The sequence below is a fragment of the Bubalus kerabau genome, chromosome 16 (assembly GCF_029407905.1).
Source record: "Bubalus kerabau isolate K-KA32 ecotype Philippines breed swamp buffalo chromosome 16, PCC_UOA_SB_1v2, whole genome shotgun sequence".
NCBI classification, from domain to species: Eukaryota; Metazoa; Chordata; class Mammalia; order Artiodactyla; family Bovidae; genus Bubalus; species Bubalus kerabau.
The window spans coordinates 50,985,126-51,057,214 of record NC_073639.1 but is presented as its reverse complement, the minus strand read 5'-3'; the positions used below and the strand labels follow the sequence as shown (position 1 = coordinate 51,057,214).

Genomic DNA, 72,089 nt, shown 5'->3' with positions numbered 1-72,089 from the left:
TATACCTATGCCATTGGAGAAGGAAATGGCAGCCCACTCCAACGTTCTTGCCCGTAGAATCCCATGGACAGAAGAGCCTGGTGGGCTACGGTCCATGGGGTTGCAAAGAATCAGACACAACTGAGCGACTAACACACAATACCTAGGCCGTGTCCATTGTTAAACATTCTGAATATTATGCCTGTTGTTAGTTAACAAGGCAGATTATATAATACACTCTGTGTATTATGAATTGCATCTTGCGCATTCCATTTTTGCTGTTGTTGTTGTTGTGAACTGTGTGTATACCTGGAAAGGCTTAAAATGTTTACAGTAGTTATCTATGTTTGGTGTAATTTATGGATAATCTTTATACCTTCTTCCTTATACTTTCTCAATTTCAGTTTTTGGTAATAAACATGTATTATGTAGCTAGAAGATAGACAATGTAGATAGATTAAATAGTTTAGACCGTGAGCTAACTAGTATGCTAGATGAGAGATGGATGAATGGATGGACAGATAAATGGACAGACAGTTGAGAGAGAGAGGTTACAAAGCAATTAAAAACAACGGGATGACAAGATCCTACTCTATAGCTCAGGAAACTATATTCAGTAAACTGATAAACCTTAATGGAAAAGCATATGCAAAAGAATATATGTTTAACTGAATCACTTTGCTGTACACTGGAAATTAACACAACATTGTAAATCCACTATACTTCAACAGAATAAATTTTAAAAAATAAATACTATTTTTGAGGTACTAAAAGGATAATCACCTACTTTCTTCCAGACCATGGGCTGCAAATTCAAATGTCTATAGGAAGACAGTGAGTGAAGCTGTTAGTGTCAGACAATAAACAGAGCGTGTTACAAGGACCATAGGATCTGTTGAAAAGGGAACCTATAGCTAAGTTCCAGACCATCGTTGCTGTTGAAGATTTGGGAGCTTGGTGTTAACAGAAATTCTGAGTTTTAAAGACAAACCAGAAATCTTGATTTTGGAGGTGGGTGAAAGTGAAAGTGAAGTCGCTCAGTCGTGTCGGACTCTTTGCGACCCTGTGGACTGTAGCCTACCAGGCTCCTCTGTCCATGGGATTTTCCAGGCAATAGTACTGGAGTGGATTGCCATTTCCGTCTCCAGGGATCCTCCTGACCCAGGGATCGAACCCGGGTCTCCCGCATCGTAGACAGACACTTTACTGTCTGAGCCACCAGGGAAGGGTGGGTGGGTTCAAATCTCCTGCTTTTTAATGTAGATGACTAATTAAAATTGTATAAACACCGTGCAAGACAAACACATCATATCTGCTGCTACCGTTTGCAGTTCCTCTGTTAGATCCCACACTTTTGTTAATGTGAATGAGAATTACATTTTTGACAGCCACGTGGTGCTAATGCTTTAAATTACGCGCCCTGTCATCCTTTTCCACGAACTGAGTCAAAACTGCCCTCTACCTTATCTGGTTCTTATAAGACTGCCTTTCCCCTTCCATCCAAACGCATGAACTACATTCACCCCTGTTAAATTTCCTTTTGTTCATCAACTTTACCCTTTGTGTTCCTATTTGGTTGCCTCTTCTGTATGGAACTTGGGTCTGGGCTCTTTTTGATGGCTACTTCTGTTACTCAACCTGTGTCTTATTCTTCCAAAGTCTCTATCATCCACACTTGGTTGTGTTCATTTCTGGAAACTCTTGGCTTCACAGATTAATCCATCCTTTCCCTGAGGAGGGTGAGAAGGTGTCTCAGTCATTCCAGTGTGTATTTTGGAAAGTGCCAAGTAATGGGTACCCATCAGCCACTTGACCTCCAGAAGCATGGCTTTATTTACAATTTTGGAGTTCTGAAGGCATGAATACAGCTCCGGTCAGAAAGAAAAGATTTCCTCCAGGGCCAAGTTCCTCAACTTTGAAATCCTTTAAAAAATTATGCAGAAAACACAGGAGCTGGCTTGTGAGAGCTGATTGTAAGCATCTCCTCCTAACTTTGTATTTAGTTGGCAGCTTGAAACCAGCATGGTGGGAGTATTAACACCACAGAAATCAGCCAGTGTCACAATTTAGGGCTGAATTTTTTCTTCTGGAGAGCTGGTTGTTAAACATTTTCCAGCATGCTGCCAAAGTCATCTATATTGTTCTCCTCAGATAGAAACCCAAGCAACATACTCTTAAAATGCATGTATGTGTGTTAGACAAATTTCTTAAACCTCCCTTTTCCTTCTACTTTAGAAATTACCCAGATTCTAATGGTACAGATGATCTTAGTTACAAAACAGAAGTAGAAACAGAGATGTAGAGAACAAAGGGGAGGTAGGATGAATTGGGATGTTTGGATTGACATATATACACTATGGATACTATGTATAAAATAGAGAACTAATGAGAACCTACTATATAGCACAGGGAACCCTACTCGATGCTCTGTGATGACCCAAATGGGAAGGAAAGCCAAAAAAGTGGGACACAGGAATACATATGGCTGATTCACTCTGCTGTACAGCAGAAGCTGACACGAGCAGCTATACACCAATTTAAAAAAAAGAAACTAAAAAAAAAAAATAAAGTAAAAAATACTCACAAGATGATAACTTTTTTAAACTTGGACTTTCCAATCCAAAATAAAAATATTTTATACAAATTAAAGACCACAGTACCCAGATTCTTGTAATTGCTTCTTTTATCTCCTATTCTTGAAATAATTGAAATAACAAAGAGCAGAAATCCTAGAGAGGGCATGTGTTGGTCACTACCCTATTCATTTCACCCCTGTTCCATTTGGGGATCCACATGGTTAGGGGTAAGCTGGCTCCACCTCCTTCTCCATCAAACTCCACAGAGTGGGGCAGATGCCCAAGCATCACTGGTGGGCACAGACACCCTTTCTTCCTCTGGGTGATGTAGTGTGGTGATTTCAGTGGTGATTTCACTTCAGAAAGTGGTGCCACGATTCTTGCTATTTTTAGGGCACCTGGCCTGAGCATAGGGCTTCCCAGGTGGTGCTAGTGATAAAGAACCTGCCTGCCAATGCAGGAAACTTAAGAGATGCAGGTTCAATCCCTGGATGGGGAAGATCCCCTGGAGAAGGAAATGGCAACCCACTCCAGTATTCTTGGCTGGAGAATCCCACAGACAGAGGAGCCTGGTAGGTAGGCTACAGTTCATAGGGTCGCAAAGAGTTAGACACAACTGAAGCAACTTAGCACAGCACACAGTCCTGAGCACAAGCCAGCACTGGAGGAGAGAGCCCTTTTTGGAGACTGGGAATCAATGCCAGGCTGACATCACAAACCCCTGGATCAAACTATACCTGAATGAGAGCTCTCATGAGGTTTTCAGTTCACAAATTACTTTTTAGGCCTACAGTAGGGTTTTCTCTTATTTTCAACCAACTGATAATAGGAATACAAATGAACATGATGCCATAGAATAGGTAGAGGAGGTGAGTAGAGGCATCCAGGTGTCATGACTATTCCTCCATATGGTGAGCATCTCAAAATGCATACTCTCAAACCATCCTTTTATTTTGCCTGTGATTTGGGGAGTCAGCAACTCTGGAAGGAATGGGCTGGGTTGTTTGTCTCTGATAATGGCCGCAGCTGGAGAATTTGCTTTCACATTTCACTTCACCTATGGATCTAGCATCTTGGTTTCTCCTTTCTCTCCCCAACCCCCAGGCAGTGTCCCATCCACCAGGGCCTGCTCACATGGCCTGGGCTTCCTTACAGCATGGCAGTCTCAGAGTAGTTAGACTTCTCCCGTGGCAGCTGGCTCCACCCAGAGACAGGATTCTGGACATAGAGGTTGACCAAAATATCCCTTCCACCATGTTCTATCTGACAAAGAAGTGGCCGAGCCCACTCAGATTCAAGGAGAGAGAGATGACTCTCCACCCCTCAGTCAGAGGAGTGGCAGGGACCCTGTGGCTGTCTTTTCCACACCTGGAGAGACGGTGTCACCGAAATTCATGAAGAAACAGCTCTCTTCTGTCTCCCTCCACAGATTCCCCATCTCCCATGTTTGCACGTCCTAAATTGCAACCCAGGCAACCTCCCGGTAGAATGGTTTTCTCTTTCCTGTTGGTATTAGGTGATCCTTATCTTTTGTGGCATGCTGATTTTTTTTAAAACAAATTTGACTGGGGTAAGTTGCTTTACAATGTTGTATTAGTTTCTTCGGAACAACAAAGTGGATCAACTATATGCATACATATATTCCCTCCCTCTTGGACCTTCCTCCCATCCCCTCCCATTGCACTCCGCTAGGTCATCACAGAGCACTGAGCCGATCTCCCTGTGCTGTATAGTAGGTTCCCAGGAGCTGTCTTACCCATCATAGTGTATATATACTTCAGTGCTTTATTCCCAATTTGTCTCACCCCCGCTCCTTGTCCCCATGTCCCTTTGTTTGTTCCCTATGTCTGCATCTCTATTCCTGCCCTGAGAATAGGTTCATCTGTGACATTTTTTAAGATTCCACATATATGTGTTAAAACATGATCATTGTTTTTGTCTTTCTGACTTACTTCATTCTGTATGACAGACTCTAGGTTCATCCACGTCTCCACAAGTGACCCAATTTCTTTCCTTTTTGTGGATGAGTAATATCCCATTGCATGTATGTATCATGGCCTCTTTATCCATTCATCTATTGATGAACATTTATGTTGCTCCCATGTTCTGGCTACTGTAAGTAATGCAGCGTGTATCTTTACAAATTGTGGTTTTTTTTCAGGGAATATGCCTGGTAATAGGATTGCTGGGTCACACGGTAGTTTTGTGTTTAGTTTTTTAAGGAACCTCCATCCTGTTCTCCATAGTGGCTGTTTCAGTTTACTTTACTTTCCCAGCAACAGGGTAGCTCATGGATTTTTAACCCAAGGTTTTATCCTTGAAAGAGGCAGCATTGGAGTGGTTTTTTTTTTAAACATGCTGACAGGTTTGGAGCCACTAAGGACTCTGGGTCTGGTCACCAGGCCAGCAAGGGACACTTTTTGTGGGCTGAGTTTGTTTATTTCTGGAAAAACCTGGCTTCCTGTTTCTAAGGGGGAACAGGTTTAAAAGACCTCGTAAAAAAAGGGCTCAGAGCCTCTTAACATCAAATGGCCCTTAGAAGGCAGTGCTTGATGAGTTAAGTGTAAAGGAATCAGCAACATAAGGGTTGAATTTCCTTGCAGATACACATAGGTTATAAATTAAGGAGGAAGAATCATGTCAAAACATGTGCTGGCTCAGAGCCAGAGCTGAAAACATTTGGAAATTGATTTTGAGATGGTGGAGGTACCCATGTCCTAGCTCAGGACATCCTTCCTGGTTTCTAAGATTTATTTATTTTTACAGAATTGGCAGAGGAGTTGCAGACAGAAGGGGTGGTTCTCCTATAAGTCACCACGGTTTTTTTTGTTTTTTTTTTTTTTCTTTCTGAAAGATAGTCCTGGATAGGGAAGCTAAGCATTCTTGATTTGTGTTGGTTTTAATTGAGGTTTCAAAGAAAGGGCCATAGCTTTTATAGCTCTCAGTATGTTTCTTATTTAGATTAAGACTCCAGGAAGTATAAAGCTCATTAAACTCAGGGCTCTATCCAAGAATGACTCCATGGCCTTTCTTTCACCTGTTGTCAGGAGATTTATTCATCGACAGCCTTTCCATTTGATCATGGGTAGAGGAGATTCTCTCACTGGTCACGTGAATGGAGAAGTAGAAACCACCAGACTGAGTGGATGAATGAACATTAAAATAGAGATGTGGGAATTTCTGCTTGAGACAATATTCCTGAGAAATGTGCAGTGATCTAGGACTGCAAAGACATGAACACATTCTTTTTTTCTTTTAAAAAAGATTTTTATTTAAAGAAAACTTTCAAATCTCACTGGCATTAAAAATGGACATGCTACAAAAATGCACCTTTTACTTTAAGCACATACATGTCTAGTATGCTTACCTATTTCTTGAGTTCATTTAAAAAAGGGTGGTGATGGGACTTCCCTGGTGGTCCAGTGGTTAAGATATAACCTTCCAACAAAGAGGATGCAGGTTTGATCCCTGGTCAGGAGCTAGAATCCTGCATGCCTTGTGGCTGAAAACCCAAAACATAAAAAATCCAGAAACAATGTTGAAGTAAATTCAACTAAGACTTTAATCATGGTCCACGTTAAAAAAAAAAAAAAACTTTATAAAAATATAAAAAGAGTGGTGAGCTCTGAGCAGATGGAGAACAAAGCCAGGATATCAAGGGGGCCACACCAGAGACATCAGTCTCTCTCCCATATTTAAAAAAACAAAATTGGCCGTAGGAATGCTTTTCTAAGTCACTCCACCTACTAATTACGTTGCACCTCCAGCTCAGCTCAGCACAGACCAGAAAGACTGGTCACCAGGACCTGAAAAACAGCACAGACTTGTCTTCCTAAACCACCTTTGACCAAGATGCCAGCCGGCAAGATGCTCACAATTCCTAGAACTGCCTTTCAGTTCCTACTCACCAGGATGCTTGGCAAGGATGACGTGGGGCACAGGTGTCCCCATGAGTGCACCTGAGGTCCTTAATGTGGCAGGCAATTATTTAGCACCAGTTGGATGCTTTTGTCTATGCTTGGTGAAGTAAATATAAGAAGAATAGGGACTTCCCTGGTGGTCCAGTTGTTAAGACTGCGCTTCCTCTGCAGGGGATACAGGTTCTGTCTCTGTTGAGGAAACTAAGATCCTGCATGCCACACAGCAGGGTTAAAACACACACACACACACAAGAAAAATGGAAGGAACCACAGACTATGCATACATCACTAACTCTCTTCGCAGTATTCGGGTACCCTTCCCGAGTAGCTCAAATGGTAAAGAATCCACCTGCCCATGCAGGAGATGCAGGAAATGTGGGTTTGATTCCTAGGCTGGGACAATCCCTTGGAGAAGGGCATGGCAGTCCTCTCTAGTATTCTTGCCTGGAGAATGCCATGGACAGAGGAGGCTGGTGGGCTACAGTCAATGGGATCACAAAGAGTCGGACACGACTGAGTGACTGAGCAGGCACATGAGCCAAGCCCCTTTTGGGACCCCTTCTCTCTGCTGCTCCCACACTTGCCTCTCCAGATCCACTCTCCTTCCTCTCTGCCCCCTGGGAGGCTGACCCCTGCTCTCCCAAGGAATCTTGACCTCTGGTTTTGTCTTGGCAACTTGTGGCCAATGGGAGGCCCCAGAGGGAGAGCAGAGGATGGGCAGAGGCTGCTGCGCCCAGGGTTTGAGTATTTCCTCCACCCCTGGGGCTCCAGGTGCTCCTCCTCCAGATTCTCCTGGGCTTGGCAGTGGAAGGATTCCTTTGTCTACAGCCCCACTTCTGTCTGGCTGTGGCTCCCTTTTCAGGGCTCCATCCATCACTGTATCCCCTTGATCCCTGTCCTCTGCTCCATCAGAGTGAAAGCTTCATGGCACCCCTCTTGGCAGTTCTCTCTGGGCCCCACCACCCACTTTGGGTTCCTCTGTTCTATTTTTTTGGCTGTGTCACACATCTGGGATCTTGGTTCCCTGACCAAGGATCAAACCCTCACCCTCTGCATGGGAAGCACAGAGTCACAACCATTGGGCCATCAGGGAAGTCCCTTGGTTCCTTTAAATGTACTCACATGTCCATCAAGAGTCCCTCCTTTCAACTCTCCCCAGGTACACCCTCTCTTAGCTCCGGCTGCTATAACATAAGACCATGAGTTGAGGGGCTTCAACCACAGACATTTATTTCACACAGTTCTGGAGGCTGGAAGTCCAAGGACAGGGTGCCAGTGGATTTGGTTGCTCATGAGGACACTTTTCCCAGCTGGTGGACAGCTGCCTTCTGGCTGTGTCCTCACACACCCTTTCCTCCATGTGTGCAGAGATCTCTCTGTTTCCTCTTCTTGTAAATTCACTAATCCCATAGTATTAAAAAGAGGAGGCATTACTTTGCTGACAAAGGTCTGTCTAGTCAAAACTATGGTTTTTCCAGTAGTCATGTACAGATATAAGTCAGACCATAAAGAAGGCTGAGCACCAAATAACTGATGTTTTTGAACTGTGGTGTTGGAGAAGACTCTTGAGAGTCCCTTGGACAGCAAGATCAAACCAGTCCATCCTAAAGGAAATCAACCCTGAAGATTCACTAGAAGGACTGATGCTGAAGCTGAAGCTCCAGTATTTTGGCCACTTGATTCAAAGAACTGACTCATTGGAAAAGACCCTGATGCTGGGAAAGATTGAGGCCAAGAGGAGAAAGGGGTGACAGAGGATGAGATGGTTGGATGGCATCACTGATTCCATGGACATGAGTCTGTGCAAACTCCAGGAGATGTGAAGGACAGGGAAGCTTGGCGTGCTGTAGTCCATGGGGTTGAAGAGTCAGACACGACTGAGCAACCGAACAACAAATCATGGGGGCTCCACTCTCATGACCTTATCTCAACAGAATCACCTCCCAAAGGACCCAGCTCCAAATACCATCATATTGGGGAGGAACATGAACATTCTTCTCATAACAGCATCCACATGTCATCCATCTCCCATGGAAGCCTGGCTAATACACCTTCACCTTGACATGTAAGAATTTAATTCATTTCCACATTCATTGAAAAATCTGTCAGGCTGTCCAATGGTTAAGGCTTCACCTTCCAATGCAGGGGGTGTGGGTTCCATTCCTGGTAGGGGAACTAGGATCCCTCATGCTTCGAGGCCAAAAAACAGAACATAAAAGAAAAAGAATATTATATGATAACAAATTCAATAAAGACATAAAAGATGATTCACATAAAAAATCTTAAAATAAAAAGGAGAATCTATCTAAAGCTAGGTATGGGAGGACAAAAGCTTACAACTGAATGTGTATTAGGGCTTATGGAATGTTTGATAAATATGACCACCTCTTGTTCTCACAGAAATTCTGTGTTAGTCCCATTTTATGGGAGGGAAACATGAGGATTCAAGAAAAGAAAGAGAAAGAAAGGTCACATATCAAGGGGAAAAAGGTGGATGGGAGGAACTGAGAGATTGGGATTGATATATATGCACTGTTGATACTAAATATAAAACAGATAACTAATGAAATCACAGCAGATGGTGACTGCAGCCATGAAATCAAAAGACGCTTACTCCTTGGAAGGAAACTTATGACCAACCTAGATAGCATATTCAAAAGCAGAGACATTACTTTGCCAACAAAGGTCCGTCTAGTCAAGGCTATAGTTTTGCCAGTGGTCGTGTATGGATGTGAGAGTTGGACTGTGAAGAAGGCTGAACGCCAAAGAATTGGTGCTTTTGAACTGTGGTGTTGGAGAAGACTCTTGAGTGTCCCTTGGACTGCAAGGAGATCCAACCAGTCCATTCTGAAGGAGATCAGCCCTGGGATTTCTTTGGAAGGAATGATGCTAAAGCTGAAACTCTAGTACTTTGGCCACCTGATGCGAAGAGTTGACTCATTGGAAAAGCCTCTGATGCTGGGAGGGATTGGGGGCAGGAGGAAAAGGGGACGACAGAGGATGAGATGGCTGGATGGCATCACCGACTCGATAGAGGTGAGTCTGAGTGAACTCCAGGAGTTGATGATGGACAGGGAGGCCCAGTGTGCTGCGATTCATGGGGTCGCAAAGAGTCGGACACGATTAAGTGACTGAACTGAACTGAACTGAAGGAGACCCTACAGTACAGCACAAGGAACTCTACTCAGTGCTCCATGGTGACCTAAATGGGAAGGAAATCCAAAAAGGAGGGAATATATGTAAACATATAGCCTTTTCATTTTGCTGTATAGCAGAAACCGGAGAAGGCAATGGCAACCCACTCCACTACTCTTGCCTGGAAAATCCCATGGATGGAGAAGTCTGGTGGGCTACAGTCCATGGGGTTGCTGAGGGTCGGACACGACTGAGCGACTTCCCTTTCACTTTTCACTTTCATGCGTTGGAGAAGGAAATGGCAACCCACTCCAGTGTTCTTGCCTGGGGAATCCCAGGGACGGGGGAGCCTGGTGGGCTACTGGCTATGGGGTCGCACAGAGTCGGACACGACTGAAGCTACTTAGCAGCATCAGTATAGCAGAAACAAACAACATTGTAAAGCAACTGTGCTCCAATAAAAATTAAAAAAAGAAAAGTCACATGTAACAGAGCAATGACTGGGCCCCTAATAGTTCTCAGTGTGGGATGTTTTATTGAGACAGTAATATACATTAGAAAACAGTGAGCAGCAAGAACTGGGGAGCCCTTCCAAGAAGTCAAGAGACAACAAGCACGTGGTTCAGGCAGTAAATGGATCTGCGGTGTTGTCTCCTAGATACAGCACCGGCAGCCAGCTGCACCGGGTTGTTCACTGTTTGCAACCTGATTATTTAAGACTTTTGCCCTGGAGACGGTGCTCCTGCTGGAGGGACCTGTATCTCCCGAGAGGTTTCACCTGTCAGAGGCATATGCAGCCGTCCACACCTGCCCTAGGTATGTGACTGCAGAAACCACACTCTCCTCAGCACTGTAGCTCAGCGGGACACCTGGTCACCTGAGAGTCCTTCCCTGTGTCACAGCTGTTGGTCGAGTTGACTGATCTCCTGGAATTCCTGGGTGACCTGATTTGGCCCACTGCATAGTTGCCTCCCTCCTGGCCTCACTTTTAGGTGAATCTTTCTTTATGTAATTATTGAGATGAAATTTATGTGACATAAAACAAAGCATTTGAAATGTATATGTCAGTAGCATTTACAGCATTCACTGCATTGTAAAACCAGCACCAATCTCAGGTTCCAAAAGATTTTCATCACTCCCTCCAAAGAAAATCCTTTCTATTAAGTTGTCACTCTCGTTTCTCCCCATCCCTCTACCAGCTCCTGGTAACCACCCATCTATCGCCTGTCTCCGTGGCTTACTCAATCTCTGATATTTCATATAATAGAATCATATAACAAGTGGCCTTTTGGGTCTGGCTTCTTTCACTTAACATCGTGTTTCCAAGGTTCATCTATGTTGTCATGGTGATCAGAATTGCTTTCCTTTTCAAGGCTGAATAATGTTCCAAGTATGGGTGGACCCCTTTTGTGCATCCATTAACCAGCTAATGGACATTTGGGTGGTCTCCTTTGTGGGGTTTAGGCTTCCCAAGTGGTGCTAATGGTAAAGAAGCTGTCTGCCAATGCAGGAGACGTAAGAGACACAACTTTGATCCCTGGATTGGGAAGATCCCCTGGAGGAGGACATGGCAACCTACTCTAGTATTTTTGCCTAGAGAATTTCATGGACAGAGGAGCCTCGTGGGTTACGGTCTACAGGGTCGCAAAGAGTTAGACATGACCGAAGCAACTGAGCATGTACTCACACATTGGAGCGTTGTTGTGAATAGAGCTATTGTGAACATTTGTGTACAGGTTTTTGTGTGGATGTGTGTTTTCATGTTCTGATCAGTTGATATTTTAATCCAGTTGGATAGTAGGTTTGCTTCATATAGAGAATAGATGGTTCCATGGAGAAAGTTTGCAAAGAGAGAGAAACACTTCTCTTCCTTTGGGACCAATTGGCCATAATAGAAAATCCTCCCCCATCTTGGTTGGGCCCCTTCTGCTCCCATGGGATCATTCTAACCCCCCTCTGAATGACCTCTAATTGGTAACCATGTAGCCTGGAGTGTCCTCCTCCCCAGACCCTGAACTCCACTCACTGCTCACTATCATCAGGACCAGTCACGCTCTTTCCTGAGAAGCTTGAGAGCATCCGGCTGCACATGGTTCCCAACATGTGACGACTTCCCAACATGTTCATCACTCTCCCCTCACTCCCACCTTAAACCCAAGTGTGTGCCCTCGCCTAAGGCACATCCCACATGTAGTCTCTGCCCCAGTCTTTCCTGTGTTTCTCATGTTCATGTCCTTCATCCCCTCCAAATGTAATGAATAAAACCCCTGAAGGGTTTTGAACTGTGTCCTTCAAAAAACATGTCCAAGTCCTGAACTCTGGTTTTGGAAATGTAACCTTATTTAGAAGTAGGGTCTTCTCAGATGCAGTCAAGTTAAGGATCTTGGGGTATAATTGTTCTGGATTTAGGGTGGGTGCTCAATGCAATGACAGGTGTCTTTATAAGAAAAGGAGGTGACCTCCCTGGCGATCCAGTGGTTAAGACTCCATGCTTTCACTCCCAAGGACCTGGGTTCGATCCCTGCTTGGGGAACTAGGATCTCACAAGCCTTGAGATGAGGCTCCCTCCCTCCCCACTGGGGGAAAAAAAAAAAAAAAAAAAAACAAGAGAAAGGAGTTGGAGATTCAAGACAGAGAAACACAGGGGGAAAGGACAAGGTGAAGATAGAGGCTGAGGCTGGAGTGATGTGGACATTAGCCAACAAAAGGCTGGCATCACCAGGAGTTGGAAAAGGTAGGAAGGAGGTCCCTGGAGGGAGCTGAGCCCTGCCCAGAAGTTGATCTCAAACTTCTGGCTCCCTGGACAGTGAAAGAACAAACTTCTGTTACTCTAAGCCATCAGCTTTGTGCTGATATGTTACAGTAGCCCCAGGAAATGAAAAAAAAAAAAAAAGTGTGTTTATAGAGTGGTTGTTGTGAACACAGATGCTTGAGAAAGCCGAGTTGAGTTCAAATCCCACCTCTGGCACCCAAAAGCAGTGTGACCTTGGGCGAGTTATCTGACATTTGTGAGGCTCAGTGGAAAATGAGGACCAGAGTCCCTGCTTCTAGGGGCTGTGGGGACTGCAGCCCATGGACCTGTTCAGAACATCACCTGTGACTCTGGGCTGGGGAGTCCAGCTGCTGTGGTCCACCCTTGACATCCTAATCTGTGAATGGAGCTGCTGCTGCTGCTGTTAAGTCGCTTCAATCGTGTCCGACTCTGTGAGACCCCATAGACGGCAGCCCACCAGGCTCCCCGTCCCTGGGATTCTCCAGGCAAGAACACTGGAGTGGGTTTCCATTTCCTTCTCCAATGCATGAAAGTGAGAAGTGAAAGTGAAGTAGCTTAGTCGTGTCTGACTCTTCGCGACCCCATGGACTGCAGCCTACCAGGCTCCTCCATCCACGGGATTTTCCAGGCAAGAGTACTGGAGTGGGGTGCCATTGCCTTCTCCATGAATGGAACATTCTTATCCAAAACCAAATCCTTGTCACCATCTTTTTTTTTTTTTTAATTGAAGTATAGTTGATTTGCAATGCTATGTTAATTTCTGCTGTACAACAAAGTGATTCAGATTTACATGTATATACATTCTTTTTTAAAAATATTCTCCATTGTGACTTATCACAGGATATTAAGTATAGTTCTCTGTGTTATAACAGTAGGACCTTGTTGTTTATCCATTCTATATATAATAGTTTGCATGTGCTAATTCCAACCTCCCAGGCCATCCCTTTCCTAACCCCCTTGCCCTTGGCAACATAGGTCTCTTCACATCCATGAGTCTGTCTCTGTTTTGTAGGTAAGTTCATTTGCATCATATTTTATAGTACATATATAAGCAATATCATATGATATTTGTCTCTTTTTCTGACTTACTTCATTTAGTATGATAGTCTCTAGGTCCATCCATCCTGTTTCATCCTCTGTCATCCCCTTTTCCTCCTGCCTTCAATCTTTCCAAGCATCAGGGTCTTTTCCAGAGGATGAGGTACTTGGATGGCATCACTGACTTAATGGACATGAGTTTGAGCAAACTTCAGGAGTTGGTGATGGACAGGGAAGCCTGGTGTGCTGCAGTCCATTGGGTCGCGAAGAGTCAGACATGATTCAGTGACTGAACTGAACTGAAGTCTGTCCATGTTGCTGTAAATGGCATCAATTCATTCTTTTTTTATGGCCGAGTAGTATTCCATTGTGCTTCCCAGGTGGCTCAATGGCGAAGAGTCTGCCTTCCAATGCAGAAGCCGCAGGAGACCCAGGTTCAATCTCTGGGATGGGAAGATCCCCTGGAGGAGAAAACAGCAATCCACTCCAGTATTCTTGCTAGGATAATCCCATGGACAGAGAAGCCTGGAGGGCTACAATCCATAGGGTTGCAAAGAGTCTGACACGACTAGTTTCCCTGATGGCTCAGACAGTAAAGAATTTGCCTGCAATGAAGGAGACCTGGGTTCGATCCCTGGGTTGGGAAGATCCCCGGAGGAGGAAATGGCAACCCACTCCAGTATTCTTGCCTGGAGAATTCTATGGACAGAGGAGCCTGGCAGGCTACAGTCCATGGGGTTGCAAAGAGTCGGACATGACTGAACGACTTTCACTTTTTCTTTTCCAGCTTAAAAATATGCAGGTATAGTCCAGGGCTAATTTTAGCTGAGGTTCAGAGAAGCACCCAGGGATGGCCATACAGCCTCCCAATCCTTCAGGCGGTGCCCAATGCACCTGGGATGATCCCTGGGGACATCTGCCCTGTCCCCACCCCTCCGCCAGCCCTTCCATTGGCAAGTTGCTCTGGGGCCATGGGGCTTTTTCTGTGTCAGCCAGCTGTAGCCACTTCAGAGACACAGCAGAGGCAGGATGGGGTCAGGAGGTGTTAGGTAAAGAGGACAAGCTCCCAGGTCAGCCATCCTAAACTCCCTCTCTATGCCCTCCCTCTGCTGCAGGTCCTCTGGTAGCCAAGCGTGGAGCCTTGTCACCTGACGTCAAACAAAACAGTCAACAGGGTCTTGTGGCTTCAGGATTTAGGTTCTGAAATGCAGGGCATGTATCCTACAATGTGCTACCAAAGCAGGCAGACAAATATATGTCGCTGATTAATCATGTGTCTGCATTTTCTTTAGACATCGCACAGGGGCTCTTGTCTGCCTGGTCCCGACTTGGTTGTCTGCAATCTGTAGGGTGAGCTAGGGGGATACTGAACCTGCCAAGGGTCCACTGATGAGCATGGTCCACCCCTGTCCCTCCCTTTTTTTCTGGGCACAGGGTCCACATCTGATGATTGATAACATGCATGACTGATGATTGATATGATTGATAGGCATGCATTCATAACACAGAGGGTCAGTCGCTCCAGAATCTAGAAGGCAGAACCACTGTGCTGGTGATGTCATCCTCCAATGGACTGCATCCTGGGTTCCAGGAGAGAAGCAGACAGAGCCCCGCCCTCAGGGCTCCCCACCCCTCCACCCTTTGTGCTGACTCAGGCGTTTGGGGACAAGCAGACAGAAACAACTGCCCCCGGGGTCTGGAATGAAAGACCAACTTCAAAAGGCTCAACAGCTGTTTGCAGGCACTCAGCTGCCCAGCACCAAACTCCCTCCTCACTCATCCAGGCCCCTGCCTGGCCCGCCAGCCACAGAGCAAAGAGTGGAACATCTGATCCTCCTGTATCCAGGAAACTAAGGACAGTGACCTTCGGTCATTGGTCATGGATTTTTAAAACTCCTTTTTCACATGTCCATCAGTATATGAATTTCACTGTTTCCCCATCTCCTCAAGGTTTTCCTCTGAACCCCCTTCCTCCTCAGGTGTACCAGACAGTTTTCTTGGTAGCAAGTAACAAATGAACTCTGCTGCCATCTTCAACAAGGGGGGAGTTCAGAGGTGGGGGGCAAATCAGTAGGGCATGGTGACCAGAACTGGGGAACAGGAATCCTATGGTAAGCGATTCCCACGTGGCTCAGACAAAGAATCCGCCTGCAATGCAGGAGACGAGGATTCATTCCCTGGATCGGGAAGATCCCTAGGAGAAGGAAATGGCAACCCACTCCAGCATTTTTGCCTGGAGAATCCCACGGACAGAGGAGCCTGGCAGGCGACAGTCCATGGGGTCGTAAAAGAGTCAGACGACTGAGTGACTAAACAACAAAACCCTGCGACAGATAGAGCCTTGGCTCCATGCTCTGAGTGGCCACAGCTAACACCAAGACTCCAGCTGTCCTCAGTTCTTTGCATCACTTGCCTAAGAATCCCAGTGGAGACCATTCTGCTGGCCAAGCCTACCCGGATGCCTTCTCCAGGCTGAGCTGGGTCAGAAAGGAAAGGAATCTCTAGGCTTCTGTAGCGGGAGGTAGGTCTCCCAGACAAGCTCTCTAGAAGGCTGATGGATGCTTTCTTAGGAAGAGGGGGCTGGATGATGGTCACTCCTCCCCTCACCCCCCAAGCCTCAGCAATGTGACACTGCATGTCCTGAGAAACACCCAGGAGGGTAGTTAGGTAGGCACAGACTGGCCCTAACAGGTCAGGGTGGTGTTTTTGCCTCTTTGGGATGCCAGGCTCCATCCGAGAAACCCTGATGGTTCAGGCATCTATGAAAGTCTCCCCTCCCGCTCCATACCTCCTCTGCTTGCCCTGCATTCAGGGGTCTCTGCAGAGGGCAACCCAGGTTGAAGCAGCTGGAATAGGCTGGAGCTTGGGGAAGGAGCTGGCTTTGTGGTCCAAATCTGAAAGGAGATGGAACATTGACACAGGCTGGCCTTACATCCTAGTAATAGGCAAGCTGCTCCCCTAGGAAAAAGATGGGGGGGCCTCTCCCAGCTCCTGCTCCGACTGCAGCCGAGCAAAAGACCCAGCTGGGGACTTTGACCTTGCTGCAGCCTTTCTAAGTGCAGGAAGCCAGGCACCAGAGACCCGATTGGACATCGGGCAGGCAAACAATGCTCTGTCCTCAGTACCCACTTCTATCCCTGGCTGCAAACGTCACCGAGATTTCCTCTCTGACGGGTGCCGTGATACCTAATAGCCGACTAATAACGTGCCTGAGACGCCGGAAAAGTAGGGCCGCCAAAAATGTGACTTTAAGAGTCTGATATTTCAAAGGGAGCATTAAAGACAAGTCTGAATGGGAAGTACTGGACATTTGCTCGGCCTTCTCTCACGCTTTTATTTTGAACTGTTTCCAGGGGCAGGAGGTGACTGTAATGTTTTCCAGTGGTAGACATCTCTGAAAAATCTTTCCAGCCCGGCTTACCCAGAGAAGGGCCAGGGAGGCCTCACAGTGTGACAGTTGAAGCTTATGGCATACTTTTTCTATTTTCTTCTTGTTGGGGGAAATTTTAAAAATTAATTTGTTGTTGTTTTTAAACTTTTAATTTTGTATTGGGGTTTAGCTGATTAACAATATGGTGATCACCCATTTATATATGTATCCATTCTCCCCCAAACTGCCTTCCATGCAGGCTGCCACATAACATTGAGCAGAGTTTCCTGTGCTATACAGTAGGTCCTTGTTGGTTATCCATTTTAAATATAGCAGTGTGTACATGTCCATCCCAAACTCTGTAACTATGCCCTTTCCCTCCATCCTTTCCCCAGGCAACCGTAAATCCATTCTCTAATCTGTGAATCTCTTTACTTTGTTGTTGCTGTTTTGCCTTGTGCTGCTGAAAATTTAATTTGGATGTTTTGTTTTCTTACAGTGGAGACCATCTACTGATTTCGAACCCTGTTTCTCAAAGTGTGGTCCCCAGACCGCCAGAATCACCATCTGCTAGGAATTGGATAGAAATACATAAGAAACCTCACCTCAGACCCACCAAATCAAAGTCCCAGGAATCACTGACTTAACACAGAATAAAGCTAGAAATCAGACAACCATATCTCAAAGGGATAATGTTCCTCCAGTGCTCACAGGCTGCCCACTTCTCCCCAGGAGCCTCCAGACAACCCCGGCAGTGGGGCTAGGACAAGAGGAATCCCATAATAATTGCATGGAAATTTCATATAAAAATGTGTTACAGTTTTAAATAAATTTGAATAGTAGTTAGATCTTACTTTATCCTTCCTTAAGACCTATAAATCTGTTGAGACTGTTTTTATTGTATTTGTTTTTAATAACTTTATTTATTTATTTATTTATTTGGCTTCATGACATGTAGGATCTTAGTTCTCCAATCAGGGATTGAACCTGTGCCCCTGCAGGGGAAGCAGGGAGTCTTAACCACTGGACCAACAGAGAATTCCCTATTGAGGCCCTTTTTATATGAGTCTCAGAAAGATGATTTCTTTTTCTTCCTGGTTTTGCATGTTATCCCTGGAAAACAACAACAACAAATACACAAAGGGTGTGTGTGTGTTGTGCATTTCTTGAGTATGATTAGAAAATGTTTTTGTTTCTTGTAGTGCTTTGTTTCTTTTACTTCCATTCCTTTCACCTTTTTACTTTATTTTTTCATTTACTTCTCATTTTATTGTGTATTATATTCCTAGGAGATATGTGTGTATAAAAATCATATTGGCATATTATTTTTTTTTTTTTGGTTGACAGTTTATTAAATACACCACATTTGTACCTTATTCTGTAGTTTTTTAAATCATTCACACACAGACTTAGTAAAAATGTACTTTATAGAAAACCATCTGCAAAATAAAAATAAAAACGCACATTTTTGCCCACATTTTAGATAAACCGCTGAAAATGTTAGGAATTATTATATTGGAGGTGATCATGAAACATGGGGTGGCTTGATTTTATTAAATCTGACACCAGACCAGGACTTCAGTAGTGTTAATGTTGGAATGTGGATGCAAAAATGTCTATTAACTAAATTGTTTAATCTAATAGGGTTTGAGAAATCACTACAAATAGGACAAAATGAAGTACTATTTTTTCTTTACAGACATTTCACTAAACCCATTTTCTATACACTTTCTCACACTCAGAATTAGTGGTGCAGACTGAAGAGGCAAAAAACAAAATTCCTTAAAAAAAAAATCAACTAGATCCTATTTACAAAACATGCAAAGTGTGAATTTTAAGTAGGTGTTATGGCGGAACTGGTTAAAAGTAAAAACAGTCAAGTGACAGAATATACCTTTACTTCTGCAAATGTAAGTCCTTCCCCCTCCTTTCTGGGAGAAATACATTTCCAGGGCGTGGACTATGAAACGGCATACAATGCAAAGACAGAAAACAAAGAAGTTTGCAAATTCTTTATATTTCCAGCTGTTGAGACAATATTTCTGAGAGCTGAGGTTACCTCTAGCGGCGAAACCAGAGCCAGCTATTAAGCAGCCAGAATGCTACAGTAATTGAATACATGACCATTTCTCTTTTAGCCCGTTCTTTGTTCTCCTCTTCCAGAAGTTGTAGACGTCTATTTAGTTTGATTATCTGTCGTCTTAATGAAGCTGCATGTACAACTGTCATGTCTTCTGAAGTTCCTTCAATCATTGCATCTATATTTGAAATGCCATACCTGACGCTGTCATGATGAGGATTAGAAGTGGCGGCAGCAGACGCACCACGCGACACAGGAATGGAGTCAGTTTTGACCAGCTGTCCATTTTGGCGAACAGCATTTTCACTCATAGAGCGTTCTCTTTGTAGCCTGCCAACTGCACGGATTTCTTCATTTTGAGGGGTTGGAGCAGGTCTTTCTAAATCCAGAAAATCTAGCGGTCTTTCACTCAGCGTAAGCACACGAGGTGGTGTTTTTAGAGCCAGAGGCTTAAAGGGAGTTGACTGTATAAGGTCAAGATCTGCTGGTCTTGAAAATGGAATGTCTTCATTATTTCCTGCTACCACAATTCTCTCTGGAACTTGCATAAGCACACTAGCGTTTGAAACTCCTTCTTGAAATCCTTGCTCCAGGTCAGCATTTGGTGGTGCTACCTTTAATTTTTCTGGGACCCTCATTCGCTGATAATACCTTCGGTGTATTCCATTTCATACTGAATTCGACTAATTTCCGCCATCTCAGCAGCAGTGGGAGAAGGAAAGGCCGCCCCACTCACCAAATGTGTACCAATTACTGCTTGCTCTTTGGCATTATCTGCTTCTGTGCTTCATATTAAATCCATTAACTTGCCTCAGTATGCACGTGCTGGATTTAGGGCCACTTTTGTCCCCCTGGGCCCGCTGGAGGGTCCCGGCGAGGGCCGCCGCCCGCCGGCTTGGCGTATTATTTTTACCTTTATTAGATTCCTGACTTAAATTCGTCTCTTTCTTTGCTCTTTTCCTTTTTTCTCTTAAGCATTCTTTCTTTTTTAAAAAAATATTGAGCTAATTGAGGATGGTGAAACTTCCCACGAGCGCAGATTTGCGCATGTCCAATACATTTGAATATTTCATGTCTTTGTCATCATTCTTCTTTTGCCTCTAATTGAAACACTATTTTCTGTATTCCTCAAGAAAATTTTAGAAGGTACATTTTTATTGTTGGAAGACTGATTTTCTTATTTAAACCTTCATAATTCCTCTTGCATGGTGGCCATAAAGCACTGCCAGTGTCAACACTTTTTAAATTAAGATTTCTTTGTGCCCAGTTGTAGTTTTTGTCATTAGTCTAGAAGTAGATGAGTAAAGGATCTATATTCTGGAAGATGTAGAGTTATGGTTGTGAGTTGTGGTCAGTCTTAGCTTTAAGTGCTAGGCGTTTCCTCTTTTCCTACGTCTTCTAGCATTTGATTGGGAAGTCTGGGAAGGTCACGGGGGGCTAGTGCCTGGTGCTATTTTGAACAAGAGGGTCAGCAGAAGGAAGTCGAAGGGCCTGACTATGAGGATGAGTTTGTGCACCTAGGTTAGTTCAGTTCCTGCGTTGCGCATCTAAGCAACATCTTAATCAAAAAGTTGGCAAAAGAGGAGCAAAATACTGTTAATAGTCACATATTATTCTCATCGGTGTAGCTACTGTCACTGAAACACCTGCAGCCGTGCCGTGTTGTCAACAGGGGGTACCGACTTTATGTACCAGTTGGGCATGAACTGTCTTCATTCAAGGGAATATTCCCTAGGGATTCTGTGGGCAGAGATATCACCAACTACTGTAAAGGGGAAAGTCAGATCAGGGTGCCAGTACTGCTGGGTTCTTGGTGAGAGCCAGCTTCTCACTGCATCCTCACTTGGCACAGAAAGAGCAAGCTAGCTCTTATATGGCACTAACCCCAGTTGTGTGGGCTCCACCCTCATGACCTGATCACCTCCTGAAGCCCCTTCTCCTTATACAATCTCACCGGGGATTAGACTTCAGAACTTGAGTTGAGGGGGGACAAAAGCATTCAGTCCACTGTACTTAGCAACATTCCTTTTCGGATGGCTTTCTTGATTAAGAAAGGTGGCTTCTGGTGGAACAAGACTCTTTTAGAAGCTTTTCCCATTTGATCTGGGTCGGTTGGGCTGTTTCAATTTCCTTATTTGGTCTCTAAGATCTTTGACCTGCCATGCCTAAAATCTCCATTCTCGTGTGGTCACCTCCTTGTGAACCAACACAGTATCTCCAGGGCCAAGTGAAAACAAAACAAGACAATAACCCAACCCCTGCACAATCACATCTGAAAGTCCCTAGCGTGGTCTCGGTTGGCTCACATTTTGATTTATCATGTGGACTAACCAGTATTTCATTTCCAGTAGCTACCTTGGAGTGTCTGAATGAACAGGCAGCTGCACACAATGAAAGCGGCTCCTTAGAGCTATTTTTGTCACAATGAGTCTGCGGGAGGCAGCAGTGCCTTCATCCTGACCCACTTCCCTCAGTCCCCTCCCAGGTGCAGGCACAGCTAGAACAGATCATTGGAAAGGATTTTCTATCAGCAGCTTGCTGGCTGCCTCTCCTTCTCTGACTGCTTGGGATGGAGGGGCTGCCTGGCTTCTGTTGACTTTCGGGTTATTAGACAGCCTTCCTAAAAGTAAAGAACAGGATGTATGGACAGTGGGTGCTTTATAGTCGTGTTAACCCTTCTGGCTCCAGCAAATGTGCATCTCCATTTATGTCTGAATCTAGTTTCCCTGTCTCACATCTATGTCCTCAGCTCAACGCCTTCACTGAAAGGTTTGTTATCCATAGGAAGATGCAAAATAATTTTGGACAATGAATTAAGGTGCTGAGAAAGAGGGAAGAGGAGAGAAAAGCACAAAAAGAAAGAAATAGTGGTCAAGAAATAGGGTGGCACTGTTTTTTAAAAACAGAGGCAACCTCAGAAGACTTAGAGGATGAAACTTATGCATGCAGCACAAAAGCTAACAATCTTATAGAAAATCTGTTGTTTAGGAAGTCAGATGGGCTTCACCAATGGCTCATCATCCATCTGCAATGCAGGAGATACAGGGGATGTGGGTTCAATCTCTGGGTCAGAAAGATGCTCTGGAGGAGGAAATGACAAGCCAGTACAATATTCCTTCCTGGAGAATCCCATTGACAGAGGAGCCTGGCAGGCAACAGTCCATGCGGCCACAAAGAGTCGGACAAGACTGAGCAACTGAGCATGTAATATAGCACATAGGAAGCCAGATAAAGTACAAAGCCTCAGAAAACCAAATGAGCCTTAAGATAAGTTTTACTGCCCATGCTACTGTCTTTGAACAAAACCTTGTGTATCCTCAACATACAATTGCTTTCAGGAAATACTCTTTAATCAGAAGACTAATGTTCTTGATAAATGAGTACTTTAGTAAATATTATAAATTATTATGATATTTGATATGACACTTATTATAAATTATAAATAAAGTTGTTTCATGCCAGCACTGGAGTATAGAAATTATTGTCAACATTATCTTGTCAAAGGAGCTAACACAGTAAGACAATTAATAAGGCTGATTCACAGTCAATCTGAAGGACTCTCACACTGCTGTGTTACCCACATCTTTAGTTGCCACATTGGAAATTTTAATTCAGGACCACATTCCACTTAGCAGTAATTCTTAGGACATTTTTCTGCAAAAATACTTGCATGGGATACAAAGGTATAAGGACAAAGATGTTAATTGCATTAATTTTTTGTAATGGCAAAAAAGAAAACATGTTCACAAGTGGCTAACAAGTGTATTTCATATTATGGATGAGCACAGAACCATTAAAAAGAACAGCCAACGTCTACACATAACCTCACAGAAAAGTTGCCAAGACATATATTAAGTGGAAAAAGAGCATGGAGCTGACCAGTAAATAAAGCATGGTTGTAATTATACAAGAAAAGAAGTGTATGTTCTTTTACTTGCATGAATATTGAGTTGAAGAAATGGAAGCACACGGAGAAATCTTAATAACAGTTACTTTATGGCACAAGGAGTGACAGTAAATCTATGTGGGAGTGAAAGGTATAAAGAGAGGCTTTGTGTCTTATTCTCTGTATTTTCTTTTATTTTTTATGTATCATTTTAATGATACAAAAACAATTTTTAAATTGTGGGCAAACCAATAGTTTTTAACAACAACAACAACAAAATCTTCAGCAATAATTGAGGAAACTGAATACAGTCTGGGTATTATATGAATGAATTATTGGTCATTTTGTTGAATATGACAATGGTATTGTGGTATATTTCAAAGGAAATTCTTGTCTGTTCAGTTTAGTTCAGTTGCTCAGTCGTGTCTGACTCTTTGCGACCCCATGAATCGCAGCACACCAGGCCTCCCTGTCCATCACCAACTCCCGGAGTTCACTCAGACTCACGTCCATCGAGTCAGTGATGCCATCCAGCCATCTCATCCTCTGTCGTCCCCTTCTCTTCCTGCCCCCAATCCCTCCCAGCATCAGAGTCTTTTCCAATGAGTCAGCTCTTCACATGAGGTGGCCAAAGTACTGGAGTTTCAGCTTCAGCATCATTCCCTCCAAAGAAATCCCAGGGCTGATCTCCTTCAGAATGGACTGGTTGGATCTCCCTGTAGTCCAAGGGACTCTCAAGAGTCTTCTCCAACACCACAGTTCAAAAGCATCAATTCTTCAGCGCTCAGCCTTCTTCACAATCCAACTCTCACATCCATACATGACCACAGGAAAATCCATAGCCTTGACTAGACAGACATACATAAATGTGTGCATGTAATACTCCAATATTTTGGTCACCTGATGCGAAGAACTGACTCATTGGAAAAGATCTTGATGCTGGGAAAGATTGAAGGCTGGAGGAGAAGGGGATAACAGAGGATGAGATGGTTGGATGGCATCACTGACTCAATGGACATGAGTTTGAGTAAGCTCCAGGAGTTGGGGATGGACAGGAAGCCTGGTGTGCTGCAGTCCATGGGGTCGCAAAGAGTCAGACATGACTGAGTGACTGAACTGAACTGTGCATATAAAATGATATATGTGGTTTTAAAAACTCTCTATACATGTATATATACTATATATATATACATATAATATGTATATAATATATGAAATTTATATATCTCACATGCTAAGTCTGCTGCTAAGTCGCTTCAGTCGTGTCCGACTCTGTGCGACCCCATAGACGGCAGCCCACCGGGCTCCCCCATCCCTGGGATTCTCCAGGCAACAACACTGGAGTGGGTTGCCATTTCCTTCTCCAATGCATGAAAGTGAAAAGTGAAAGTGAAGTCGCTCAGTCCTGTTTGACTCTTAGCGACCCCGTGGACTGCAGCCCACCAGGCTCCTCCGTCCATGGGATTTTCCAGGCAAGAGTGCTGGAGTGGGGTGCCATTGCATTCTCCGATATATCTCACATAAATGTATAATTATTAAATAAGTATTTTTAAGATGACCAAATAAATAAACAACAACAAAAAAAGCTATATAATCTAATCACAAGAGGGGGAAGAATTTGAAGAGTCTACAGGAGTCAAGCAGATGACAAAAATGTGAAGCTCTCAGGTGTGGGGTTAAAGGAGGTGGGAGGGTGTCTGCTCCATTTCCAGGGCCATTTCTACCTCAGAACCAGTCTTCTGGGAATGCTGGCCACGCATGGTTAAATCTTCTGAGTTTTCCAAAGAAGCTAGACGTCCAGATACTGAGCTCTGACTTGAGAAAGGCCAGGAAGGGGCCTGAACCGCCAAAGCAAAGAAGACAGTCACTCTGGGGACTGACCCTGCCCTTGAAGACCACAGACTGAGTGCCCCTTTCAGTTATGTACCAGGCTCCTGCTTACCCCCCAGTCAGACCCCATCTGGACAGGTATGTACTTCCTAATTCGTAAATACTGGGCTTCCCAGGTGGCCCAAATGATGAAGAATCCACCTGCCAATGCAAGAGATTGGTTTGATCCCTGGGTTGGGAAGATCCCCTGGAGGAGAGGATGGCAACCCACTCCGGTAATCTTGCCAGGATAATCCATGGACAGGGGAACCTGGTGGGCTACAGTCCGTGGGCTCGCAAACAGTTGGATGTAACTGAGCATGTATGCATGCATGTAAATACGAGTACAATTCTGTGTGTGGTAAGTGTGAGTGTGTGTATGTGTGTGAATGTGGGTGTGTGTAAGTTTGTATATATGTGTTTGTATATGTATGTGTATATGTGTTTGTATATGTATGTATATATGTTTGTATATGCGTGTATATACATATATGCATGTGTATTTTTGTATTTGTATATGTGTGTGTATATATGTGTTTGTATATGTGTATATATATATATATACGTATGTATATGTATATATGTGTTTTTATATGTGTGTGACTGTGAATGTGTGTGTGAGTGTGTATGGGCAAGTGAAGGAGACCATATCTGGGGGCAATAGGAGATCAGAATGATCTCTCAGCTAAGAGGCCCTGGGAAGGGGCCCTTCCCCATACACAGGGAATGAGACTCCAACACTAAGCCACCAAGTACTCAGACTCACACAGGTGGTTAAAACGCTGTCCAGAGACCCTATAAGGAGAGGCTAGAGGGAAAGGTCACTTCAGACCACTTCCAGGTTGGCCTGTACTCATGTCTGTCTAAATGTGTCCTTCGTCTGTAAATATTCTGTTCAACAAACGTGATTCTTACTCCCACAGAAACAACTACCTCATCCAAGTTACTCACGTTTGAACCCTCTTCTTGGGTACAAATGCCTTTAAAATTAAAAAAAATATATAAACAGGGGAAGCAGTCCCAACACTTGAAACACATTCTGTTACCTTTTATGCAATCTCACACCTGAACCATTGATGCCTTGTCAGGATAAACCTCAGAGGAGAAAGGCACCTTCAGTCTGGAAAGATCTGTGGCATTTGAGTGAGCCCCGTGGGAAATTACAACACAGGCCGAGCACAGGCAAGCGGGCCTCTGGGCCCTCTGGGGATGAAGATGTTCTGAGATCATGATACAGGAATATCACATCCGATTCTGCCCAAGGGGCTGATGTGACATCGTTGAAGACCCAGTTTCCCGAGTGCGTGTGGCAGGCCCCATTCCAGGCACGAAAGATGCTGCTCTGAACAAGACAGGAAAAGTCCTTTTTATCCTGGGGATTCCAATCTAATAGGACTGCAGAAAATACACAAGGAAATTGCAATCCACAAGCAGATAAGCTAGATCATTTCAGAAAGTGAGAAAGTGCTCAAGGAAACTGAAATAGGATCATGTAAGGGGAAGAGATGAAAGGCTAGACTCGGTGCAGAGCCAGAGATCTGGGCTATGGGGATGGTAAACAGCCATCCAGTGCTCAGCCCTTCCTAGTAACTCCAGGCTGAGCCCCTGCTCACGCAGGTCACTGCCACCTGGGCAACTAACAGGAAGAGGTTCTCTAGTGCCCTGGGCCTGGGATCCATAAAAATCCCCTTTGCACTCACTCCATCATCCTCCCTTTTCCTGGTGACTATTTCCAAACTCGTTCTTTCTCCTCCTTACCTGCTCAACTCACCTGCTTCTGTGTTTTTCTTCTTCTTCTTTTTTTTTTTTTTTTTTTTACAAAGTCTTCTGTAGGCTTTATTATTTATTTTCTGGCTGTGGGGTGTCTTTGTTGCTGCACGTAGGCTTTCTTTAGTTGCAGAGATTGAGGGCTACTCTCTAGTTGCAGTGTGTGGCTTACCATCGTGGTGACTTCTCTTGTTGGAACACGGGCTCTGCGGCACGTGGGCTTCAGTAGCTGCAGCACGTTGGCTCAGCAGTTGCAGCTCTCCAGCTCTAGAATGCTGGCTCAGTAGCTGTGCCCCACGGCATGTAGGATCTGGGACCAGGGATTGAACCAGTGTCCTCTCCATTGGCAGGTAGATTCTCAACTACCGGACCACCAGGGAACCTCCTCCCTTGTGTTTTTATTTTCCATGAGAAAAGAGTCAGGCTTATGCAGTGGCAAGCACAGTGTACCTTGGGAGGGATGCCCACGTAAGATGAGCAGGTGACTGTGCTCCATTCTGTGACACGAGAGCCATAAAAAATCTGCCTCATGAAAAATGAAGGGGCTTTTAGAGGCTCAAGCAGGTGGATTCCCTTCTTTTTTAACTTCAGGCTTGGAAAATGCTGGGGGAGGGGCACCTTTGGGAAGGTGGGGAAGCCTTTTACCCCAGGATGCCTGAGTAAGAGGTTCCCGCAGAGACACTTGAAAGCCCGATAGATACGTTGGAATTTATAATATACCCTTGAAGTGTTCATTCATAATCCTGAAGGGATTTTCAAAGCCACGAAGAGGATGGATGACTTTTGACCAGCTCACGTGTTGTGAAGGGTGTCTACGAGGCTGTCAGTGAGAGGGTATTAAATAGATTTGGGGAAAAAGGACAGCCCTGGCTATGAACACTGAAACTTCCCTGGCACTTAATTTGATTCAGATACTTAGTGTGTGCTATCTATGGAGCACAGATTTAAAGACGGTGAGAAATACTCCAAGGTGCATGTGACTGACTCAGTTCCTGATCTGAGTCGGAAGAAGCATCCGATAACCTTTCCATTCTTTCTGTAAGCACAGGCGGCCCCTGCTCTGTACAGAGCTCTCTGCTGAGCACTGTTTTCCAAAAACTTCTGATCCAGGGAGTAGAGAGGAAGAGGAGTACTAGTAAAAATGCTAATAACCGCCTCTTACAAGGGCTGCCAGGTGCCACGCTCTGTTGGCAGTGGCTTACTTACATCATATAAACAGATCATTACGAAAAAACAAGGTGTGTGAATGGTAAGCATACCTGCAAGGCATTATGGGAACATCAAAGAGGAATTCCAGCTGGGGGTGGGGGTGGGATAGTCTGGGGTTAGGAAAGGCTGCTAGGAGGCGCTGAAGCTTGAGTGAAAGGCAGAGGTATATTTAATGCTAACAGGAAATTCATTCCACAAAGAGTTATTCAAAAGGTCATTGTTTAGTTGCTAAGTTGTGTCTGACTCTGTGACCCCATAGACTGTAAACCACCAGGCTCCTCTGTCTATGGAATTTTCCAGGCAAGAATACTGGAGTAGGTTGTTATTTCCTTCTCCAGGGAATCTACCCAACCCAGAGATGGAATCCACATCTCCTACTTGGCAGGCAGATTCTTTACCACTGTGCCACCTGAGAAGCCCTTCAAAAGGTTATTGAGCATCTTCTATGTGACAAGCACAGTTGCAGGCCCTGGGGATAAATTACTGAACAAAACTTGCTATCACGAAGCTTACATTCATGGGCCAGTTGTGGCAATGACCAGACAGCGTGTAAACTACCTAATTTGTTAGTGATGAGTGCTAGGGGGAAAGAAAGAGGGGGAAAAGAAGGGGGAAAAATAGAGAAAAAACAGAGCTGGGGTGTTCTTTTTTTAAATAAGGTTGTGAGGAAAGTTGTCACTGAGCAGCTAGGATTGGAGTAAAATCCTAGAGGAGGTGAGGATATGAATCATAGGGATGTCAGGGAGAGGAGTGTTCCCAATAGCAGACCAGACAGTGCAAAGGTCCTGAGGCTGGACAGCCCGGCGAGTCCAACAAAAGCAGGCAAGCATGGCTGGTGTGGAATGAATGTGGGAAGAGGGATAGACGAGGAAGTCGTAGAAGGGTTGGGGGAACCCACCATACTGAGCCTTAGTGTCCACTGAAAGTTCTTTGGGTTTGGTTTGGAGGAGGTGGGGGTTGTGGAGGCTTTATGAGTAGATGCTGGGTGTGACTTGACTGATGTTTTAGCAGCATTTCTGGTTGCTATGGGAGCAACAAACTTGAAGGGAGCCATGGTGGCAGAAGAGATCGGCAATGTGGTCAACCAGGCGATAAAAAATGATGGCTTATACCAGGTGCTGGTAATGGGGGTGGTTGGATGATGACCCTGTGTTGAAGATACTTCTGATGGGATTGACTGGCCAATAGGACATAGGGTTTGAGAGAAGAAGAGATGTGAAGAATGATTCCAGGGTTTTGGTGGGGCAGGCAACAGAGGGCTGGAATTGCCATCTGCTGTGATGGGGGTTACTGAAGGAGTATGGATCTAAGGGTCAGAGTGGGCGCTGAGGAAATGAAGATTCATTCCATGCAGACCAAGCCACAAGGATAAAGCAAAGCAACCAGGAGTCATGCTGTGTGTGCATGGACCACAAGTCCTCAGGAACCACAAGAGGGCATGTGGGGTGGGTGAGATCAGACATGCCCACTGCAATTCCATCCTTCCCCACTTTCAATTTCTTCTGGGCAGATCTGGCGGGTGAGAGCCATGCAAGATCTCAGGGACGCTGCTGAAGAATCTCTGTATCATCACATCTACGGTAGCCTCAGTTATAAGACCTGTCATTATTTTATGTTCCTTTGAGAAAGAAATTATGCTGATGTTGAAATTATGGTCTGATTTGGTGTTATCACTTAGAATGCTCACCTTGGTAAGTGCAAGACGCTCCAGGGCATTGGGAATGGCTGGTTCTCTGATGCCACCCCTCTACATCCATCTGCCTACTCATTAGGATCAGTGCTTTTGACCTTCCCTTGATTCCTGGACCATTCTTATTCAGACACAGGCTCTAGCCTGGCATCCCCTGGCAGTGCCTCAGGCACAGTTACTATCCAGGAGAGAATATTAGACATCAAAGGAGTATGAAATTTCACACCAGAGCAGAGGAGGAATGGTCCGGAATTGACCATGGATACCCAGAGAGATGTTCATTCCCAGCTGTTCCTGGACCAGGGGTCAGGATAAACAACCTCATCAGAGGACACAGTTCTCTTATCTGTGAATACTAGGGTCTGGTTTAGAAGACTGACCAGTAAGGGTACCTTCATAGCTAAAATTCTACCAGTTTTTTAAGAAGAGTAGGCAAGGGAAGCACTGGACAGGTTTATTTGATTCCTTGTCTCTCTTTACAAAGAGTATTTTTCCAGATTTCCCTGGTGGCTCAGTGAATAAGAATTGGCCTCCCAAATGCAGGCAAAGGACACAGGTTTGAGCCCTGATCCGGAAAGATTCCACATGCCACGGAGCAACGAAGTCCATGCACAGCAACTACCGAGCCTACATGCTGCAGCTACTGAAACCTATTTGCCTAGAGCCCGTGATGCACAAGAGAAGCCACCACAATGAGAAGCCTGTGCACCACAAAGAAAAACAGCTCCTGCTCACCACAACTAGAGAAAGCCCTCCCCCAGCAATGAAGACCCAACCCAGCCAAAAATAAATTAAAACTTTTAAAACCAGTATTTTCCCCACAATGGCTTTGATCACTCACCTCCTCTGTGGAAGTAGCTCTCAAATCTACAAGCAATCTGCAGGTGGTGACTGGGTTTAGGGAATTCTTCCTGGAAGAGAAAGCAGCTGGTAAAGCATAGACTGTATTTCAATTTCTATTCTGTTTGCATATGAGTATCTCTACTTCTGAATATAAAGGAGGTTGGCAGAATAATGAAATAATGCCCCCCTCCCAAAGATGTCCATGTCTTAAGCACAGAACCCATGGATATGTTAGGCTATGTGACAAAGGGGAATTATGGTCACAGATGGAAAGAAGGTAGAAAGCAGCTGGCCTGAAGACGAGCACCCTGGGTTATCCAGAAGATACATGTGATCATTTGGGCCAATCTGACTCCATCTACACCTCCATCCACTTTCCCCATCCCTGTATCATTTTGAATCAAATCCTAGACATTTTATTACTTTATTTATTAATATTTCACAGTGTAGCTCTAAAAGATATGGATGCTTTCTTTGACATAACTATGAAACCACTCTTAGTATAAGAGTATGTCCTTGATATCATCAAAAACCCACTCTGTATTCAAATCTCCACTTGCCTCTGCTACATCATGAGGAATCAAACCATACCTCTATGATTCATCTTTTTTTTAATATTATGCATGTTGGTTTGAATCAGGAGCCAAAATAGCTCCTCACATTGCTACTGGTTGCAACATCTTTAAAGTTTCTTTTCATTCCTAGGATCTACCTCCATCTTTTTTTTCTTCCTTTTGTATTTACGGAAAAATTAATTTCTTTTGTTCCATAGTGTTTCTTAGTTTGAGATTTACTAATTACATCTTCATGGTAGCCATTTAATAATTTTTTTCTGTCTTTTGTGTTTTCCATAAGCAGGAAGTTGGATTGACAGGCTTGATCAATTTTAAGTTTTTGGCAAGAAAACGAACCAGGATGTGTTGTTCTAGCAGGAGGCACATGAAGTTCAGCTGTCCTTACTTGAGTGATGTCAGGAGATGCTATATGTGACATCAGGTCCATTATTTCAACAGAGGTTAGAAAACATTAATAATCTGTTCTCTCGTCTTCATCTGTTTGGCAGAATAACTTGACAAAGAGAAGATTCCCTTTGACTGCTATTTGGTTATTCATTGCCAATGTTCTTAGAATTGGCTTTTCATTAACAAAAATCACCTACAAACCTAAGATTTGATGTATATGAGTTCCACGTTGTTGAAGACTCAGAATTGGCTCCCTAACGAATTCCATTCATAGGTCACTCATGGTCATTGGGTCATTGGTTGAGGGCTTGGAGATAGTTCAGTTCAGTCCAGTTCAGTTCAGTCGCTCAGTCGTGTCTAACTCTTTGCGACCCCATGAATCACAGCACACCAGGCCTCCCTGTCCATCATCAACTCCCGGAGTTCACTCAAACTCACGTCCATCAAGTCGGTGATGCCATCCAGCCAACTCATCCTCTGTCGTCCGCTTCTCCTCCTGCCCCCAATCCCTCCCAGCATCAGAGTCTTTTCCAATGAGTCAACTCTTCGCATCAGGTGGCCAAAGTACTGGAGTTTCAGCTTTAGCATCATTCCTTCCAAAGAACACCCAGGACTGATCTCCTTTAGAATGGACTGGTTGAATCTCCTTGCAGTCCAAGGGACCCTAAAGAGTCTTCTCCAACACCACAGTTCAAAAGCATCAATTCTTCCGTGCTCAGCAGTAGATAAGGGAATGACCACTGTTCTTCTGAAGGGTCCTCTGCTTCCAGAGTTCTTTCTTCTTCCTTGAGGCTCCTCAACTTTTCCCTATTGGATTGTGTTGAAGTGTGTCCTCCTTTCCCCCAAATTCTTGTGTTGTAATCTTGCCATCCAATAACCCAGAATACGAGCTTGTTTGGAAATCGGGACATTGCAGATGTAATTATTTCAGATGAGGTCACATGGGTGAGCCCTAATCCAATACATCTGTCCTCCTTATGAAGAGGAGACATTTGGACACACACACACATGAGGAAGGACACATGACAGGAAGGCAGAGATTGGAGTGATGCAACTACACTCCAAGAAATGCCAAAGATTGCTAGCACACCACCAGAAGCTGTGACAGAGGCAAGGGGGACCAGACCCTTAGCACAGTTAGTTCATGGCAGTGTTTATGAACAAGTTAAGCGATACAAACATCTTTCTGCCCACTTCTCACACACCCTTGTCGCATCTCCTGCTTATATAGCATTTTTCATCTACACATTCATTCAATACTATTAATCCAATAAATATTTATTTATGGAGATCATTCGTAAGGTGCTGCCAATGAACGGTGAAATCAAGCATGTCCTCTACCTCCATGCTGTTCACAGTCTGCTTGGGAAAACAGATGCACAAATAAATATATGACATGGTCACTCATGACTCATACCTTTTCGTGTGCACGTCAAGAAAGGGCAATGCACCCAGTGTGGAATGGAGGGTTTGGAGCTTTGCATGGGAGAGGGTTAAGAAGATGGAGTGGGCAAGATTCCAGGGTGTCTAGCCCAGGGGCTTGGGGAGACAGAGATATCAACCCCCCAAGCTGAAAATACAAGAGGAAGAGGGGTTCAGATTCAGACTTGTTGAGCTGTAGTGCCTGCAGGACATCCAGGTGGAGAGCTGTGGCAGACACCTCCATAAATGAATCCTTAGCTCCAGGGAAGGAGCTGGGTGGAGCTTTGGAATGAGGCCCTGTGAGCCAAGGATGGAACCCTGGGGACAAAAACCTCTTAAGAGCATTCCTTTAACTTAAGAATATATTAAAGTCAGGGGTGGCGAGGGGGATGTTGTTCAGATGATTCAAAGACTTCCCTGTGGTTTCATGTATCAACTTGTAATCCGTTAAGGGAGACAATATTAAGTAAAACCCCAGTAGTCTCAACAGAGCTCCTGAAATTGGAAGAGGAGCCTGCAGTGATTACTTCTCCTGCATGAGTTGCCTGGTTTTGCTTTTTGTTTCTTCCGTATTCCTTTCCAGGGCTTCCCTGGTGGCTCAGAGTTTACAGCGTCTGCCTCCAACGCGGGAGACCTTTCCTTTCCAATGCTGGGATGGGAGTAAGTTTGGTAGCAACCGAGGGCACACCACCAAGCCAGACTCCACAACAGGAGAGCAGAGGTGGAGGAAGAACAGAGACCTTGGAAATAAACAGGGCTGAATTATCATCCATTCTCATCATTTACAAGCTCAGTTTCCACATTTGCAAAATGGGAATAATCACAGGGACTTCATGATCTCACTAGGAAGGTTACATTAGACTAGGCTACACCTAGCTCCAAACCATTCCTTCTTCCCATCTTTATGTGCTTAGTACCCTCATCACCTTATATATATATATATATATTTTTTTTTTTTCTTTGCTAAAAGTGGCAATAAGAATTCAAGTGGTCTAAGATATTTGGTGACATCCCAAATCCCAAGATCCCAAATGAAAGAGCAAAATGGAGACTTCTCTGGCTTTCCAGTGGTTAAGAGTCCATGCTGCCAATGCAGAGAGCTAGGGCTCAATCCGTGGTTAGGAAACTAAGATCCCACATGTCGTGAGTTTGGGCCAAAATATATAAATTAAAAAATAGAAAATTTTAAAAAGACCAAAAGGGACCCCCCTCACCTGTGTCCATCAGCAAAAATAGCTAAGTTTTCATCAGAGGACAACATCTTGCTGTTTGTGGCTCAAAAGTCCCAGATTGTGTGCATGGCATTTATGAGCATATCGCAGTTTCTAGATACACTTAGAAATTCTTCAAAGTTCTCAGAAAGCAGGGAAAGTGGGGGCGTATTTTCTATTCTCACAGCTAAAAATATTGTGTCTAATAGAAGAAATATGCTTAACACATGGGCGCTAAAGCATAGTCCCCCGTCTGTCCACTTAGCTCTTTTGTGGAAATCTTTGAATTATAGAAATTCTCCAGGAAAGAGTGGTGTGGGTGGAGGAGAAAGCACTTTCCTGGTTTTGGTTTTTGTGGGGCTTTTAGGGTGGCAGAATGAGACATGTTGGAGAAACAGCACAAGTGTATGAGTATGTGATAGTGAAGAACACATCTGACTGCATATTAGATCTATTCCTTTTCCTGTGCTGAGTCCTGACTCTGCACCTTTTGTTAAAGAATGTTGCCTAGAGCCTAAAATATACAGAATAGCCCGTTCCCAGGGTTCTAAACTTTGAGAGTCCAGTCACATAGAGATTAAAAATTGCAGAACAAAGAATAACATTTGTTTTACTGGCGGGTTTACAGGAACATCACAACCTGATCTACACGGACAGCCATAAGAACAAAGGATTACGACACCAAGAAGTTTGCAACAACTAACTACGTCCCTCTCTCACCTAGCCTTTAAGAGAGCTTTGAAGAAACCCTTGGAGGAGTTCAGGGTTTTTTAAGGCATGAGCCACCTGTCTCCTTGTATGGCCCTGCAATAAATCTTTGCTCCAAACTCTTAACGTTTGGATTTGTTGACTTCACTCCATGTCAGGCACACAAACGTGTTTGGTGACAAGTGTGGTCGGCAGAGGGGATGGCAGGACTGAGATGGCCCGGGCAGCACAGCTTGAATGACAGAGTTGCTGTGTAATTGGAAGTTGGAAGGCCCTGTAAGAGTCCAGTTGTCAAATATAGTTCATAAAACTGTAGTATGCGATGTCATGCTGCAAACATTTAGACCTCCATAAACATTCGACACAGATAGAAGAAAAAATCCAAAGTTTTGTTTGAAGGCTGCTACTGCAATTTAACCTTCCTTCAGGACAGGAATATGTAAGTGGGGTCCTGTCTTGTCAGAATCAAAGGGCTGGTGAATCGGGTCTGGTGGAGGAGCAGCACAGGGGAGGATGGTCCAGGTTTTGCCCTCATCCCATCTCCCGGCCACTTTGAGAGACAAAGGAGCAGGTGTACTGAGTTTGAAGGCTGCCTCTGCTTCCGGAACACTTGGCTGTTGATGCAATCTAGGAAGGATGTAATGAGTAGAACATCCCATAGCCCATAAATAGAGCATCTAAAGAGGGCCGCCCCTGTGGGTCTGCGGCTGCCAGGAGGGACACAGGGAGAGGATTCTGTAGGCAAAGTCTGCATCTATTGGTCATCTGTTCCAGATTCCAAACTTTCGGTTGGCTGAACCCTCTCTGGGAAGGAAGCCTTCCAAGGTGGGAAGCAGCAGCCTGTATATCATAAGTGATCCCTGCCCTCCAATGATTCTCTCTTTAAAATAAAATGCACCCCCCCACCAGGGCATTCACATTCCTACAATCACCTTAGTTTGCTCAGGACAGGGAGTTTCCTGGGATACGGGGCCTTCAGTACCCGAAACTAGAAAATCACCCTACCTGGGACCACCTCTTCTCCTGCTCCCTGCTCTAACACACTGGAGGCTTTTGGCATATTTCTGGAGCACTGGCCCTTGCTTCTCCCTTTGTCTAGAGCACCCTTGCCCCCCATCTTCAGGTTACAACCTTGAAGATGATTCTTGTCATCCAGGTTTCAGTTGAAAAGTCACCTCCTCTGTGAAGCCTTCCTGGATGCCTCCTTGGGCCCTCTCCTCACTGTTTCACTTTTATCATAGCAGTTGGTTATCTCTATTGGGAATGACTTTTATTTAGATATTTGTTTACTTGTTTAATGCCTCTGTATTCCTCAGGAGGTAAGCCCTTTGAATATTCATTCTATGAATGAAAGAATGAAACCATAAATTGGAAGTCATATTTTGGCTGGTACTGAAGCCAGCGGAAGAGAAGAGGACAAGAAAGAGCTGAAGAAACCCCAAGCCCTCAGGCACAAGTTTCGTTCATTCTGGTGGTACCCTGCACATACAGGCATGTCCACAAGTGTAATTACATGAACGTGGGATGGAACTCATGCATGGGGGCTGGGGGAGCATGTTTCTAAGTGTGTACATTTCCTGTTTGTGCAGAGGCAACTCCTCTTCTGACTACAGTCTCTCGGTTTACGGTTTCACCATCTTCCCAGCTTTTAATGCTATTATTTCTTTATTTCAGGAAATTGGCTTTGTGAGATTTATAACCTCGGAAGGCATTTTCCACGGCTGCCGCTCCCTTTTTGTTTCGCTCCCTTCTGCTGGCTAACCCATCCTCGCCACCTACTCTTTCCTGTTCTGCATATCCTCCCCATCACCTCATTTGCTTTTATCTCTTCCTTTTCTCCCCCAGATAACTTAGGCTCCATATTGCTAAGATGTGGATCTCAGACCCAAACTTTGCTTCAGTTCAGTCAGTCAGTTCAGTCGCTCAGTCGTGTCCGACTCTGCGATCCCATGAATCGCAGCACGCCAGGCCTCCCTGTCCATCACCAACTCCCGGAGTTCACTCAGACTCACGTCCATCGAGTCAGTGATGCCATCCAGCCATCTCATCCTCTGTCGTCCCGTTCTCCTCCTGCCCCCAGTCAATTCTACCAGTACTTTTTTTTTTTTCTTTTTTTAAGTAGATTTTTTTTTTCTTTTAAAGAGCAGTTTTGTGTTCACAGCAAAATTGAAGGGAAGATACAGAGATTTCCCATGTACTCCCTGCCCCTTCATCTGGAGACTGTGGTTTACATCAGAGTTCACCTTTGGGTGTTCTGTGTGTTCGTGCGTGCTTTTAGTCGTTCGTGTAGCTTTAGTCGTGTCTGATCCTGTGCAGCCCTATGGACTGTAGCCCACCAGGCTCCCCTGTCCATGGGATTTTCCACGCAAGAATACTGGAGTGGGTTGCCATGCCATCCTCCAGGGGATCTTCCCGACCCAGGGATCGAACCCTCGTCTCTCATGTCTCCTGCTTTGGCAGGTAGGTTCTTTACCAGTGGTGCCACCTGGGAAGCCCGGGTGTTCTGTGGGCTTGGACAAATGTGTGATGACATGTATCCACCATCAGCGCATCACACAAAGTGATCTAAAAATCTGTTCCCCTCTGCCTATTCATCACTTCCCTCTAGCCCCTGCCAACCGCTGATCTTTTTACTGTCTCCATAGTTCTGCCTTTTCCAGCATGTTGTGGAGTTGGAATCACACAGTACATAGTAGTCTTTTCAGATTGACTTCTCATACTTCATAACATGCATTTAAGGTTGCCTCATGGTTTTTCATGGACCAGTTCTTTTGATTCCTCCCTGCCCTGGCCATACTGTGCGTCTTCTCATAAAACATCTAAATAGCTCGGCTGCCAGGATGGAATGCAAACAGACAGCTCAATCCATCGCGGTCTCAATCCAAAGAGGAGAAGGAAGGATCCTGGGATTCCAGAGTTCGACCCAAAATGATGTTTCAGGAACTTCCATCCACTCCCAGTTTTTCACTGGTTGGGCCTCTGTCCCCAGATTCTTGTCCCCCCCATTGCCACCCCCCACCGACCCATCAAGTCCCATAAAAATATCAAACGAGAAAGTAAAATCTCTCTCTGTTTTTCAAAAGCAAAACTTTAACGAATGGTCTTTGATCCACAAATGTAATTAGCATTAGAATTGGAGATGGAACGGATATTTGTCTAAAAGCATTAATTTAATTCCTGGCCCAGTTTTTTTTTTTTTTTTTTTTGGTCTTATCAGTGCTCTAATTCCAACAGCGCCTGTGGCAGAATCAGAAATCAGAGGGAAGGGACAAGTGGGTCTTCGTGCAGGAAGAACACAAATAAAAATCATGCTGAAAATATTTTCCAAATCAAGACAGATGGAGGGATCCTGGGAAGTGAGTTAGTCTTGAGTATCATCAACCCAAACTTGCTACCAACATGTGAGTGACTGAGCCTTTCAGCCGTTTGTCTTCATGTCCCCTGCTCATACTCAACAAGCTCTCTGAAACGGAGAGAGGAGGATGCTAAGGACAGAAACCTCACTCTTTTGTCCATTGGCCCCCCAAACCAGGTGCCCTCAGGATTCTTTGGCTGGAATTTTAGGAGTCGCTTTGATTTTTCATCTAGAGTTTACAGGCCATTACAGCTCAAGTTGTAAAGTTCCAATGAGAGTTTGGGGATGGAAGACGCTTTGTGTTACTTAAAGTGGAAATACTTGTGAATTTAAAATTTCATTCTGGTACTTCCCTGGTGGCACAGTGGATACGAATCCGCCTGCCAATCCAGCGGATGTGGATTTGATCCCTGATGTGGGGGGACTGCTCCACATACTGTGGAGCAACTAAGCCCATGAGCCTAGAGCCATGGTCCACAAGAGGAGAAGCCAACACGATTAGAAACCCATGCACTGCAACCAGAGAGTAGCCCCTGCTCCCCGTGACCAGAGAAAGCCATGCACAGCAACGAAGACCCAGTGCAACCAAATATAAAATAAACAAATACAATTTTAAAAACTAAGATTCAATTCTTCTAGTCACCTGCTGTATCAGTCTGCTCAGGCTGCTGTAACAAAATAGTACAGATATTTATTGTCTCACAGTTCTAGGAAATCCAAGATCAAGGAGTGGACAGGGCTGGTTTCCCCTTGGGCCTCTCTTCTGGGCTTGCAGGTGGCAGCCTCCTTGGGACGTCCTCTCAGGCTAGTCCCTCTGCGATCACCCACCCTCCTGTCTCCCCCTTCTCATACGGACACCAGTGACATTGAATCAGGGTGTAGCCTTACAACCTCCTTTTAAGATAATCACCTCTTTAAAAATCCTTTCTCCAAGTACGGCTGCACTCTGGGCTACTGGGACTGGTACAAATGAATTTTTAGCCCATGACACCTGCTCCGCCGAGCATCCATTAAGACCCACGGTCTCATCTCGCCAATAGAAAAACCCTTTTCTGTCTCTAACTCTCGAGTTCTCTTTGTGAATCTAAGTTAATACAGTCTAGGGGGAAATGCAGAGTCTTCACAGCCATCAAAGAAGGCAGAAGGCACCTGAATTAAGCTGCCCATCCTCTGCCATCTCAGATAACTAACCCCTCCCCAGAAGTTTGAGCACATGAATTTTCCCAGGTATTTACATCCTGTTTGCTTCTGCTCCTTAGAATCTATCGCAAAGCCTGCAGTTCAGCCCTCGTCATCCTGATGTCTCTTTCCTTTGGCTAGAGGATTAACGGTTTTTTAAAGGTTAATAACTTGTAGGTGTTTCCCCACTCCCTTGATGGTGTTGTCATCTTCCATCTTTTTTCATTTCCTAAGGAGGAAAATAACTTCGGCGGAACAAAGGCTGAGCGACTGAGCCAAAGGCAGCCCTCAGAACCGTATCAAAGCCCCGCCGAGTGGGAATAATTACTCAGGCTCAGCTGGGGGTGCCAGTGACACCATCTGAGCACGGGGAGCCCTCATGCCTTTCAACGAGGAGAAATTAAAAAGAAAACGCAGAAGAAATTCTGGGGAGCGGCCAGCGGCTCAGAGACAACCAAGGCAGAGGTCAGTGGTTGCAACCTTCACTGAGAGCTCCCCACGGCCCCGTCGCGGTGGAAATGGCTGCTTCGGCTCTAAAAGGTCTTTTTTTTTTTTTTTTTTTAATTGTAATATGAGAAAGAAGAAGGGCAAAAGCTTCCTTTATCTTCCAACTTGAAATCAGGAATTCTAAAAGGTTGGCTGGTGAGGACACTGAGGGTTTGCTGAAAAACTTTCTTCTATTTAATAATCGATTAGTTTGCCCTTCAGAAAAGTTTATTCAACTTTTATTTCAAAAAATGTATAAACTATAATAGGACAGCTTGAAGCCCCCTCTGGAAACCATCTGATCCACCTTCAGCCCCCAGGTAGATTCACTTTTAATTTGCCCACAGTTCAATCAGAGGAGAGTCTTCCCTGATGGTTCAGTGGTAAAGAATCTGCCTGTAGCGCAGGAGATGTGGGTTCAATCTCTGAGAAGATCCCCTGGAGAAGAAAACAGCAGCCCACTCCAGTATTCTTGCCTGGGAAATCCCCTGGACAGAGGAGCCTGGTGGGCAACAGTCCATGGGGCTGCAAAGAGTTGTACACCACTGAGCACGCACACAAGCAACCAGAGGATGTGTTATGTAAAACCCACATCAGGGGACGAAGGCAAATAATGGGCCTGTCACAATACTGGATCCCTTTAAATCTCTCTCCAGAGGTCTGAGCCCCTAGAGAGCATGAGATGTCAGTGGGAACTTTTAAACAGTTGTGAAGGGGAGGGCCAGGGTCAGGCTGTGTGTATCTCTGTGTGCATGTGAGTAAGAGTGTTTGTATAAACAACTGTGTATGTGGAGTGAGTGTATGCATGTATGTGTATGAGTAAGAGTATGTATGACAAAGTGAGTGTGCATGCATGTGTACAAGAGTATGTACATGCGTGTGTTTGCATGTGTGTAGAAGGGTTGTACACGCACGTGTGTATATGCATATGTGTGAGAGTGTGTGCATGTGTGTATATGTGCATGTGTGTGCGTATGTGTGTATGAGTAAGAGTGTGTGTGCATGTGTAGGAGAGTATGTGTGCATGCATATGTCTATATGCGTGTGTATGAGGGTATGCTCACATGTATGTATGTGTATCAGTGTGCGCAAACATGTGTATAGGCATGCGTGTGCACATGTATGAGAACGTGTGCTCACATGCAGGTACATGTGTGTATGTGTGCATGCATGCATGTATATGTGTGTGTGGAGAGAGAGTCCCTGTGTACAGTGTGCCACGTGTGCACGTGGAAGAGGACAAAGAGGTGCTCCTCCTGCCCCACTTCGCACTTCCACAATCACTGACCATTCCCACCAACTCTCCTGTGCAGTCGACCCGACGGTGCAGGTGGATCTGGTGCCCTTGACCAGAGTACAAGCGCATCTTGTCTTCCTGTGGCTGGTGATGAGCAGCCAGGCCGCCGGCCCGACTCTCTTCCTTCCGCTTTTTTCATGTGGATAATGACTCTACAGCTCATGGAAATGAGTTCCATCCGCCTCTCGGATTCTCACTCCTCTGGAGATCAAAAACCCCGCTTAGTGGGCTGGACAAAATGGCAGCGGAACTGGGATGAAAGTCGCAGGGAAGAGCCAGGAAAATGCCTGGACGGGTCCCTCAAGTCTGAATGCTTCCGTGTCCAAAGACAGAGTAGGTTGGCAGTGGACCAGCGGTGTAACCACTTGCTAAAGGTGCCCCTGGTCACTGCCCTTAGACAAGGTCAAACAACAGACTGCCAGCGAGACAGGTGCACAGGCTTGAAAGGTGGATGGTGGGACCGATGTGCAGAAAAAGGGAAAGGTTTCTCCTCCCAAGAGTAGGCACTCTGGTTCTGCAGGAGTGGCGCCCCCTGGGGTTGTGCATCTATGGGATGGCCAGTTTCCAATATCTCCATTCAAAGATAAGCAGCGCCCCCTTTCACAGGCTCTCTGAACTCCAGAATTCAAAAATAAAGGTATTTCGGTATTTCATAATTTATAAAGAATAACAAAACACAGTCCTCGTTCTGATAAAGGCAGACAGGTGAGGGGCAGTCAGGGAACACGTGGATCAAAGCATCTTTTCCTTTTAACACTCAGGTAAACCCAAGCCAACTAGAGAAATGGTGGATTCTGTGGGCAGGAAAAAATGAACCAGAATGCTTTCAACCAACGCTTCTAGGCTTTGCCTACTTTGTGGAAGGCACTGGTCGAGCCCCTGTGGTCCATCTTAGGTTCAGCTTTCTGCCTTTCGCAGTGATCTAACAGCAAGGCTCACCACACGAAGGCAGGTCTCAGGTGGTACTTCAGAAGGGGGCTTCCTGTGGAGGTCGGGGTCGTGATAAAGAACAAAGCCCACGCAATTGTGTGCTTAGGGCCTGCGAGGGATGAAGACTTCCTTTCTGGAATAAACAAGTTGATGACTCCCTCCTCCCTCCCTCCCTTCCTCACGCACACACTCCCAGGTCCTCTCTGCTGTGAGTCTGCTTAGATACTCGGTAACAGAAAATAGTCCGTGCAGGGCACGTGTTTGGAAAGGCTGGTAGAACCGTTTTCTAAATGAGTTGAGTACCAGGGGAAAAAGTGCTCTCCATTGTCAAAAAGAAATGGTTCGTAGGGCTTTCATTTTTTTCTTATTCCCTTCAAAAAAAAAAAAAGCAGTAGCTACTTTCAAAGTCAGGAGAGGCGATTTTTTTTTTTTTTTTTAACGCAAAGAAAGAAATAGCCACAGCGGGGTGTTGCCTCACTCTGTCCCTTTAACATTCCAGCTTCGGAAGATGCTATTAATTTCCTCCTTTCTCTTCTGGCACGAGGTTGTGAAAAATGCCCATCCTGCTTGCAAATCTGCAGGCAAATTATCTTAAGAGGGCTTCCCACGCGGGATAGGGAGTGGGAAGGGATGCCTTCACCAACAGCCCCCCTCTCCCTGCCCCAGGAGCTCGGGACCCTAATCCCACCCCAGGGGTGACTGGTGACCACGTGGACCGAATCCTGCCGACTCCCCAACCAGAGCAAATGGAAACTGACAAGGTCTGTCTCGGCTCTGCCACGGGAAGCAGGGATGTGCCTAGAGTAAGCTGGTCAAAGCGCTGAATATCAATAGCCTCCATCCAGCCCCGTAACCCAGCCTCTGCCAGGAATGTAAACTTCTGTAAAGGGCTGCTCACCTTTGCCCCCTGCCACCCTCATGGCTCCTCACTTCAAAGGATGCTCTTCACGTGGAACACGCTTTATGGAGAAAAAAAAAAAATGGCCATCGCTACACAATTATTTTAGAAACTCTGCATTGTATTTTAACAGAGGGCAGACGCCCTGGCTGAAGTCTGGAGGGCTTTCAAGATTAAGATCTAAATCCCGAGGTTTAGAAATACGAACGTCAGAAGTACAATCGGCCCAACATACGGAGCCTATTCTTTGCTCCTTGAAATGTATTAAATTAAAGACCGAGTCGCGGTTTGACAACTCACCTCGCCGTTTTCAAATAAAGGTAACAAAATCCCAGTGCTAATGAAATCTTTTTGTGTGTGTGTGAAAGTTGGGTTACACTGATGACTCTTTTATGGCTCTTTGAGCCTTCAAACAACAGCCACTTTGAAATGTCGGCTATGCCAGGAGAGAAGGCTGTTGACCTCTCTGTTCTGGGATTTCTCTTCTGAATTTCATATCCTCACCCTTTCCTTGGTGAAGTACAGTATGAAGATGCTCTATGTCAGCCTCGCAAAGAGGGACATGGAAGGCAGAGCCCGGAGCACAGAGAGTGAACGGCGTGCGGAATCAAAGGGACCCGTGGGCTCATCTCTGCATCACCTGAAGCTCAAACACATCATTTGGGAAAATGTTAATTCAACAGGCGGGTTACCACAATAACGGAGGAAGCATGCTGTACAAAATGGGATCCCCCAACTCAAAGAACCCACTTGTCACCTAAAAGGAATCCTGGGACAGCCTCAGAAGAGATATTTTGAATGATTGAGTAAAAGGAGGAAGAAATGCATATAAAACACAGTGAAACCAGGAATCTTCCCCTCTGAAGCTGTAAAGAAGCACATTTTAATTTTTTATTTTTTGACTGATGTATAACTGACAATGTTATACTAGTTTCAGATGTACAACATTGTGATTCAATGTTTAAATGCATTATAAGTAGATCACCATGATAAGTCTAGTAACCATCTGTCACCATAAAAAGTTATTGCAATGTTATTGACTGTATTCCCTATGCTGTACTTTACAACTCTGTGGCTTATTTTATTTTATTATTTAATTTTTTTCAGATCTAAATGTTGGTACTTAAATTTTTAAATTTTAACTATTTATTTTTAATTGGAGGATAATTTCTTTACAATGTTGTGATGGTTTCTAAGAAGTGTATTTTAGATTAAATCTTTGGAAGGATTTTGCTGTTCCAGTTCTATTTTAAAATGTTACCTATAGAAGTTGGAAGAACGAATGCTCCTTTTCCTCTTAAAAGTTTTCATAAGAATTCTGGCAACATTGGTAGTGACATGGCACAGATTTTAGGTCTCAGAAGCTTGTCACAAAAATGTATAAAGAAAACAGGAAAGTCGAAGATTCATGGTAAAATCTACAATAAAACTGATGACAAGAAATCCTCTTGAACCTCAGAATACACACGGAACCTTGCGTGGGAGGGGGCAGACCACCAAGAAGTACCATGCATGTCAGCAGCTGTGCAGGCGGCAGAGAAAGAATGGGGCATTTAGTGGACCTGTGGGTTTCCAAAGAAATTGCAAAACTTGGAAGACCAGTTAAGACAAGAAACTGAAATTGGAAGGGATGTGTGTGCTTAGCTATGTACAACTCTTTGTGACCTCATAGACTGTAGCCCTCCAGGCTCATCTGCCCATAGGATTTCCAAGCAAGAATACTGGAGTGGGTAGCCATTCCCTTCTCAAGGGGATCTTCCCAACCCAGGGATCGAACCCAGGTCTCCTGCATTTTGGGCAGATTCTTTACCATCTGGGCCACCAGGGAAGCCCTGGAGGGATTTGTTCCAAGAATAGCTAAGCTCAAGGGGTTCAAGTGTTGCCCAACTCAGGTTCATCTGCTCACCACTCAAAAGCCAGTAATTCGAGAGGTAAGTGTCAATAGAAAGGAAGGTTACTTTAATCAGGAAAGCCAGCAACCTGCGGAGATGGGGGACTCGTGTCTTGAGATCACCTCTGAAGATTCTGCTCAGCCATGACAGGTTTCAAAGGGAAAATTCGAAAGAATATCAGGGAATCATGGAGGCAGAAGGGTGGGTTTTGCATGCTTCTTCATTGCCGGCAGACTGGCTGACTCTCTTCAGATGTTATCTTGTCAGAGTGATCTGCCTGCTGGATTGCTAACGGGGCTGTTGAGGGTAGAGAGCTAGTCATTCTTTAACTACTTCATTCTTCATTCTGACTTCTTTTAATCTAGGAAAAGAATCAACAAGTTAGGCACGCCACAGCAGGAGCACAAGTCCAGCATTTGGTTAAATTGCCTAGTGATCTCACTCCTGTGATTAGGTTCTTTTAAGGTCGGGGCGGGGGGTGGGAGACCAAAATGGGCCAACGAGAAAGGGCAAAAGAGCTGTGTGTACAAGAAATGAGAAGCACACTGGACCCCGTGAGCTCTTGAAACTCAGAACTCCCCTCCAGGACAAAGCTTTACCCCAAGAAGAAATTTCTGGAAATGGAATTCAAACTGGGGGCACTGGAACACTAGAGAGAAAATGAGGGTCCAGGAAAAAGTGTGTTGGGCAACAAGAGACAATTGAGAGTAGGCTGCCATAGACGTAAGCACGACATGAAAAAACAGAAAAGAGGGCTATGTTACTTAGAGCTTAGGAGAGGGGCCCTGAAACATCCCTCCTTATCAAATTTTAATAAAACTGTTTTCCTGTGACACTGAGCAGTAGAAGGGATTGGGATTAAATCCTGTACATAGTTAATGGAGAGGGAGGTCCAAGAGGGAGGGGATATATGCATACATATAGCTGATTCACATTGTTGTACAGCATAGACTAGTACAACATTGTAAAGCAATTATACCCCAATAAAAAATCCTATATATAGCTAATATAAAATGAAACAGAAGAGGCAGAAAAGCAACTTTTAGACAGTGAAAGCATACCATGAGTCAGGAAAGAGCGTGGCTTTTTAAAAAATAAAACAATACAAGCTTTTTTTTTTTTTTTTTAAAGAACAGTATAACTCGGAAAAACTCAGAAACGACATGCTAGAACTTAGGAAGGAAATGTAAATAGAAGATAATATTATTTTAGTAATGAAGACTATACTAGAAGGAACACAGAGTGAATAAATAGGTCAGGATGCCTTAACAGATATGAATGTTGAAAGGGAGAACTTTTTGAAAAATTAGAAAGAAATGATTTTAGAGAAAGTGATAGATTTAGCAGACAGATGAAGCAGATGCAATCAACATAAAATTTAAGCCCTCAAAGAAGAAAATCCAAGCAAGGGAAGAGGATCAGCACTAAAATTGTAATTCAGTAAAAAATCATGAGATAGAGACTTCTCTGGTTGTCCAGTGGGTAAGACTTTGCCTTCCAGTGCAGGGGGTGCAGGTTTGATCTCTGAGTGGGAAACTAAGATTCTACATGCCTTGTGGCCAAAAAACCAGAACATAAAGAACAGAAGCAATATAGTAATAAATTCAATAAAGACTTTAAAAATTGTGAGATACAAAATAAGGGAAGTGATATACTGAAATCGTGCACCACTTCTTTGAGAAATTTGGCCCAGAACAGTTAATAAGACATAGTCTAGGGAGTTCCCTGATGATGTAGTGGTTAGGGTTCTAGACTTTCACTGTAATGACCTGGGCTCAGTACTTGGTGGGGGAACTGGGATTCCGCAAGCTGCATGGTGCAGCCAAAAAATGTTTTAAGAGACAGTCTGGTAAAGTATGAAAAATTTTTAAAAAGGATAAAATATTTTGAGACTAGGACCCCAAACATGAATTTACTTATAAAAGAAATAAAGCCAAATTGTTATCAAATTTTAAAATGCCAACAGCCCTTATTCAAGAACAGAAAATGTAGTCCAAGGATTTTGTATCCCCTCCATCGACTTTCAGGAATGGCTTGTCTTGTGCTTCTATCTGATGGACTATAGCCCACCAGGCTCCTCTGTCCATGCGATTTTTCAGGAGATAATACTGGAGTAGAGCACCATTTCCTTCTCCAGGGGTCTTCCCAATCCAGGGATCAAATCAGAGTCTCTTGTGTCTCCTGCATTGGCAGGTGGATTCTTAACCTGCTGAGCCATGGGACGTAACCGCTCCTTCTTTAGTCTCCCTCCCCTCAACCATCCCACCCCTCTAGGTCACCACAGAGCACAGAGCTGAGCTCCCTGTGTTATAGAACACATTCCCACTGCTGCTGCTGCTGCTGCTAAGTCGCTTCAGTCGTGTCCGACTCTGTGCGACCCCAGAGATGGCAGCCCACTAGGCTCCCCCGTCCCTGGGATTCTCCAGGCAAGAACACTGGAGTGGGTTGCCATTTCCTCCTCCAATGCATGAAAGTGAAAAGTGTAAGTGAAGTCGCTCAGTCGTGTCCAACCCTCAGCGACCCCATGGACTGCAGCCTTCCAGGCTCCTCCGTCCATGGCATTTGCCAGGCAAGAGTACTGGAGTGGGGTGGCATTGCCTTCCCACTAGCTAACTATTAAATATGTTATACATGGTAGTGTATACATGTTAATGCTACTTTCTCAATTCATTTTACCCTCTCCTCCCTCAGCTATATCCACAAGAAGGCTGTATGTTTTCTTTATGCAATTTTCTCTGTCCACTCTCTACTGTACATAATAAAAGATTACATTAAAAAAAGAAAAAATCTCACATAATAAACAAGCATGTTCAAATTTATTCCACAAATTCTAAAGCTGCACTTAAAAAAATCCCGTGATTCTCTATTGATTATGTGCTTAGAACATGTTTAAAAAGAGACAATTTTGCAAGCAAAGATGACGAAAATGGAAATCTAAGTTAAGAATGTGGCGTGCATAGTTCTTTAAGTTGCAAAATAGTAAAAAGAAGAGTGTGTGTGAGTGTGTGTGATCATTCTGGCAAAAGCCCCCAGTAGGAAAGAACAGTTAACTATTGTGCTGCATGTATTTCTAGTCTCAAGGCGATTTATTTATTTAAGGTGTTTTGTCTTGATCAGAAATATCACAGGGAGAATATTTGATGAGCCTGGTTTCCTGATGTACAGGGCAAGAGCTGTTAATATTAAGTACAAATGTAAAATCTGAGCGGCTTCATTTACTAAAAGAAGAACTCTTTATTTAAATCAATATATAAACAGCTTTGGGAATAGAAGTATAAATAGAAACAACATCTGTGGATGTAAATAAATAAATATGATGCTATGAATATTAATCAGGGCATTTCCAGGAGTAGCTGCAGAACATTCAGCCAGTTATTTTCCTTTCCTAGCTGTAAAATGGGAATATACAAGAGTATCAACTGTGAAAGGACATTTTGAGCATTCATTTAGATGATGCATTTCCGAATTCATGGTAGCTATTCTTTGAAAAACTTTCTGGTCATCCTGATACATGTTCCTAGAACAAAAGATGAGCTGCTGCTGCTAAGTCACTTTAGTCGTGTCCGACTCTATGTGACCCCATAGACGCCAGCCCACCAGGCTCCCCTGTCCCTGGGATTCTCCAGGCAAGAACACTGGAGTGGGTAAAGATGAGCTGGAGGGAAAATAAATTTCTACTCAGGAGGTAGATTCAGGGCTGTTAGATTAGTGCAACCAAGTTGTTCAGTCACTAAGTTGGGTCCAACTTTTTGCAACCTCATGGACTGCAGCATGCCAGGCTTCCCTGTCCTTCACTATCTCCCAGAGTTTGCTCAAATTCATGTGCACTGAGTCAGTGATACTATCTAACCATCTCTTCTTCTGCCACCTCCTTCTCCTTTTGCCTTCGATCTTTCCCAGCATCAGGGTCTTTTCCAGTGAGTTGGCTCTTCGCATCAGGTGGCCAAAATATTGGTGCTTCAGCTTCAGCATCAGTGCTTCCAATGAATATTCAGGGTTGATTTCTTTTAGGATTGACTGATTTCATCTCCTTGCAGTCCAAAAGACTCTTAAGAGTCTTCTCCAGCGCCACAATTCAAAAGTATCAGTTCTTCAGTGCTCAGCCTTCTTTATGGTCAACACTCACATGCATATGTGACTACTGGAAAAACCATAGCTTTGACTATACAGAACTTTGTCAGCAAAACGATTGCTCTGCTTTTTACTACACTGTCTAGAGTGCAGGTAAGAGAGTGATCCAGATGCAGGAGGTAAAAGAGACAAGACTTGATGTTCAAGTAAGTAGCATTGGGAGCCATGGATGCCGAGAATGATGTCAGGAGGAATCAGACTTGGGTTATGGGAGTGAATTTGATTATTTATAGATTAATCTATGAATAAATAGATTTATTACACTTGAGATACCTAAGTATTATTTAGAATATGATATTTGTGAAGCACTTGGGAAATGAGCACCAGTTCAGGAGAAAGGCTGAGGTGCATCATCAAATTTCAGTGCATGATGCAAACTCTAGGAGTGGAAGTGATCCTTACGGGTAGTCTCCAGAAGGAAGAAGCAGTGGAATGACCAAGAATGGGGTTCAGTGCAAACACATCTGAGGACAGGAGGAATGGGAAAGGAGCCAGATGGGCAGAAGGATAATCCAGAAATCAAAAAAAGGAAGAACTTTAAGAGGTGGATGGTCACAGAGTCAAAGCTCCTAGAGAATCCGACAGGATGAGAACCAAAGTTAAACACGGCATTTGCTCATTAGAAAGTCAATGGGGACCTTCAGAACATCCGGTTAACAAAACTCTAATTTGAAAAGATACCTACCTGCACCTCAATGTTCAAGGCAGCACCATGTACAGTAGCCATGACAGGGAAGCAACCTAAGTGTCCATCCACAGATGAATAAGAAACAAGATGTGGTACATATATACAAAGGAATACTACTCAGCCATAAAAATGAAATATTGCCATTTGCAGCAACATGGATGGTTCTAGAGATTATCATACTGAGTGATGTAAGTTAGAGAAAGAAAAGTACCATAGAATGTCACTTATATATGGAAACTAAAACATGACGGAAATGAACTTATTTACAAAACGAAACAGACTCACAGACATCTTAAACAAGCTATGGTTACCAAAGGGGAGTGGGAAAATAAATTAGGAGTTTGGGATGAGCAGATACAAACTACGATATAGAAAATAAACAAGTCCGTAGTGTATAGACAGGGAATGATATTCAATATCTTGTAATAAGCTATAATGAAAAAGAATATATTATATTCAGTATATACATATGTATGTATGTATATATACACACTGAATCATTTACTGCACATCAGAAACTAACACAACATTGTTAATCAACTGTACTTGAAGAAAAAATAATGTCCAGCAAGATCTCAAAAAAAAAAAAAAAGAAACCAACCCCACATCAATTTAATTAGAAGACACTAGGGATGGAAATCCGGAGAAGGCAATGGCACCCCACTCCAGTACTTTTGCTGCAGAATTCCATGGATGGAGGAGCCTGGTGGGCTACAGTCCATGGGGTCACTAAGGGTCGGACACAGCTGAGCGACTTCACTTTCACTTTTCACTTTCATGTATTGGAGAAGGAAATGGCAACCCACTCCAGTGTTCTTGCCTGGAGAATCCCAGGGACAGAGGAGCCTGGTGGGCTGCCGTCTATGGGGTCGCACAGAGTCGGAAACGACTGATGCGACTTAGCCACAGCAGCAGCAGGGATGGAAATCAGGCTAATTAAGGCTGATGAGTGAACAGAAGAACGGGCATTTGGGCTGCCCCAGGTGGAAGGTGGTACCAGCTTGAAGGGAAGCTGCAAGGACAGAAGAGTTTATTTAGCTCAGAGGTAGGTGGTGTGCCTGAAGAGAAGCGTGTGCTCAGAAATGATGAAGAAGAGACTAAACATAAGAGTATCAGTGGGGGGATAACACGGGGAAAAAATAGGTATTTTGTTTTTTTCCAAAGAAGAGATGGGTACCACTGGAGATGTCTCTATAACCAGAGGATGGGGAAGTAGAGGGACATTTTGGCTTGGTGATCTGTATTTTCCCTTCAAGGGAGAAAGCATAAATAATGGATTTTGTGAGTGGTGAATTTGTACAAATTGGGAGCAGCCACCCGGAAACACATAGAGAAACAGTGTGTTATCCGTCTTCAGGGTGAGCTATATGCCTTCTTTTTGAGAAGATGGGGGTGGGTATTTTGGCCCCCGGGGTCCTCCTGATTTCAGGAAATGCCTTTTACGAACTCTTTGGAGAAAACAGGATTAAAGAAAATGGGCTGGTGCTGCGAGGGCCTATTGCCCTAGGGTTTCAGTGCTTTATAGATGTAACTAAAAATTCCACTTCTGAAAATATGCCAACGCTAAACTCAGGAAAAGCAAAATGCATTTGTTGACAAAACTGATTGTGAGACACTTTAATTTGGAAAATATTTTGGAGTAGGGATTTCCTTTCTGGTCCCTTCAGAGGTAATAGAGACAGATCTGAGACATCTTCCCCCACGTTCTGGAACAAGGCTGAAATACTTTCATCATTAATTGGATTGTGGTTGGGTTAACAAAGAATGCATTTTGGTGCGTGCTCTGTGTGTGTGTGTGTGTGTGTGTGTGTGTGTGTTTCTCTCTTCTCTGTCTTTAGAAAAGGCATATGGCCCAACTTTATTATTCATTAGACATTTTGCTTCACCCATTAACTTTGCTCATAAAATCTTTCTAAGATTCTAAAAATGAGACAAACATGCATTCTCCACGCTCCCCTCCCCCATCTCCATTTTTTTCCATTCCAGAATCACAGCTTCCTTTCAGTTCAATCCTATTTGCACTGTCTTCCTCCTTCCTCAGAAAGCCTTTCTCAGTGATCAATAAAGAAATAGAGGCAAACAATAGAATGGGAAAGACTAGAGATCTCATAAAGAAAATTAGAGATACCAAGGAAAGATTTCACGCAAAGATGGGCTCGATAAAGGACAGAAATGGTAGGGACCTAACAGAAGCAGAAGATATTAAGAAGAGGTGGCAAGAATACACAGAACTATACAAAAAAGATTTTCATGACCCAGATAACCACGATGGTGAGATCACTCACCTAGAGCCAGACATCCTAGAATGTGAAATCAAGTGGGCCTTAGGGAGCATCACTACGAACAAAACTAGTGGAGGCAATGGAATTCCAGTTGAGCTGTTTCAAATCCTAAAAGATGATGCTGTGAAAGTGCTGTACTCAGTATGCCAGCAAATCTGGAAAACTCAGCAGTGGCCACAGGACTGCTAATGATCAGTTTTCATTTAAGTCCCAAAGAAAAGCAATGCCAAAGAATGCTCAAACTACTGCACAATTGCACTCATCTCACACACTAGCAAGGTAATGCTCAAAATTCTCCAGGCCAGGCTTCAACAGTATGTGAACTGTGAACTTCCAGATGTTCAAGCTGGATTTAGAAAAGGCAGAGGAAACAGAGATCAAATTGCCAACATCCACTGTATCATGGAAAAAACAAGAGAGTTCCAGAAAAACATCTACTTCTGCTTTAGTGACTATGCCAAAACCTTTGTGTGGATCACAACAAACTGTGGAAAATTCTTCAAGATATGGGAATACCAGACCACCTGATCCGTCTCCTGAGAAATCTGTATGCAGGTCAAGAAGCAACAGTTAGAACTGGACATGGAACAACAGACTGGTCCTAATAGGGAAAGGAGTACATCAAGGCTGTATATTGTCACTCTGCTTATTTAACTTATATGGGGAGTATATCATGTGAAATGCCAGGCTGGATGAAGCACAAGCTGGAATCTAGATTGCTGGGAGAAATAGAAATAACCTCAGATAAGCAGATGACACCACCCTTACGGCAGAAAGTGAAGAAGAACTAAAGAGCCTCTTGATGAAAGTGAAAGAGGAGAGTGAAAAAGTTGCCTTAAAACTCAGCATTCAGAAAACGAAGTTTGTAGCATCTGGTCCCATCATTTGATGGCAAATAGATGGGGAAACAGTGGAAACAGTGGCAGAATTTATTTTGGGGGGCTCCAAAATCACTGCAGATGTGACTGCAGCCATGAAATTAAAAGGCACTTACTCCTTGGAAGAAAAGTTATGACCAACCTAGACAGCATATTAAAAGCAGAGACATTACTTTGCCAACAAAGGTCCGTCTAGTCAAGGCTATGGTTTTTCCAGTAGTCATGTATGGATGTGAGAGTTGGACTTCAAAGAAAGCTGAGGGCCTAAGAATTGATGGTTTTGAACTGTGGTGTTGGGGAAGACTCTTGAGAGTCCCTTGGACTACAACGAGATCCAGCCAGTCCATCCTAAACTAAATCAGTCCTGAATATTCATTGAAAGGACTGATGCTGAACGTGAAACTCCAATACTCTGGCCAGCTGATGAGAAGTACTGTCTCATTTCAAGAGACCCTGATGCTGGGAAAGATTGAAGGTGGGACAAGAAGGGGACGACAGAGGATGAGATGGTTGGATGGCATCACTGAGTCAATGGATATGAGCTTGAGTAAACTCTGGGAACTGGTGATGGACAGGGAGGCCTGGTGTGCTGCAGTCCATGAGGTTGCAAAGAGTGGGACACGACTGAGTGACTGAAATGAACTGAACCTCTTTTGGGCACTGCATATCTTTGCAGCTCTGGTGTCTAGAAAAGGGGATGGCGTTCCAGTTCAGTTCAGTTCAGTCGCTCAGTCGTGTCAGGCTCTTTGCGACCCCATGAATTGCACCATGCCAGGCCTTCCTGTTCATCACCATCTCCCGGAGTTCACTCAAACTCATGTCCATCGAGTTGGTGATGCCATCCAGCCATCTCATCCTCTGTCATCCCCTTTTCCTCCTGCCCCCAATCCCTCCCAGAATCAGAGTCTTTTCCAATGAGTCAACTCTTCGCATGAGGTGGCCAAAGTACTGTCAACTCAGCCTATAGATTTTAGCATTTAACTGCTTCTAGGCAGGGCCAACCACTCCAGTATTCCTGCCTGGAGATTCCCATGGACAGAAGAACCTGGAGGGCCACAGTCCATAGGGTCACACAGAGTCAGACACGACTGAAGTGATTTAGTGTGCACGCTCAGGAAAGTACAAAAAAGCATCAAGAGAGGGTAAAAGATGGGTGAGATGAGAAATAGTTGGGTCTCCCACTTCAAATATGAGAAAGAAGGTTCAAAGAGGACCATCCTCTAGTTTGGGCTGTTTTCTGCTAGATAAGCAGGTGGGTCTAAAGTCCAGAGACAGTCACCTACCAGGTTCTGGGGGAATCTAAACAGGGCAGGTGGGGGAGATGGCAGAAACAAAATCATGAAGGAGATGAGCTTTTTCAATTCAGAGCAAGCAGAAAAGCACCATTCAGACAGCTAACACCTATAAGATATCTTATTAAAAATAAAATCTTCCTGTAAGAATGCAAAAGCATGGGTCTCCTTCCCACCAAACCTGCAGACTGTTTAGGATCTCAGCGCTCTTCCAGTCCATGCTGTGGTTTGGCCATATTTTATATTTCATCTGCACTAAATAATCCTTGTGTGTATAGAATTTCTGCCCCAAGTTATTCCAAGGAAAATCTAGAGATCAGACTGAACGAAGTGGCTTAATAAAAGTTTCTCATCCCAACCCATTCTCACCCTGATGCCTTTATTTCTAATCCCCAGTAGTAAGTCCTCTGAGCAGACTGCTGCACATTTCCAGAAACTTCCTATGCATAGGCTGCTGCTGCTGCTAAGTCACTTCAGTTGTGTCCGACTCTGTGCAACCCCATGGACTGCAGCCCACCAGACTCCCCCGCCCCTGGGATTCTCCAGGCAAGAACACTGGAGTGGGTTGCCATTTCCTTCTCCAATGCATAGGCTAGAACATATACAATATGGATATTCTTCCCTTTTAAAAAATTGAAGTATAGTTGATTTATGGGCTTTCCTGGTGGCTCAGCGGTAAAGAATCTGCCTGCAATGCAGGAGCCACAGGAGACACGGGTTAGATCCTTCGGTCAGGAAGATCCCCTGGAAGAGGGCATGGCAGCCCACTCCAGTATTCTTGCCTGGAGAATCCCATGAAGAGTGGAGCTTGGCGGCTATACTTTATGGGGTCATGAAGAGTTAGATGCAGCTGAAGTGACTTAGCAGGCAGGCAGGCATAGTTGATTTACAATGTTGTGTTAATTTCTGCTGTATAGCAAAGTGACTCAGTTATACATATATATATTATTTTTAATATGCTTTTCATTATGATTTATTGTAGGATATTGAATATAGTTCTCTGTGATATACAGTGGATATCCTTTCTTTAGAAGCACAAAATGGAATCATACATATATCTCACTGCCACCCACATATATCTGAACAATCTATCTTGGCCATTTTTTCTGTTAGTAACAGATCTACTTCATTTTCGTGAACATGTTTTCACCGGCTGTATGTCAAGGGGCTTCTCTTTGTTGGACATTACTTATTTCGGATGGGAACAAAAACTCACTTCAAGGCAATCCACTTAAAACTAAGCCCCACAAGTTATGCAGTACAGCCAAAAAAAAAAAAAAAAAAAAACCCAAACAAAACAAATCCCTAGATTTTAGAGTTAATAGGGAAAAATTTGAAAAATAAAACCACGATCTGTTAAAATAGGTTTATTCTCTAACAAAACATCAGCAATAATTGCACTTATGCAGGAATACTTAGAGGAAACACATTAAGAGTCACTTGTTTGGGCAGAAGTTTTCTCACGGAATTTTACATTAGCATGAGTTAAAATGTTTCACTTGGTGTTGATTTGTCCAGCGGGATCTTTAAAAGGATCTTTTTTACAGAGATATTTAGAGTCTCATCTCTCTCCCCAAGGGATTCTCAGGATTCTCTGTGGTTGACGTTGTTATCTTTTGAGTCACTCATCATGCTAGCATCTGGGTCCTTTTTCTCTTCTTCAGCAAGACCTGTTGTAAGCTCACCAAGGCACTCTGTAGGAATCAAATGGCATCACTTACACTAACTTCATGAAACCCTGTGTCTTTTGCATGGTTTTTCCCTTCACTTTCAATGAACTTGCATGGCATTTGCATTGTAGCATAGATATTTTAAACAAAGATAGAAACTTGATGTCATGAGTAAGGATGGAGTCTAGCATCACATGGGGTCAGATGCTGGAGGAGGAATTCCTTTAATAAGGGGTTGGTTTGCCAGCGAATATTTTCCTCTTATGAGGATGTTCACTTTGGAATTCTGGGGTTTCAGATATTTAAAAAACATGGATCTCAGTACCCGAACAAGTTTCCTAGTCCTAAACTAGTGGACATTTAGGATATTTCTAGATACTTGCACTTATAAATAAACATTTTTGTCCTTATATCTTTGTAACTTAGGGCAACCTTATCCAAAGCATTACATCCTAATTCTGGAAATGCGAGGGTTAGATCAAAAGACACATGCATTAAAAATTTTGGTAGATATCATCAAATTACTGGACAGCATTCAGACACCACCCCATCAACCTTATATCATAGCACATTTTTCTCACATTATCAACTGCACCCATGTATTACCAGTCTTAAATTTTGTAAGACTCAGAGGTTAAGAAAATGATTTTTATTGTTTTGAACTTCTTATATTTAAAAAATTTAATCATTTCAAATGTTCTAGTCCTGTCTATATGGTCTAGAAGGTATAAATGTCACATTCTGTGCAAAAGAGCTGATTTTTGGCTAGATACAGCACTCAGAAGAAAATTTAAATTATAAAGTTTTATCTGTATATGTACCATATATTGTGACTTTTTCCCTATTATCAATACTAAGCTTGACTAATCCACACCCAAGAAACAGGCAACACTTTTGCTTATACCCTGTATACTAACCTCTCTTGCCCACTCACAGACTCCCCTCCTGCCATTCCCCGCTCTCTCTCCTGATTCATTCATCTTTCCCGTTCTTCCTAATCTCTACCATCAGCCTACAGGTGCTGTTATCCAATCTTAAAAAAATAAAAATAAAGCTCCGTGGACCCAATACTCCCCTGTAGCTATGGCCCCATTTCTTGCTTCCTCCTTTCTTCAAAGCTCCTAGAAATGATCGTCCCCATTGGCTGTCTCCAATTTCCTGCTTTATTCACTCTGAAGCCTTCACCCTACATGCCTACTGGACATCCACATGAAGATGTCAAGGAGCTAGTTGGATATACACGTCTGGGGTTTAAGCCAGAGGCTGATGAGATTCACTTGGGAGTCATCATCAAAGAGATGGCCATGAGCACCATGAGAACAGATGGGACCACCCAGAGAGCAGGGTCTAGGCTCTGTGAACTCTCATGTTTACTATCCAGGGGAAGAGGAGCCCAGCCAAGTACACTGAGAGAGCAGCTGGTGAGGTGGGAGGGGAAAGCAGTGTGGTTTCCTGGAGGCCAAGGAAAAATCAAGTTTAAGGAGAAGTAAGTTCTGACCCGGGTCACATACCAACAAGAGATCAAGAAGAGTGAAGCCTCAGCCATTGCTTTAGTGTGTAGAGGTCCTTAGGGACCTTGATGGAGTGTCTCGGAGTGCCCTAGTGCCAGAAGTTTCCAACTTCTGGCATCCAGAATATAAAAGAGTAAATCTGCATTGTTTTGATTACCACTGGGACTGCAGAAATTTATTACAGCAGCAAGGGGAAACTCATACCTATGATATCAATGTGCCATGAAAGAAGGGCTTGTCTGAGTCCTCTGCAGCTGGTAAAAAATACCATGTAGATATTACTATAGCTATAAATGCAGATAATGAGATAATTTTTATCAGTTGCAGAGGACTCAGTCATATCCTAACTCTGTCTATTCATCTATCTGTCTATTCTCCCATCCATCCATCCATCTATAAGTCACCTATCTGTCCATCCATCCATCAATCATCTATCTATTCGTCTCTCCATCTATCAGTCAACTATCTATCTCTCCATCCATCCATCCATCAATCATCTATCTGTCCATTCATCAGTTGATTATCCATCTGTCAGTCAATCTTCCATCTGTCCATCTGTCTATCCACTTATCTGTCATCTATCTGTAAATCTTTCCCTCCATCATTCCAGCCATCAATCATCTGTCTAACTGAAGTGACACAGAATCCAACACTGCTCACTTTCACTGCCACCCACTGGTCCAGACTCCCTTTATCTCTCACCTGAATTATTATAACAGGTTCCTAACTGGTTTCACTGCTTCTGCTCTTACCGACTCCCTCAGTTTATTGTCCACATTGAGGCCAGAATGACCCAATAAAAAAACAGAATCACTGCCTGTCACTCCTCCCCTCGGGAATTTCCCACCTCACTTGGAGTAAAAGCCAAAGTCGCTAGGGATCTCTGAGGTCATCGGTGGTCCTGCTCCTCTAACCTCTTCGACTTCCTCTCCTGCTGCTGGCCACTTTGCTTGTCCTGCTCCAGTCTCCACACAGCAAACCATGTTTGCCCTCCCTCAGGGCCTAGCCCTTGCTGTCCCCTCAGCCTGGGATGCTCTTCTCTCTGATAGTCACCTGGCTTGTTTCCCTACCCTCCTTAAACTCTCTGCCCAAATGCATTAGATCCCTTCTGAAATCACTGTCCAAAGTTCCAGCCTGTAACCCCAACACTCTCTATCTTCCTCCGTTGCTTTATTCTTTCCATAACCTTGTCACTATCTAACACCCTGTATCTATTGACTATTGATCTTATTTAATGTCAGTGTCCACCCACCAGATTCGTTCAGGAAGACAGCCTTTTTCGGTGCATCTCATTCACTGCTGGGTTCTCAGTGTTGGCACACAGTAGGTGCAGAGTAAATATTTTTTGAGTGAATTGGGTGGATGAAATTGTAATTTATAAACTGGGTTTATAAACAAAGTATTTGACACGATAATAGATTAGAAGTTTCTTTTTTTAGGATAAAAAATGAGATGATGCATCCAATGGACTTTTGAGAGCTTAGCACCCTAGTGTGCTGAAAAATCAAATAAAGAAATGTCCTGTGCTTTTTCGTACGTTCTTCTTTTAATGTAGCATCAAGAATACAGTTATTTGGGGAAGCTGGAAAATTCAAACACTTTGATCATGATCCATTCATTGATTTTTCAAGAAGACCTTTAGGTGGGATTTTGACTGTGTTTGATGTACCTGATTAGAAAGCAAAGGCTCCCTCACCTAAATTTGTTTTAAAAGCCCAGTTCTCTGTGTGGATGCTCGCAGGGGTGTATCCTGCAGACTTCAATTGGTTCATCCAAGGATCAGGTTTTGTTCAATGAGAAGGAAACAGCATCCCCTGGATTTTGAGAGCACGTAAGTTCAACACTTCTGGGTTTGATATGAACAAACATACATGCCCACTCACACATATGCTGTCTTCAGCTCACTCCCATTTCTTGGCTAACATAACTTTAGAGCCAGCCCTCTCCAATCTTGAGGGTGGAAGGTGTCTTCCTCCATCCTGACTTAGAACTGTTCCTAGCTGGGGCATAGTCTGGGTAACTTTTGGCAGGATCCTACATTTTTCACTGTAGATTGATGTGGTCATGGAGTAAAGACCCCAGCTTTGAAGACAGCAGTGCTCCAAGTAGTCTACAAGGGCATCCTGCACAAAGATGGATTTTATTTATGAGATAAACCTACTCCTCCCAGCAGCAAGTGGGAGGAGAAGCCTTCACGATGGGCCACTGAAAATCTGGTACCTACTACTTACACATAATCCAGCACCATCATCTTAACTTCAGCTACTCCATGCACTATTACACAAGTAAATACTCTGTCCAATAATACACTCCAACTCAGACACAGATAAGATATTTCCAAGTTATGGCATTTCTCAGAAGACTCTCCTTTCACAAGGAGATCTCTTCCATGGTCCAATTCCTAATTCCACAGAGTAATTCCATAGGGGTGACTTCTAATTTATCTTGAACCTTTATAGAAAAAACAAGCAGAGTCCATGATGTTTGCTTCAAGGACCTGGGCACCATGCAAATGAAAACCCTTCAATATTCCCAATGAATCTAAATCCTTTCTGGAGTGTTTTTTGACTTTCAGGTGTGAATTTGCATTCTCTGCCCTTGTGAATGATTTGATTGCTCATTTTAAGAGCATATCACAAAATCTATTTTCTTAAAGTACAGAATTCTCCAAAATTAAATTCTTTCATAAGAGCCATGAGTATTGCGCAATACTGATAAATTTAATTTAAGTAATAGTAGCTAATCATGATGGAATATTTAGTGTTTATCACACACTGTTCTAAGAGCTTTACACATATTATTTCATTTAATTTTCAAGTGACAGCTGAGAGTCAATTATTATTTTTATTCCCAACCTAACAGATTAAGGAAATAAAAGTTCAGAGAGTATAAATAACATGCATAAGGTCATATGTTAAAAAGTACTGAAGACATTGTTTTTTTTTTTAATGCATGCTGCTGCTGCTGCTAAGTCTCTTCAGTCGTGTCCGACTCTGTGCGACCCCGTAGACACATAGTCATATTTAAAAGAAACTGGAAAAAAAAATCACCATTTAGTACTACAATAATAATTGTTTCAGATAAGAATCACCAACTGATGCTAAAATTAGTGGATGAAAGTTTGGTGAAAAACCGCTTTATTTACATAGTTTCAAAGTATCCTCCTCATAAGATATTTATTACTTACAAAGGGAAAAATAGTAACTTTTCAGTAGAGAAAACTGGTCAACCTCACCTTAAAGTTGCATTATTCATTCATCCAGCATTTACTCCCTGCCTCAGAGGACATAAAGCTGAATAAAACACTGTCCTTGACTCAAAAGTCACTGAGAGTAACAATCAATCATCTCTACATTTCTTCTGCTGCAAAGGATGTTTGAGGTCAAGCCAACTTTCATTACTTGTTGAAAAGATTAAAAGAGTAGGTGTGAAGGGTGGGGGCCAATGCTTGTAGAATGAGGTTGCATAGTGAACGTGTTGTGTGTCTCTACTCCCACCAGGCACAAGTTGGAACCTGGAGAAAAAATCCAGTGAAATCATGTTTATGTCAAGTCCTTTTCCTGTGAAGAGTTAAGCAAACAAAACTTCTCCATTAAGCCAAGAACTGTCCCTCCACGAGACACTCACATTCATAAATAATTCCACATTCTTCCCACCTGTAAAATGTAAAGATTATTAATAAGAACTATACTTTATTCTTTATACTTTACTAATGAGAACTATACTTTATATACATAAAGAAAGCTGAGTGCCGAGGAATTAATGCCTTTGAACTGTGTTGTTGGAGAAGACTCTTGAGAGTCCCTTGGACAGCAAGGAGATCAAACCAGTCAATTCTAAAGGAAACCAGTCCTGAATATTCATTGAAGGACTGATGCTGAAGCTGAAGCTCCAGTACTTTGGCCACCTGATGCAAAGACCTGACTCATTGGAAAAGACTCTGATGCTGGGAAAGATTGAAGGCAAGAGGAGAAGGGGGCGACAGAGGATGAAATGTTTGGATGGCATCATTGACTCGATAGACATGAGTTTGAGCAAGCTCCAGGAGTTGGTGATGGATAGGAAAGCCTGGTGTGCTGCAGTCCATGGGGTTGCAAAGAGTCAGACACAACTGAGTGAACTGAGCTGATACTTTATTCATCTCTATGTCTTGACGAAACTGCACAGGGCATTCAGTGTACTATAGACTTCATGAACATTTTTGAATGAGCTGATTATGAAAATCCTAGCACTCTCTTAGTCTGAATCTATCTTCTTAATGACAAAAAGTTTGTTGTGGTGGGAATTCAGATATCAGTCATTATCTGATAGACAGTAAAGTTGAATCCAAGAAATTGATTTTTATTTAAAAATGCAGAGAAAGAGCCTGCATTAGGCTATTTAACAGAGCAAGATGCTTTTCAACTGTATTCTGTGAAACCAAAAGATTCTTTTGGAGGACATGAAGTCATCCTGTCTGGGTATGTCATTAGTGGAATTAATGCTCCATATTTTAAGTGTTTTTAAAGTCCAGTTTCTAACCCAGTTTTTTCTCACCTTCTGTTTTCAAGTTACCTTCTCGGATTAGATTGTGTTCCTCTGTGGCATTCATTTATAAACACCTTCTAAGTGCTGACTCATTTCTTTAGTGAGTTAATGTTTACTGAACACTCATTCTGCCCCAGGTGTGTACTGGATACTGTGGGAAACGTTAGTAAAACAAGTCGAACCTGCTCACAGGAAGCTTAAAGTCAGGAGGAGCAAACAGATATTGGATAAGTACTGGCAAATGTGAGAGCATCAGGCCAGGCGGGAGGCATGGGAAACACCCAGGGGAGAGATCCAGTCACTGCTCCTCAAGGGACTCAGGGACTCTTCGGAGATAAAGAAACGAACAATAATCATGATGGTAGGAGGAGGGGGAAAGAGGAGAAAGGATAGGAGGAGAAGGAGAAGGAGAAAAGAAGTTGCCACTGTTTCATCTGAGCAGAAAAAAAATGAGCTTCAGCATCAGACAAACCCAGTTTCCAATCCTAGGTTTTCTTCTTACTAAGAGTGGTTCAGTTCAGTTCAGTTCAGTCGCTCAGTCATGTCCGACTCTTTGCGACCCCATGATCGCAGCACGCCAGGCCTCCCTGTCCATCACCAACTCCCGGAGTTCACCCAGACTCACATCCACCGAGTCAGTGATGTCATCCAGCCATCTCATCCTCTGTCGTCCCCTTCTCCTCCTGCCCCCAATCCCTCCCAGCATCAGAGTCTTTTCCAATGAGTCAGCTCTTCGCATGAGGTGCCAAAGTACTGGAGTTTCAGCTTTAGCATCATTCTTTCCAAAGAAATCCCAGGGCTGATCATCTTCAGAATGGACTGGTTGGATCTCCTTGCGGTCCAAGGGACTCTCAAGAGTCTTCTCCAACACCACAGTTCAAAAGCATCAGTTCTTCAGCGCTCAGCCTTCTTCACAGTCCAACTCTCACATCCATACATGACCACAGGAAAAACCATAGCCTTGACTAGACGGACCTTTGTTGGCAAAGTAATGTCTCTGCTTTTGAATATGCTATCTAGGTTGGTCATAACTTTCCTTCCAAGGAGTAAGTGTCTTTTAATTTCATGGCTGCACTCACCATCTGCAGTGATTTTGGAGCCCCCCAAAATAAAGTCTGACACTGTTTCCACTGTTTCCCCATCTATTTCCCATGAAGTGATGGGACTGGATGCCATGATCTTAGTTTTCTGAATGCTGAGCTTTAAGCCAACTTTTTCACTCTCCACTTTCACTTTCATCAAGAGGCTTTTTAGTTCCTCTTCACTTTCCTTTACACAAATTAATGTGTCTCGGTCTTAATTTCCTCATCTTTCAAAGAGGGAGTACAATACCTATTTTTTTTTTTAAAAGAATTTTCATAAGAAATAAAGGATTGATTACTTAAAATTTTAAAACCTAAAAAATGTCTTTGAAAAGGATACTTGATCAAAATATCATGTTAACTTCTGCCTCTCCTTCTTGCTCCCAATTCCCAGGAGTTATGGGAAAATACGATTATATATATAATTAGATTTAAATCTTAAGGTCTGTGGAGTACAAGAATGGTGCCAGCAGTAGAAGAGAAAATTCCAGAGGTACTTAAAAATAAGAACTCAGATTGGGTGAAGCAGAGTTAGTCAGCATCCCATAAGCCACCAGGAGACACTGGCTGCAGGGGATGGTAGAGGTTAGATGCCTTCCGTAGAACCTCAGTGTGGCTGGAAGGCAGGGACTGAGACAGAGAATGGAGTTGAATATGGGCCAGCATTCCTGTGTTGTTTGGTGGGTGAAGCCACTGAATGCTATTAGATATTAATAAAAATATAAAATTGAAGTATGGTTAAATTTTTAAATTATCTCTAGAAAAATATAGCCAGTATGTATGGCTAACATAACAGTTTGTTGAAAGAAGTACATGGAATAAATGAACCAGCTTGGCTCAGTTTTTTTAAAGCAAAAAGAAAGGTTGGAAAAGAGACAACATGAACTAAACAGAAACAAGCCTATGCATGTAGAAAAATCAGGATATAAGGACTATTTAGCCAATTTTCCCTAAAAAAAGAAAAGTTACATCAACTTGGGTGAAAAGAGAAACTCAGCTACATTCTGTTTACAAACAACACATTATAGATTAAAAAGTATGAAAATAGAAGAATGTAATAAGAATGTACCATTAACATTGGGCAAGTGAATTCTAAGTTAGAGTCTAGAGGAGAAAATCTCAAATTATCAAAGGTGTAACTATTAAGAAAATGTGACAACCACAAAGTTTTATGCCCCAAAAGTTATGGGCCAATCTTGTATATGAATATAAATATAAATTTCCTAGATAAATATTAGCAAACTGAGTCAGCAGCACATTAAAAGGATAACATATCAAGTTAAAGTTGACTTTATCCCAGAAGTCTTTAAAATAATAAAATAAATAAAAGAAAGAAATAGAAAACTAAATATGAACAGTGCATCTTTTTTTACTTTAAGTATAGTTTAATTCAGTTCAGTTGCTCAGTCATGTCCGACTCTGCAACCCCATGGACTACAGTACACCAGGCCTCCCTGTCCATCACCAACTCCCGGAGTTTACTCAAATTCATGTCATTGAGTCAGTGATGCCATCCAACCATCTCATCCTCTGTTGTCCCCTTCTTCTGCCTTCAGTCTTTCCCAGCATCAGGGTCTTTTTCAAATGAGTCAGGTCTTTGCATCAGGTGGCCAAAGTATTGGAGTTTCAGCTTCAACATCAGTCCTTCCAATGAAAATTCAGGACTGATTTCCTTTAAGATGGAGTAGTTGAATCTCCTTGCTGTCCAAGGGACTCTCAAGAGTCTTCTCCAACACCACAGTTCAAAAGCATCAATTCTTCAGCACTCAGCTTTCTTTATAGTCCAACTCTCAAATCCATACATGACCACAGGAAAAACCATAGCCTTGACTAGAAGGACCTTTGTTGGCAAAGTAATGTCTCTGCTTTTAATATGCTATCTAGGTTGGTCATAATTTTCTTCCAAGGAGTAAGTGCCTTTTAATTTCATGGCTGCAGTCACCATCTGCAGTGATTTTTGTAGTCCCCAAAAATAAAGTCTCCCACTGTTTCCACTGTTTCCCCATCTATTTGTCATGAAGCATAGATTTTAAGTATAGATTTGCAAAAGAAACCCATAGAAATGCTAAGGTGAAAAAATATAGTGATTGGGCAAAACATTTAATGGATAGAATGGAGAGCAGATCAGATGGAGCTGAAGAAGGCATTACTGAATTGGAAGATAAAGCTGAGGATATACTCAAAAAATGCCACAGAGAAAAAGGGGTAGGAAATGTAAGAGGGAAGTAGAGTTGTGGGATCTGCTGGCATATACGCAGGGATGAGAGCTTAGTGTGATGTGAATTTCCCTTCTTTTATCTTGCTCAAGTCACCCAACCTCCTGTCTGCTCTTTTTCTCATTCCAACCTCTCTGCACTTCGTAACTTTTAATGGGATAGTCCCTGTGTCTAGGTTTCTCTTCTGCTTCTTCACTGGAATCATTTCCATTTTACAGGTATCAGCTCAAATACCACTTAATTCATCCACCAATATTTGCTATGTGCTTACTTTGGGTCCAGGCACTGCAGACACAGATCCAGAGAGAGTCCTTATTCTCATGCAGCTCACACTTATAATTTGGAGGAGGAACGCGGAGCAGATAAGACACAGGATGTAGATTTAGAAGAACACGTTAATTCATGATGAGTAGATGAAGCAAACAAAACAGGGCCTTTTCAGGGAGGTCTTCTTTGCCTATCTGATGATAAAGTGGCCCCTCTATTCTCTAAGACATTTGTCAATTTACTACACCTATTGAATATTGCCTTAATACCTGATAATTCAGCTCCCTGAGAACACTGGAGAACAGAGACTTCGCTACTCTCTTGGTGTCTGTATTCCCAGTACTAAGAATGCACTGCGTACTAGTCTAACAGTGGAATTTTCAAACCAGTAAACTGTGGCTCTCAGATGCAAGTACTGGCTTCAGGAAGCTAAATTTTAGCCTAAGCATCTCTTGAACCATTCTCCCCCACACACCACCCCCCATTGCCAGTGCGGTGCTGGTAAAATGTTTAAGAGCCATTCTTCAGGAAAACAAAGCAATGGAAAAAATAAGTAGATTTGCAGTGTTTGCCAGTTTCCCTGATGACTCAGTGGTAAAGAATCTGCCTGCAATGTAGGAGACCTGGGTTCAATTCTTGGGTTGGGAAGTCCCTGGAGAAGGAAATGGTAACCCACTCTAGTATTCTTGCCTAGGAAATCCCAGGGAACCTAGCGGGATACAGTTCATGGGATCACAAAAGAGTTGGGCATGACTTAGCGACTAACAAAAAAATGACGTAAACACTCCCATCAGAGTCAATTTCAAGATACCAGCTGGACCTCAGCAGTTAGAGCTGGGAAAATATATCCTGTAGCCCTGCATTACACAGCATTTCCTCCCTATGAATAAAGGAGATGTGATGAACCTCATGAGCATAGACTGGGGACTTCTCTGGTGATCCAGAGGTTAAGACTTTGCCTTGCAATGCAGGGGACATGGGTTCAATCCCTGGTCAGAAACTAAGATGCCAAATGCCATGGAGCAATTAGGCCTTTGTACCACAACTACGGAGCCTGCGTGCCACGGAGTAAGATCCTGCATGATTCTACGTAGATCCCTCATACCGCAACTCAGGCCCAATGCAGCTAGACATTTTTTTTTTTTAAGAATAGCAGTAATAAAACATTTTTAAAAAGAGCATAGGGCATAGTAAAATGGAGTAAAATAATTAAGAACTCATAAACTTCAAGGATTTATCACCTTTGTTTCTAACATGAGGTTAAAGTATCAGTCGTTCAGACCTTTCCGACTCTTTGCGATCCCATGGACTATAGCCCACCAGATTCCTTTGTCCATAGGATTTCCCATGGACAATACTGGAGTGGGCTGCCATTTCCTTCTCCAGGGGATCTTCATGACTCAGGGATCGAACCAGCGTCTCCTGCATTGCAGGTGGATTCTTTGCAATCTGAGCCACCAGGGAAGTCCCCGTTTCTAGCATACTTTATTTAATTGTAAATATATACTTTAGTTTTTAATAGTGGCTATGTTTAAAAACTGGCTCACAAAATTCCTGAAAAGTAATAATCGGTCCTCATGGGCCAGTTTGAACAGAATCCATCACACCGCTGCCTGACGCTGAGAATTAGAGACAGGAAAAAGCCAGGTAGTTAGTCTTCTCCTATGGTTTAATATCAAATCACAGGAAGTGGCTTCATTCACTCACACAGGGAAGGGCAAACACCAAAAGGCATATAGGCACATTTGAGTACAGAGGAGGGGTATGCTATGCCATTCGATTGTACTAACAGTACTCAATCAGCAAAACCTCCTTTTATGAGTCACATCCTTGCAGAATCTGAGATAAATGGGCTCCAGAATCACAGCTAATTCAGCTAATAGGAATGCAAACATTGATCTAAATTGAGGCCCAGAGAACGGTCTCTTACATCTTCCTCGCCCCAGGGGGGATGAATGGAAAAGATTACTTGTGGATTATAATTGCTTAAAATAGGTTGCGATGTAAAAATCTAATCCCGTCTCCTCTTCAGTAGTAAAGTTCTACAGACAGAGAAATTATGCTTAATGCCAGTGTCTTGAAGGTAAAAAGAAAATTCTGTTCTCCCTTTGGGGGAAGAGAAAGGACATCTTTTTAGAGCTGTCAGAATTCACAAGCCATAATAAATTATTCTTTTTCATTACTGACTTATTAAGCAGGCTGCTTGGTGTAATGGCAGAAAATTTCTGTTTAATTTTCAGAGTATTAGACTACTGTGATTCTTGATCTGAAATCAACTCGAGTTATTTTAAAAAGGAATGTATTTAATGTCAATGCATTAGGCTCTGTCTTTACTAAATTCTTCCCAGTGCAGGGTTGAAGCATTTATGTAATATGGTCATTGTTTGGCTGGAAGCCAAGCATCAGCTATGTTCTTGGGATAGTTTCTATTAGGAGTATACCACTCATCCCCAAGGCTCCGCTCTTACGGTGACTGGCAGGTGGATAGATCACTTATAAAATACTAAAAGTGTGTCCGGAAATCCCAAGCCAAAGAGTCCTAGGGGCCAAAGAATTCTCATTTTCCCTGGAATTAGAATCATTTTACTCCAATGATTCTAATTCCAATATTTGGCCACCTGATGTGATGAGGCAATTCACTGAAAAAGACCCTGATGCTAGGAAAGAATGAGGGCAGGAGGAGAAGGGGGCGACAGAGGATGAGATGGTTGGACAGCATCATTAACTGGATATGAGTTTGAACAAACTCCAGAAGATAGTGAAGGACAAGAAAGCCTGGTGTGTTACAGTCAATGGGGTCGCAAAAAGTTGGATACAACTTAGCAACTGAACTACAACAATTCTGTTACAGTCATCTTTTCTGCTGATGAGGTGGTCTCAAGCTGACTTTTCTTCATTCTACTCACAGATCTTATATTAAACGGCATTTACCAAGCTCTTATGAGGGAATGCTCCAGCCCTCCAGGAGGTTTTTAATTATCCTAGGGAAGACAATATACAGGAGATCCAGATAACATACGAGCTGTACAGGGCAGGTGTGGGAAAGCTTGGAGGAACATCAGTGATCCATACACCCATGAGGGTCTGTCAGTGTTCACCCACCAGGTTCATTGCTGCTGTCTTTATGGATTTTGTGGAATTTACCTGAAATGAAAATTATAAATAAATCTAGTGGCTTATTTCCTTTCATAATGAGTTATACCTATATTTTACTGAACTTGCAGATTTATCTTCATCGTGTCTGACTCTTTGTGACCCCATGGATTGTAGCCCACCAGGCTCTTCTGACCATGGGATTTTCCAAGTGAGAATACTGTAATGGGTTGCCATTTCCTTCTCCAGGAGATCTTCCCAATCCATGGATCAAACCTGGGTAAAGATAAATTCTTTACTATCTAAGGATAGTATCTTTACTATCTAAAGATAGATTCTTTACTATCTAGGCCACCAGGGAACCATTTAGTAATTAGGTGTTACCCTCTTCCAGATAATATAATTTCTACTCATTTTGTAAATCATTTTGTAAATCAACCTCTAAATTTGCAGAAATTGGTCAGGTATATACTGAATGTATGATAGTCAAGTGGATAAGCTTGGGACTCCTTTTTTTTTTTTGGAGTATAATTGCTTTACCATGTTGTGTTGGTTTCTGCTGTACAAAGTTAATCAGCTAGATGTGTACATATATCTCCTCCCTCTTGGACCTTGCTCCAACCGCTCTATCCCACCCCTCTAGGTCATCACAGAGCACTGGGCTGAGCTCCCTGTGCTCTACAGCAGCTTCCCCCAGCTCTCTGGTTTACACATGGGAGTGTATAAATGTCAGCACTACTGTCTCTGCTCGTCCCACCCTGTCCTTACCCCACTGTGCTCACATGTCTCTTCTCTACGTCTGCATCTCTCTTCCTGCCTGGAAATAGGTTCATCGGTATTATTTTTTTAGATTCCACACATATGCATTAAGGAAGTTGGGACTTTTAACCACATGCTAAATATCTCCTTTATGCACATGAATATTCAGCTTTCCCTGATTTAGTTGGCTAAATAGTAGACACCATCCCTGCCATCCTCTATGGTGGTCTGCTCTTAAAATCTATATTGGATTGGCCAAAAAGTTTGAAAATCTATGGAAAAACCCAAAAAACTTTTTGACCAACCCAATGTTTTATACATAGTCCTTTTTTTTTTTAAACTGAAGCATAGTTGATTTACAATCTTGTGTTAATTTCTACTGTACAGAAAACTGATTCAGTTATATGATAAAGAAGATTTGGTACATATAAACAATGGCATACTTGTCAGCCATAAAAAAGGGGACAACCAAATGATGCTTTTTATTACAAGGGCCACACCGAAGATAAATACCACCCATTCTCCATGAGGAGAGAGACTCTGTCTTGATCACTGCTGACCCCTCACCATCTAGAAGCGTGCCTAGCACACAGGGAACATTCAAGAAGTAAACACTGAGTGAGCAAGACCGCCTGGGTGCCCACCTACCTGCAACATGCATCCAGCGGAAGTAGCTGGGTCATCCACAGATAAATTAATTCAGGTAAAGATAAGTGCTTTGAAGAAAATAAAACGGGGATGAAAGGACAGAGAGGAACATCATGCTGGGAGGTGGGGTGGGTCAGGAGGTGTGTGCATGGATTCTTAAGGGGTACACTTGGCTGAGTCCCGACTAACCAGAAGAGCCAGTTCTGTGAGCTAGTTTTTGAGGAAGGGTGGGGACAGCAACCAATATCACCTGGGGGGTGGGGGGGAGTATGAAGGCCAAGTTGAGTGCATGAGAGTCGGGCAGGGCCCAGGGCATGCAGGGCTCTGCAGCCACTTAGTAAGGAGTTTGGATTTTCTTCTAAAAGAATTAATGAACCACCGAGAGTTTAAGCCAGTCGATGACATGAACTTAATTTTAGAAAGATCCCACTGGTGGCAGGGTTAGGAGGAGCAGAGGTTAGGAAGGGAAACCAGGAGGCCCTGAGATTCTGACTGTCCTCCAGGCAAGAGGTGACCCAGCTTGAACTTGAGCAGAAGGGGACATGAATAGAAGTGGTGTCCTTGGAACGTATTTTGAAGGTTGAACGAACAGGTCTTCCTGACTGGCTGGACATGGGTGAGTGGGTGGGGGTGAGTTTGTATCAAGAATGACACCTGTATTTTTGGCACATACGACTGGTGGACGGACTTGCCGTGACGGCGCATGAGGAAGACACAGGAAAGAGCAAATTGGGGGAAGCGGAGGATGAGGAAGGAGGAGTCATCTTGTCTATGGAATGGTTTTGTGTTTACCCTTTTCTACCTCTGATCAGCATGATTCCTTGGGATGGAACCACCTCCTCATTGGCCCATGGCTGGCCTCTCAAGATGGTGCCAGGAAACACAACACTCAGTTTTCAAGGAAAGAGAGAAGTTCCTTGCCAAAGAATTCCAGGCCATTTCAGAGGAGGTGAGGTTTGTTTGAATAAAACCCAGTTCTCCTGGGTTGCCACCATCTGTCTGTTCCCCAGGAGCCCCGCCCCCGCGGACACCTGGGTGTCATGGACTTGGAGTAGGTGGCCCAGTTTGCAGATGGTGGAGAAGGGGTAGGAATTGTATTCACAAAACCCAGTGATCCAGAAAACCATTGTGAGGCTGGATTTTCAATTTCAACAAGGGTGGGGGGAAATTAAAGGGTGGTGTGTTGTGGAGAGGGGGGAGAAGCAGAAACAAAAATAACAAGGCCATTAATCTTTCATTAAGTTAAAGGGATGAAAAGGAACTGCTTTAAAGTATCATTCTTCCCCAGTACCACAAGCATGTTGCCCCCTGCTGACTTCAAAGGCCCTGACGAGAAGTTGGTTAATGTTGTTGGCACAATATCAGGCCGTGGTTTACTTTTGCTTAAGTATGATCTTTTTTTTCTTTTTTTTTTCCTTCTCAACAAAGAAAGCGTCAGGGTCGGGCACTCTGATGGGAGGAGGCCCACCACGTAAAAGATGCCTTTGTGTTGTGTGCAGAGGCCTTCCTGAGGCTGGCTCTGCGAACACACGCTGTTTGCACACTGTTTGTCACAGACCCGAGAAACCACCACCACATGCACACACAAAAGTCTGCTCGAAAGAGCAGAGAGAATAAGATCATTGTCTTCACTCACTCTCTACTTTCGGCTTCCAGAGAGTCAGGCCCGGTCCCCGACTTGGCATCTGGGCTCCCGGTTGCCCTGATGGAGAGGCAGTTTGCAAGAGAGCATTGCTTTTCCAGCATCTCCCACCTGTTCAGTGCTTTGCCGCCCAGGATCTCTCACCTGTTTGGGGGCTGCGGGGAGGGAGCTTTGCTGCTTTGGGAGGCTGTATTTGTCTTCAAGGTAGCGCTGTTTACACTGAAAGCAAAGCTAATTGGTGGTGAGTGGCAGGGTTTTGTGGTTAGGCCCTGGCTCTTGTTGGCAGCTGCTGAGTGTTGGAGGCAATTCCTACCTGGCAAGTGCAAATGCCCCAGGGCAGAGGGAGAACGAGGAGGCGGTGTCTGAGAGGGTCTGATGACCTGCTTGAAGACACCATTGCTGGAAGCCCACCAGAGGGCTCCTGCTATATGGGAAAGTTGTTTCAAGGCCTCCTCTTTTGTTTTCATGAGAAAAGCAGGGAGAATTGGAAGGAAACCAGTTGCTGTCTTTTAAGAAAGATGCTTCAGGGACTTCCCTGGTGGTCCAGTGGTTAAGACTTCGCCTTCCAATGCAGAGGGTGAAGTTTGATCCTTGGTTGGGAGACTAAAATTCCGAATGCCTCAAGCCCCGAAACCTAAAACATAGAAAATTCAGAAGCAATATTGTAACAAATTCAGCAAAGACTTTTAAAATGGTCCATATCAAGAAAAAAAAAACTTAAAAAAAGAGAAAGATGCTGTAAATTTGATTCTCTAAGTGCCATACTTGTTGGGTGTCATCACAGGTAAGGGTTATGTCTTTCAGGCCTAGAGGGAGGTGACCAAGGGCCACCTGGTATTCCCTGGACTGTTCTGGAATACACAGAATGAACAGTCTCTGCCATCCTTGCTGTCTGCTTTCTTAAGCACCTTCACCCCGCTCAATAGAT

At 43.6% G+C, this 72,089-nt stretch overlaps 1 long non-coding RNA gene and 1 pseudogene across 1 annotated transcript; both read right to left on the bottom strand.

The window, feature by feature from the left end:
- Positions 1-18,789: 18,789 nt before the first annotated feature.
- On the bottom strand, positions 18,790-19,737 carry LOC129629564 (mitochondrial fission factor-like; annotated as a pseudogene).
- Positions 19,738-55,098: 35,361 nt separating this feature from the next.
- LOC129629913 (uncharacterized) lies at positions 55,099-57,993 on the bottom strand. The gene is made up of 2 exons (XR_008703377.1): positions 57,775-57,993; positions 55,099-55,440 (listed from the first exon to the last, which is right to left on the bottom strand). It is a non-coding gene; the product is annotated as an uncharacterized LOC129629913 (long non-coding RNA).
- Between the last annotated feature and the right edge of the window lie 14,096 nt (positions 57,994-72,089).